The sequence below is a fragment of the Erythrolamprus reginae genome, chromosome 2 (assembly GCF_031021105.1).
Source record: "Erythrolamprus reginae isolate rEryReg1 chromosome 2, rEryReg1.hap1, whole genome shotgun sequence".
In the NCBI taxonomy this organism is placed as follows: Eukaryota; Metazoa; Chordata; class Lepidosauria; order Squamata; family Dipsadidae; genus Erythrolamprus; species Erythrolamprus reginae.
Genome location: NC_091951.1, coordinates 170,114,026 through 170,170,806, shown reverse-complemented (window position 1 = coordinate 170,170,806; position 56,781 = coordinate 170,114,026). Strand labels below are relative to the sequence as shown.

At 42.9% G+C, this 56,781-nt stretch overlaps 1 protein-coding gene across 3 annotated transcripts; it reads left to right on the top strand.

Moving 5' to 3' along the window:
* Nucleotides 1-1,190: 1,190 nt before the first annotated feature.
* Nucleotides 1,191-51,176, top strand: RAB5B (RAB5B, member RAS oncogene family). 3 transcript variants are annotated; one of them, XM_070740390.1, is made up of 6 exons: nt 1,191-1,208; nt 19,093-19,395; nt 29,039-29,190; nt 31,618-31,740; nt 39,056-39,149; nt 48,189-51,176. In XM_070740390.1, the coding sequence occupies exons 2-6, from the start codon at nt 19,233-19,235 to the stop codon at nt 48,299-48,301; spliced, it is 645 nt and encodes a 214-aa protein (XP_070596491.1). In that variant the 5' UTR covers nt 1,191-1,208; nt 19,093-19,232; the 3' UTR covers nt 48,302-51,176. The 3 variants fall into 3 exon arrangements, with proteins under 3 accessions (XP_070596491.1, XP_070596490.1, XP_070596492.1); XM_070740389.1 differs by lacking the exon at nt 1,191-1,208 and adding an exon at nt 1,234-1,341; XM_070740391.1 differs by lacking the exons at nt 1,191-1,208; nt 48,189-51,176 and adding exons at nt 1,234-1,341; nt 47,887-48,174.
* The last annotated feature ends 5,605 nt before the right edge of the window (nt 51,177-56,781 follow it).

The window sequence follows — 56,781 nt, the reverse complement described above, 5'->3', positions numbered from 1 at the left end:
TTGATGCTATTACTAAAATTGCTTATATGCATATTTGTGGTGAAGGGGGAATGTTTTTTTTTTACTATTTTTTCTTTCTCCCCCTTCTTTTTTACACCTTTTTTTTAAAAAAAAGTTTGTATTAGTGCTTATCTTTCTGTCTGGTCCCATAGAATCATTTTTAAAAAGGTCCTCCATCTTATTCGGATATTCCCCCCTTTTCCCTTTTGATGTAGCAGAATCAGTGCTGCTGACCATTCCCGAAAAACCGCAGTAAAGCCACAAAAGGCTCCGTCTCATTCACATGGGGAAACGTGCCCCTTGATTTACCATTTCTCCTCCCTGACAGAAAGACTTAGAAGCGGGTTTTGCTCCGCGTCCTACTCGCGCATCGACTTCGTTCCTTTTCGACCGCGGGGAAGAGAACCAGCTCAGATAATGAAAAAGGGGCCGTGGTTTACCCTAAAACGAGTAAGGCAAAGTTGGCTCTTCTATGACTTATGGACTTCAACTCCCAGAATTCCTGAGCCAATCATGCCAGCTCAGGAATTCTGGGATTTCAAGTCCATGTCATAGAAGAGCCAACTTCGCCTACCCCTGCGACGGTTTCCTCCCTCCCAGTCCCTCAATAACGACACTTTCGGGGCCACGCCCCTCCCACAGGATTTCCGGTTTCTAGAACTCCACCTCGCCCGGCCACCAATGGTGGGGGTCAAGGTTCACAAGACTCCAGGAAGTAACTTTTTCCCACCCTCTTTGTGCCATTCAAATTCCTCGTGGCTTCTAATTGGCCTCCGGAGATAGGGAGCTCTTTGATTGGGCAAAGAAAGTTCGGTGCGCGTCTACCTACCTTCTCGTCAATTCGGCCTCTCGCTAGGCGGTATGAAGGACATGTGACCTGCGATTGGGCAATATCGGCTACAGAGCGAGCTGGGATTGGTCAGCCCCGCCGGACGGCCCCGCCCTTCTTAGGTCACCTTATTTGTTGTTTATGAAACCTCTCGAATCGGCGACCTTCCTACTGGCTGGTTTGCTCGTCGATTAAAACCCCCGTTGTCTTTTCTATTGGCTGAAAGCTTCCTAACTCGCCATTCCGCCTCCTTTGGCCTGCATTGGATGCTTAGAGCCGCTTGCCCGTCCTTCCCTTCGCGGAGTTCCAATTAGCTAGATGAGGCAAGGGTGCGGTTTCCCATCAGGCGATTGGTGGAGAGCACGTTCGAGCGCCCCAGGTGCCTAGCGGCCATTGGCTTAGAACGCAGCCTAACTCCGCCTTCCGGCACAGAGTCGGGTTTGGTTGAGGTAGTTTGTTTGTGTGCGAAACAGTCGAGGGCCGCGAACTAGGGGGAGCCAGTGCCATCTCAGGTACCTAATGTGGGGGTTTTTTAGGCCGCGCCGGGCTGTCCGGCGGCTCTTTTTCGGGGGCTCACTGGGAAGTGGCTCCCTCAGACCGCAGTGGCTTGAGTACGCGGGGGCTGGAGGATGGACTTGGGCCCTTCGTCCCGGCAGCGGGGGGAGGGGGCGAGAGGAGGGGAGGGGGCTTGACTAGCGAGCCCTTCTGACGGGGCTGCTTTGTGGCTGGAGGGGGGAAGACATGGCGGGGGGCGACACGGAGGTGAATGGGAGGCCCCGGCGGGTCTTTTGTGGCGGTGGGCCTGCTCTCTTTCCTAGCCGGGTTACCAACTTGGGAGGGATGGATACGTGCCCCACGGCCTGGACGAGAAGCCCGAAGCAGGGCGAAGCCATAAGCCTCTTGACAACCGGTGTGTGTGTGTGAAGGACGTTAACGTTAGAATTGGGCCGAGTTTGAAGCGGGGACGCGGACGGGAGTGTCGGTCGCCGGGCCGCGGACGTCGTAAGGCGACGTCCGCGACGGAATGGCGACCGTGTCTCCTCTCGGGCGAAGGTTTTGTATGTGGGGGGTCTTTCTGACGTAGGGAACCGACCAGGCCGAGTTTACGAAGACTTCGCTGCTTCGGGTGGAAATGTTTGAGGAAGGGGTGGACGGCCTACTCAAACGGGCCCCCGGTGTGAGAAGTTCAGGGGGTCATTAATCGATCCGTTGAGAGGCGAACTCTGCGGAAGGGGGGGGGATCGTTCTCCGGCTCGATATTGTCAAGCAAGCCTTGGTTTTAGAAAAAGAGGTTAATAATAAGGAATGGCTGGTGGCGAATGGCTTGCATGCTTACTCATTAGTAAAAATCGGGTTGGCGTAGGAGGGAACCCATCCAAGGCTTCCTCGCCAGCCTCCTTGGCGTTGGGAAAGCAGAACTTTGTACTACCGCGATAGACCGGTGAACGTAACAGTTGTTTAGCATTTTGCTAGCTGTTGTACCACCCGAGCTTGGTTGTCTGGCTTGTCTTTCCTGTTGAAAGATTTATGTCTTCTCATAGCACTGAGTTCACCCCCTCCCTTCCATGGGTTTCTTGATCAATCATGGTTTCTTTCTTAAAATGTAAGTAACTTAGGAGGAGGGGCAAGCGGTTTTGCCCTTTTCAAAGAAGACTTACCTATTGCATGGTCAGCAATCACGGAGTGACTGTGATTCGACTTGGATTTATGCTAATGGATAGGCATGTGTGGTGCTTTTTTAAATTAATCCTTGTAATTAAACTCTGAAAGGCATATTGAGACTTGGTGGATGTTTTAAGGTTCTTTTTCCCTTAAAGTTGTGCTCCATTAAAAATGCATTGATGTGGGAAAGCTGCCCAGAAAAACTAGTGGGAAGGAGCACCGATGTTCCTTATTAAATCGGTATGAGAAGTAAACTTAAGCCAAGATGCAGTGCTTAATGTATCCTACATCCAAAATGTACTATAAGGCTTTGGTAGCTGATGGAAATGCATTGATAGCAAGCTTAAAACTAAGACTTAAGTATGCAGTATGAAGAAAAAGTGAATGAATTTCCATATACAGTACTTTATTATGGCTTATTTAAGAAATTGGGATTTCCTAGATTGGTTTATCCTGTATCCACACTGGTGTAGAACTAGATTCTGGATATTATGAAGGATATTGGCATTAAGTTGTACACTTTATGTTGTTTAATGGTGAGAGGCTTTATTTTAATCTTCACAAAATTTCTCTAGTTTTATCATTATTGTTCTTAGCCATTGTTGCAACTTTTTTTTTTATTAAGCAGGGAAGTGATTTTTCTAAGCTCTTGATGAGATGAGAGTATTGGTATAACTGAGATCAAAGGAAAATAAACCATGTGTGTTTACAAGATCTGACTAAAATGATAAGTGTAGATGTGCATTATGATTACTTAAAATTGATTGTGAGTGGATTCATGGACTCATATTTTTGGCCAGTACTATTGTGTCTTCCATTTTCAGTTTGACTCTGCACTTGTCTTTTTCCGTCATTAAAATTGTAATTTTAAAGTTATATTTAGATTCTTAGATTACATACTTGGTTTCAAATTTCATCCTTCCATTTTTTTCTGTATATTATCTTTAGTTCTTTCTTTGCAAAAAGATTTCAACTGTTTTCCTACTATCTATTAGGGAGGCATTTGCTTACTAGTTCTAAAAATGTTCCATCACTAGTTTGCATAATAGTATTCTTTTTGGATAACAGATCTCTTTCCCATTGTGGAAAATGGTTTTAACTTGTCATTTTATGTCATACAACTTGGAATGTAAAAACTAGAAGCTGTTCATCTTGGAAACACATCTTACTTTTTTTTTAATTACAAAGGTAAACTTGGCAATTTGCTAATTCTATGCTAGTACTGATCACAAGAAAGAGATCAAAAGCTTTAATGGGTTTTATGGTTATGCTTTAAAGGCTATATGTAGTAAGGGAACTTTATTTTCATAATTTACTTTTAAGCTTTCTCTTGAGTATAAATCAGGAATTTAGAAACAGAATGCAGGCTGACTTTGGGGTCTGTATCATCTCTTACTGATATTAAGAGACTTAAGGTTCCTTCTCCTGGTTTGTCTGTACAGTATAGTATAATCAGACAACTTCTTGACTTGAGCTATTTGAAAGTGAAGTGCTTTGTCTTAATCTGAGTGATAAAGATGATAGTTTTTGTTGGTAAGGAGCTCTCTAGCTTGAGTATTGGGTATATTTGCCATATAATTCCTGCTAGGATTTAATAACACTTGTATTTTCTTTCTTTGTATATTAATCTGTTTTATTTTTTATCCCTTGTCAGCAAAGAGACAACCTAATATTGAATCGGTTTTTAAATAAGATGAGCTCTGTGTACAAGGAGTTCCATGAACATAAAGTGGCCTTTCTCTTTAGGTCTGCAACATAAGTCTGGATAGTGGCTTTCTCTTGATCAGGATATAAGGAAGGAACCTACTTTAAAATAGGTAGGGGCTAATAATTTTAGGACTGGGGTATTACCAGTATTTTGAACTTCTTGAAAGCAGTGTGAATATTGGAGTAGTATCAACACTTGCTTGCTATTATCAGCTCTTCTTGGAAGAGGAGGTATTATTTTTAGGGGTCACTTGCAATGCTGGAATGTACTGTATTTTTATAATAGATTATCTCATGCTAACAGAGTCTTAATGTTACTAAGGATTTGATCCAAGTCGTAAAGCGAACCGATTACAGTTGTAAGTTGAATGTTTAAGTAGTTGGAAACGGTCTCAGATTCTCTCTAGCTTGTCAGAATTCAACAATATAGAACTTAAGTGGTAGAAAAGATGTCCAAGGAACTGCACAGTAATATTTTTATTGAACTGAAGGCCAGCAAATTTAATTGTATACTTTAATTAGATACTTTTAGTGTTAACAACTTCAACTTCTTAAAATTAAACAGGTCCTTTTCAAGAGCTTTTTTATTCCTCTTTAAGGTGCAGCATATATGCCACCAGATATTTTTATTACCCCTATCTTATACACATCACCTATATACATGCTACTTGCATATTGTACTACTTACCCATATATGACACTTACATAATTTTACTAACTGAGCAGGTCTGCTTAGGCAATTAAAGGGGAATTGTGCCTTGGGATGGAGAAGCATATACTGTATAATCATATGCACAGATAAATATTTACAAAGGTGAATGTTCTTGATATCAGGCAGAAAATTGTCATTTTATTTAGCATAAAAGAAGGTGACATGTTTATACATAAGTGATTTGAAATTAGTGACAGTTTGTATTAACTAAAGTTCTCCAGTGTATATTTGCAGCTTTCTTGCACAGTAAACAATTGCTTGTCTACCTTGTCAATTCAGTTAGGTCTAGCTGAAGATTTAGTGAAAGGATAGGCTACAAGCTACTCCTATAAATTGAGAAAATATTAATGTTGATGGTTAGTAGGTACCCTAACAAGATATCATTGCACATGATCAGATCTTTAAATAATATATTGCAAATATTGTTAGGGAGTCATTTTTTAAAATTACAAATGACTTATATTTAATGGTTCATTTCATGTTGCCACAATTTTGCTAACAAAACTTTGAAATAAAGGGCTTTGGGATTCCTGAGATGAAGAGTCTTGAGGTAATAATTCAACCACTTTCTGCATCTATTTCTTAAACTCTAATATAATATGCATGGCAAATTTCAGCGTCCCATCTTGATGTGTTAGTATGTAAAGATTCTCAAGCAAGGACAATGGTTTCAAATCATCTAGATTTGCCCTTGAATATGTATGTGTGCATGCATGTAGTGGGTGTGGGTGGGTGTTTGCCTAGCCTTTAGAGAAGCATATATAATAAAACAATAGTGCGGATTATATTTCTGTAGAACCTCTTTGTGCAAAATCCCATCTTCCTTGCTTGAACAATGCATTCAATGTTTGCAAACACTCCAAGGTTACCAGGGTGGGAATTTTTATGGGAATTGCAGAAGATTGACTTTTACCAAATAGATGCACAAATGGTTAATCGGTGTACAGTAACTCATTAATACTGGCACGGGTAAATGCTTGTCCCATCTTGGTCCATATGTAAAAATTCATTACTATCCATGTTGTGTCCAGTTTGCCACATTATCCTCTGTATCTTTGCTATCCAAAGGTTAGAGTTTCTTTGCTAAATTTCTTTACTCCATCTCCAAGAAGTGTTTCTTTTCCTGCCTAAAATTGCCTAATAGATAGTTCAGAAAGGGCCTTCACTGGAGCAAGATAGGAAGTATTAATCTTATTGTTTCCAGTTCTAAATTAGTCAGAAGGAAATACAAGTTGTACAGAAGAAGAACACTGCCAGGTTTTGAGTGAGTTGCAGAAAAATCAGAGTGGACTCGTGAACTACTGCTGACAGCAGTAGTTTGCTAAAACAGTGGTTTTGAATTGAAATAATAATGACACACCACTTCCAGTGTAACAGAAAAGATATGAATCTTGTTTTGACAAATCTCTACAAACTTGTATTCAGATTGCTAAACCTGGATTATATGTATCAGCAAAATGATAGGTGAGTTGTTTTCATAAAAATGGAACAAAATAATGTTAAGGACACAATTATTTAGACTTATAAAATTGATGAGTTGAACAGAAGTTTGGTGATATTATGATAATATTTTCTCCAGAAAGTCTATACAGGAGGTCCAAGGTTAAGAATGCCCATCTTAAAGACAACTCCTTCCTTGAGTCAAACTTCTGAAGCTGCATAATGATTTCATGAGCGACATGAAATAGTGTATACTTTTTAAATAGAGTATACTGTCTGTTTTGAGTGGTTCATGGAAACATTGTATGGCTTCAGCACAAGGAAGGAGAATGGGATCCACCATTTTGAGTCAGATTCCTTTGCCTTTAGAATGGTAAAAGATTAAATTCCAGTGGTTGAATTGGGGCTCTCTTTGCTGAAAGTATCTCCCTTCTAACTCAGTTTTAAATATGAAACTTAAAAATGAAAACAACTTTGTTGCTGTACTGCGCATCCCTGATGTACAAAAGTACAACTACAATAACCTGTTTCAACTTAAATAACAGATTTTGGATTAAAGACAGAGTTAGGGGATGGAACTTGTTCTTAACTTGGGGACTATCTGTAGAACCTACCCAGATCTTTAAACAACATACTGCATTTGAAAAAAATCTTATTTCCTACATATTAATTTTAATCACAAGGTACCAAGGGAAATGATCTAGAACAGGTCCCTCCCTCTTGGCAACTTTAACACTAGTGGACTTCAACTCCCAGAATTCCTCAGGCAGCTTTCTGGGGAATTTTGAGAGTTGAAGTCTACAAGTCTTAAAATTGCCAAGGTTGGAGAGCCCTGATCTGAAACCATTTGTTGTTAACTGAAGCAACCATCATCAAATCTATCATTATACAGTGATAGCTCGTCTTACGAACCCCTTGTCATATGAATTTTTCCAGATATGAACCCGGGGCTTAAGATTTTTTTGCATCTTCTTCTGAACTATTTTTACCTTACGAACCCAGGCTGCCACCACTGGGATGGCCCACCTCCAGACTTCCGTTGCCAGCTGAAGGCTCCCCTCACTGTGAAACCCCACCTCCGGACTTCCGTTGCCAGTGAAGCGCCCGTTTTTGCACTGCTGGGATTCACCTGATGAGATTTTCCTGCAGCATTGCAAAAACATGGAAGTCTGGAGGTGGGGTTTCCCATTGAGGGGAGCCTCAGGGGAATCCCAGCAGCGCAAAAACGGGTGCTTCAGCTGGCAAAAGGGGTGAGTTTTGGGCTTGCATGCATTAATCGCTTTTCCATTGATTCCTATGGGAAACATTGTTTCGTCTTACAAACTTTTCACCTTATGAACCTCTTCCCGGAACCAATTAAGTTTGTAAGACAAGGTATCGCTGTATTTTAAATATACATTCTATCTAAGGAAAACCCATCAGTGGAACATCTAAACATAAGAATCTCATGGCTAACAAAGGAGCTATAATCAAAGATTCCAGTTTATTTCTAACATTGGCTATGTAGAATTGTGAAATGACTCAAAAATAACATTCCTTGTAAATAATGAACATAAATAATGAAAAATGGCTGGTTAACATATCTCCCAAGACGGGTGAAACTTAATTCTTGACTACTTATGCAAGCTTACAAAAATTATTTGTGTGCTTTAGCTTTGTGGATAAGATAAAATGCTTGACTTTACCAATTCCAGCCATCTTACTTGTATATTATAGGAATCTAGTGTACATCTAATGTAGAATGAAGAGTGAAATCAGAATCAGTTTTACATTTCACAGGGGAAAAAATTCCAAGGAACTACTGGTAATTTCAGCTTCCCCCCCCCCCCCCACATTCTTATGGTTAATCAGCATTAGGAATCCCAACCAAGAAAAGGGGAGAAATAATCCTATATCCTACATGATAATTTCTTCTACTTTCTTTCTGATTTTAATTTATTAGTGTTACTGGCTTCAGAAGCAGATCATTTTAACTATAAATTTCCATTTGCCCAGTGACTTAATTGTCTTTGAGTGACATGCTAATTTCCTGTGTTTCCACACTTTTAGAATCAAGATGATTAAGAAAAACAAACTACAGAGACTATTTTCATCTGGTATTAACAGAGAAGCAGTGGTGGACTACTAGCCGGAACGCTAAATTGCGCTCACCACCACAGCTCGTGAGTGCTTGCAGGGTCAGTGCGATTTTGCTTCTGCGCCTGTAGAGGTAGCAAAATTGCGCATGGAGCACCAGATGCGCCCGTTTTTCAGCAAGGTTTTTTTTGCTTCCGCGCATACTGAAACACGGGCGCACCTGCAGGTCATTGCATAATTTTGCTACCTCCACAGGTACAGAAGCAAAATCGCGCTGGCCCCGCATGCATTTATGAGCCGCAGCGGCGAGCCCAATTTAGTGTTCCCGCTAGTAGCCCACCATTGAAGAGAAGGGTGGGATAATTCATTGTCCAACCAACTTCAGAAAGGCTTTGCTTCCATCATTCAATGTGTTATGCTTCTCTATAATACAGAGATACCATAAGCAGTGTTCCCTCTAATTTTTTGGGGGGGTGGGCGGAAAAGTATAGTGTCTGAGCGGCAGTCCCTTTGGGACTGGGTGGCACAGAAATAATAAATAAATAAACAAACAAACAAAAACCCCACCCTGTTTTGCCTCAGAGAATTTCAAAATAAAATACTGTACTGTGTGTCTATAACAGTGAGCTCATAATAGGGCAACTCTATCAATATCAAAATGCCACTTAAATAGTTGAGGTAGTTTCAAACTAGATTTTGATTTTCTTCCTCTCTTCCTTACTCCCATTCTTTTTCTTTTTCTTTTCCTTCCTCTCTTTTTTCTATCTGTTTTTCTCTCTTCCTCTCTCTCTCCTTCCCTCTCATTCTTTCCCTCTCGGCTTCTGGGCAGGTTTGGAAAACTCTGAGTTGATGATGATTTTTAAGTGAGCGATTGCTCACTGCTCAGCTTAACCCAAGAAGCAGGATAACCTATTGAGAAAAATTAGTGCAGTGCAAACTTTCAGTTTGTATGAAGAATATGACATCCCATTTGATGTCAAATAAATTTCATCAGTTTAATAGTATAAATTGGATGAACTATTGAAAGATCTGTCAGTAGTCCTTGACTGATGACCAGCTGCATAATGACCGTTCAAAGTTACATCATTCAAAAATTATGACTTCTTGAAGTTATGAGTATGCGCCACTACATTGACCACTACTCCCCACAGTCATGTGGTTGCGGTTTTAATTATATATATATATATATATATGTATATGTATATGTATATGTATATGTATATGTATATGTATATGTATATGTATATATACCGGTATATAAAAAACCATAAAATTCAATTTTTAGTTGACTTTTCAATCTGGGTGAAAATATTTTTAGGAAATAATAAACTGTTTAAAACAGTATTCATTACTTTGGTATTAGATCTATAATAATAACAACAACAATATAATAATTGCTTATTCATTTTAACAAACCTCCCTGCAGACTTGGATGATCTCACAGATACTGTAACATCATCTATCTACCGACCAGCAACTTCCAAATATAGTAACAATAAACCTTGGTTCAAAGCTAAACGTAAGCAGCTACGTTGGTCAAAGAGGAAGCCTATAGAAAAGGTGATAGAATGCTGTACAGTCAGGCCAGAGATCAGAGCTGCAAAAAGAAGCTACTTTGAAAAGCTAAGCAATCAGTTCTCAACAAATGAACCAGCAAACATATGGAAAACTCTTAAAAACATCACCGGTTATGGCAATTCACCTTCCTAAGCTGTAGGAAATCAGCAACTGGCAGATGACCTGAGCATGTTCTACTGCAGGTTTGAAAGGAAACTACAGCCACCTATCTCCAACCACCTCCTTCCAGACACACCAACAACAGTCAAACTTCCTACAATTGACCCCATCTCATTGGGTTCACAACCCCTAGTGATCACAGAAAAGGAAGTGCAAGATCTATTTCACAGACAGAAGCCAGAAAAAGCACTAGGCCCAGACAAAATAACTTCGTTGCTTAAAAGTCTGTGTTGACCAATTCACCCTCCATCTTCACCCAAATCTTCAACAAATCTCTAGAGATATGCTATGTTTCTTCCTGCTTCAAACACTCCACTATATCCCAGTGCCGAAGAAGCTCTAGCAACTGTAATTATGAAAACCTCTGAAAGGCTAGTGATGTTCCACTTGAAAACCATCACAGATCCACTGTTAGACCCCCTGCAATTTGTATATCAAGCAAATAGATTGACAGATGATGCTGTTAATATAGCTCTGCACTACATCCTGCACTATCTTGAATCACCAAAGACCTACACAAGGGTCCTCTTTGTAGATTTTAGTTCAGCATTCAATACCATCATAGCGGACATTCTTCTAACTAAACTAAATCAGCTAGTGTAAGTGGATCACAAACTTCCTAACTGTCAGGAAGCAGCAGTGAAGCTAGGCAAAATCAAATCAGATACCTGTACAATTAGCACAGAGGCCCCCCAAGGCTGTGTACTCTCACCACTTCTCTCTGCATGCCAATGACTGCATCTCAAACAATCCATCTGTTAAAACTACTGAAGTTTTCAGATGATACAACAGTGATTGATCTCATTCAAGACAATGATGAAATGGCATACAGATGGGAGGTTGAACAACTAGCCTTGTTCGATCAGAACAATCTGGAACTGATCACACTCAAAACTAAAGACATGATGGTAGACTTTTGGAGAAACCCCTCCATTCTGCTGTATCATCAGTCCTTTTCTTGTATCTACCTATTTCTAATTTATGTTTTTATTGACTAGCCATTGATAAAATAAGTTCCATGTCAAAAAGTATTCAGTTTCTTCCTTTTCCTTAGTTGTGTTAGTCTTTTCATCTCTGCACATTCTAATATATTTTTCACCACATTTAAATCTGTAGGGATCTCTTCACTTTTCCATTGTTGTGCAAATACAATTCTAGCTGCTGTAAATATATATAAAATCAAATATGTATTCACATTGTTATACTTATTCCATAAAATGACCAGCAAAAATATTTCTGGTTTTAAATCTATATGTTGCTTTATCATTTTTTCCAACCATATCTGTATTTTTGTCCAATATTTGTTTTGCTTTTGGGCATGTTCACCACATACAAACCAGGTATCTGATGATATTTCCAACATTTAGCAGACATGTCCTTGAACATCTTTGTCAACCTTGTGGGTGAAAAATGCTATCCATAAAACATTTTATAAAGATTTTCTTTATATGCAGTTGACATTGTTAATTTATAATTCCTAATCCCTATTCCTGTGATTGCATTTTGAGTGCTTAGCAAGCATCCTGTAATAATGACCAATCATATTCATTGGATAAGCTGTATTCAGATTTATGACCATGTAATTTACTTAATGACTGCAGATTCACTTAACTTATAAATGTAGTTATAGTCATGTGTCTTATGACAACAATACAGACTTATGACCAATATTCTGGGCTCAGTTGTCATACGTTGAGGACTACCTATAGAGCATATTGTGAAAAAAACTGAGTAGCTTGTAGGTGATATATTTTGAAGGTTTGTGTAAATGGATAGAGTTAGGATAGGAAATTGGTGGAGAAATTTTGTGATGTTCAAATGTTGTCAGAAGTGCGTGTATGTGTGTGTAGGATGAATGACTTTGTCAAACATTTATTTATTTATTAGATATGTATGCTGCCCCTCTCCAAGGACTCGGAGCGGCTCACAACAAGAAACAGTACAAATCTAATACTTAAAACAAATTAAAACCCTTAATATAAAAACAATTATACATCTCATACAGACCATACATAAAGCAGAAACGACCCAGGGGAATCAATTTCCCCAAGCCTGACGACAGAGGTGGGTTTTGAGGAGTTTGCGAATGGCAAGGAGGGTGGGGGCAGTCCTAATCTCTGGGGGAGTTGATTCCAGAGGGTCAGGGCCGCCACAGAGAAGACTTCCCCTGAGTCCCGCCAGACGACATTGTTTCATTGACGGGACCCGGAGAAGGCCAACTCTGGGACCTAACCGGTCGCTGTGATTCATATGGCAGAAGGCGGTCCCAGAGATATTCTGGTCCGATACTGAAACATGTACAACATAAGAAGAATAGGTATGAACATAAACATGAACAAAGGAAGTAAACACAGTTAAATGGGGGCAGGGATGGTAGGCACCCTGGGGCACATATGCATGCCCCCTTTATAGACTTCTTAAGAATGGGGTGAGGCCCATGGTAGACAGTTTGAGACTGAAGCTGTGAGGGTTTGAGGCTGTAATAATGGGAGTTGGGTAGAGCATTCCAGGCATTGACTACTCAGTTGCTGAAGTCGTATTATCTGCAATCGAGTTTGAAGTGGTTTACCTTGAATTTGTATTGATTGTTTTCCTAGTATTATTGTGGCTGAAGCTGAAGAAGTTGACAGGCAAGAAATTGTAGCGGACAATTTTATGTACTATGCTTAAATTGGACCACATGCGGCTCAGTGTCAGATTGTCCAAGCCCAAAATTTCAAGCCTTGTGGCATAGGGAATTCTATTGTGAGTAGAGGAGTACTCTTCTTGTGAAATATCTCTGAACCCACTCAATCATGTTAATGTCTGATATACAGTGTGAGCTCCAGGCGGACGAGCTGTATTCAAGAATTGGTCTGGCAAAGTTTTGTATGCCCTAGTTAGCAAAACAATGTTACCGGAGAAAATGCTTTGCAAAATTAGGTTAACCACTCTTAAAGTCTTTTTGGCAATGGTGTTACAGTGAGCTCTGGGGCTTAGATTGTTTGAGATGAGTACTCCTAGGTCCTTGGCAAGGTGAAGGTCGTCTACAATGTTGTTTCTGCCCAACTGATATTTGGTGTTCTGATTTTTATTGCCAATGTGTAGGACAGAGCATTATTAGTTGAAATTTGGAGTTGTCAATTGTACGAACATTCTGATACATAGTCAAGGTTGCTTTGTTGGGCGGCAGTATTTTCAATGCTGTTAAAAGAATTTTATGTCATCGGCAGTGATTGCATATAAAAGAGTATATAGCGTACTTGGCTATATGCAAGTGTGAATTGAGTATAAGAGTTGAATCGTAAATATGTTGAAGTAACATGTTGAGTCTCAGAAGAAGAGCGGCATAGAAATCGAATAAATAAATAAATCCAATCTTATTATGTAAGCTATTGCAAAGAGATGCTTAAGAATGAATGAGTGATGAATGAATGTAAATTTACAAAAGTGATTTACCATTACATGAAGGCTCATCATGTAGGTAGAATAAATGAGCGTGGGTTTACAACATAAATATTTGAAGAAAGGTTGAAATAATTGTGAGAAAATGAATGGATAAAAGAGATGCTTGATGGACTCCTGAAAAGCAGATATGGGAAATTCGAAGAAAAGTCAGTCAATGAAATATTGCATAGATATACTGGAACCAAGATTAGAAAAGTATGGTGAGGTTAGTGAATCATATCAATGTTAAATAAATCTAGTGAGATTTCCTCTCCTCTCCTGGTTTTTCTTTGCCTTACTGCTTATTCTCCCCTTACATTTCCCCCCTATAGGTTGCTTTTCCCAAAAGGGATGAATATATATCTATGTTATTATTAATTCAGTTATTTGTCCAGCCAATATTTTTAATTGAGTTTTCATTTCATTCTATACCTTGCCTCTAATTGGAATGTGGCTGATAAATTCTTGTTATTCTGGCTTGTAGTCAGTATACAATGGCTTTGCACAGTTAGTAACAACGTTTCCTAAACAGATCACCTGTAATAACCTAGAAGGCATTTTGATGCCCGTTGCAGCAGATATAGCAAAGTCTCAAGGCAAAATATGCTGCTGAATAAGAAAATGGACTTTGACTTTTTTTATAAGGATGACTGTGTTAGAAAAAAAAAGAGTTCCTAAAATAATTTCTAGGAAAGATTTCACAACAGAAATCATCCTGGCAGTTTCTTCTATTTCCGGTAAAGAAATAATACAATAATACTTTTAATTAAAGTATCTTTATTTTTATTTTATTAATACCAAATAAGTTTTTTACAATATTTTTGTGGAATGCTATAATTAATTTTAATACCTAGGACTGTCAAATGGAAACAAATTGGATTAACTCCTCTGTGTGCTATAAACATTTAAGTAATGATTCTATACAGTAGGTTCCTCCTGTGGCCATAAATGAACTGCTAGATGTGTCAGACAAGTCTAGGAATCTTTTGGAAAATGGTTGCAGCATAATGTGTCCTCCAGTTTGTACTAGAATAGACTACTATATGAAGCTTGTTTAAGAAGTATGGGTAGGGCACCAACACCTTCACTTTTCAGCTGTTTTATAGTTAAATGTAGGTCTTGATAAAGATTTGGCTGAATTTAAAGTTGCTGGGTGACATCTAATAGTTTACTGAATCCTAAGACTACGGAACTCTTTCAAAAGTTATTTTTAGAAAAGGCTTGCAAATAAAATGCTTTTCTTTGTAACCTGCAAAAAAACTAGTATAAAATTACATATTAGGGATTTTTGTCAGTTGTAATTTTAGCATTTCAGACTTTTGACAATGCTTGAATATTATATTAGGTTTGATCTCCAGTTTTAGATTAATCTCATAGTAACTGGCTTTCCACATTGTGCTATGTATAATTTGAATAAATTATAACAGTAAATTTATACAATGCCCTATGGAAGAATAGGGCTTAATGCACTGTATGAATCAGGCCACAATTACAAAAACAAAGCTGCAGAAGTCAATTCCATTTTTAAAAAAACATTAAGAGTTTTGATTACAGTAAAAACTAATACAAACTAAACTTGAAGAGAAGAAAAGAGAAAAATAAGTGGGAAAAGATAAAATAATTATATAAAGTGATTTGAAATCTTCATCAGAACATTTAATAACTCTTCACCCCCATAAAGTTAAACAGATACCTCTTCGTTCCGTATGCCATCCCTTATCTATATCAAATCCATAAAACATCAAGTTTTCAATTCTTGGGTCAGCAAAAAGTCTGTAAAGGATTGCAATAGCTAAATGTGTTATTTCAACCTTGATTAAATAAGTAAACTCAGTAAATAAACCATTTTATTGTTAACTGTCTTAATCTTTAACTCAATCAAATATTGTCATAGGATTTGATTTTAGTTGTTTATCTCATCATCCAGATTTCTTCCAAGGCTTTCAAAGAACTCATTTGTAAATCTGCTACGAAGGCATTTTCCAAGTCATTTCTTGATTCATCATTTATATTTCCCCTTTCATTCTTAAACTGCAGTCAGTTTCTTTTATATATCCAGTAAAACATCATTTTCAAAATCATTTGTCTGGCCTGTCATTTGTAGTTCCACTTTTGGTACGGCACTTTCTCTGTCCTGTTAGGTAATTTTCCCCCCACATCTGTCATTCCTTCCGTAACTGCTTTTGGACATAGGTCGATAGAAGCAGACGTCATTACTGACAATTTTGATATTGTAGTTACTAGTTTCTGGCTCCATTTTTCAAATATTTCCTTTTAATATTTCCAGTGTTAAAATATTTGTTGCATGAGTAATTTCCTTAAAAAGTCAGGAAACCACTTGTCTGATGGTAATTGTACTTTTATTTTGGCTTACAGTTTCCCTTATTATTTTACTGCTCCCAATGAAACTTTGATATAAATTCTTAAATATTGGAGAATATACATCCAAACAGAATTTATCCACTTTTCAAAATCTGTATATTCCTCATTTTCAGAAGTCTTACACCAAAGCATCATTATATTGCAAGCAGAATCTTGTTATGAGAGAATTTGAATTCATAATTGTAGGTAGATTATCATTTCTTGACTGTACATCTCTATCCAAAGCATCCAGATCACAGGTGTCAAACTCACCATGTCATGTGATGTATCATGGTGTTTTTTGCCTTCATGTGTGGCCTACGCGTGATGCATCCGGTCCGCCGGTTGCCAGTTTGACACCCCTGATCTAGGTGATATATGAAAGTTACTTATTGGCTGCATTAATGCATTGTGCTGAACTATGATTTGTTATCATCCTTCTTATCAGTCCTGCAGGTAAACAAAACAATAAACTTGTTCAGCCAGTTCCTAGTTTATTTTCTTTCTTTCTTTAGCTTTTTCCTGTCTTGTATTTCTGTGAGTTGCTTTGGTGGAGAACATACCTCAACCTTAAACCTTGAAGCACATTTCTATTTTATTTCATATCTCAACTATATTAAAATATGGTTTCAAGAATGAGATCATTGCTGTAGAATAAGTTATATGACTTCTTTGCTTCTGTTCACATAATCATACAAAGTCAAATGAGCAAACCTCAGAAAATCTAAACACAATTTCTACTGTAATCAGCATTTTCCTGAAACATATGTTGTAAACCTAATGGGAATTCAGCCATTGTGCTTCATAAACCATTGTTTATGATTTAATATGATATGTGAACTTGCCATAACTATGTCATTGCTTAGAATTAACTGATTGATTGAGTACATAATCAGAAGTAAGTAAATATATAAGAAATAAAGCAATACGTAAATAAAATTATACATTATTGACATATAATTATATGTGTGTGTGTGTTATCACATGTTTTTGCTGTCCGACAGAAAAAACATATATATATCTATCTATCTTTGATTTACAAGCTTATTTAGCAACTATTCGGAGTTACAACAGCATTGAAAAATGTTACTTATGACCGTTTTTCACACTCATGACCTTTCTAGCATCCCCATGACCACGTTTTCAAAATTCAGGTCCTTAGACAACTGTGTTACAAATTTAACAACTGTGGCAAGAATGATCTAAAACGGGGCAAAATTCACTTAACAAATATCTCACTTAACAACTGAAATTCTGGACTCCATTGTGGTTATAGGTCAAGGACTAACTGTATACTTGTACACACACGAACTTTAAGCCACTGTTGAACAGGCCTTAATGGTCTGGTTTGAAATAGTATGCTAAGTTATAGTGGGTGAGTTTGTACAGCATACTGTGCCAGCATTTCTCAAAATGGACCTGGGTCCAGCATTGCTTTGCAGAGCCAAAGACCTACCTTTTTCCTGCCTCCTTGCTTCCATTCTGACAACAAAAAAAGAATTACACACAAATACCTTGAAACTTGATTGAAAAAAGGTTGCACGAGATCAAAAAGGTAAAGAAAGCATACAAGTAATAGATTAGTTTTCTTCTTACTAAACATTTCTCTCACAGAATTATTTTGCTCAGTGATAGTTTGCTGTACTTGTCATATTAGGGATTGCCTGGCCTTCATAATTTTTAGTTTTCTCCTCAAATAGACCCTAAAGCAGGGGTCCCCAAACTTTGCAACTTTAAGACTTGTGGACTTCAACTCCCAGGATTCTCCAGCCAGCATGGCTGGCTGGAGAATTCTGGGAATTGAAGTCCACAAGTCTTAAAGTTGCCTTGTTTGAAGACCTCTGCCCTAAAGAGCAGAGAGCAGCAAAGTTCTGTTTTAGACACATCTTGCATCATATGTAAATCACACCATAGATTTCAGTGTAGACATATTAAGATCCTAGGTCACTTATTCCTGTTTTTTTCCTTTTTCTTGTTTGCAAGCCAGAACAATTTAAAATAGAAAGAATTGGGCAGGTAGCAAGTTCAGTTAGTTTTAATCTGTGGTTATTTGTGCCAATGATACCAGTTTGTTCTGGGGGGAAAGTATGCCTTAGTGGTGACAGACGAATGCAGTGGGAAACAGCATGGATGGATGGATTTTGAGGACTTTATTCTCAGATAATTGTGAAAAATGCTGTAATAATAGGGTATCTAGGAATTGGCAAAGCTCAGCTTCTGTATACATCATTAATTTTATTCCAATGCAAACATTAATCTTTAAATCAGGTTGGGTATGAAGAAAAAATTGCCGGGGAGGGGGAGATGACAAAAACTGATCTTTCTGCAGTAATGAAGTTTGTAGGGACAGTTTGCCGATAAATCACGGCCAGTTTTCTAATGATACTGAGATGTTAAGTGCTGCTTTCTAAAGTAGTATTTGTCCAAGTTTAATGATGTAGCCCTTTAAGTCTTTCTCTGGTCATCACATGATGTGACAGATATTCCATGCCAAGAGCTGCTTGCTACACCTTAAGGAATGCAAACAAGAAAGACATCTGCATGAGTTGCTGACTCATTGATCACAGATATTCAACACACACACGGTGGTGCTTTTCTTTCTAATTTTTACTCCGGAAGGGTGATACTTTTAAAGGTTTGGTTTCTACTGTGGTCCATTTGAAAAATAATGTGTTTCTTAAAGACTGGGCCCTGGGACTAAAGAGTTTTGATTCCTATGGATGGTGCTTAGGTAAAATACAAGGGAGAGCAAGAATCTCATCTGCTTTGTTTGCTGAGTTCATTTTAACTGGCTCGGATTGTCTGGTCTGCTTATGGACTAAACATCGTTACACATAAAACAAGGGGAGAAGAATAATATATCTGTGCTTGCAAGTCCTTTTATTTTCTTTATTTTTATTTATTTTGGAAAATTTATACAGCTGCCTATTCAGCCACGGTGACTCTAGGCGGGTTACAGTTGCTTTTTTCATGGAAAAACTAACCTTGTTATCTCAATGTGACTTAAGTTACATGGAAGTAATTTGGTTACTCAGTTCTCCAAACTTGCCCCTTAATATATTTATTTGCACTAGAGCCAAATCCAAACCTTGCTGGTCCCCTTCACAGATTAAAACATTGACTAAGCTATTTCTTATTTCAGAAGCCAGCTACTTGGTACTGGAAGAAATTGTCATCCTGTTCGAAGCAGGTGGAGCAAAAAATTCCTGCACGTCAAACTCTGGTCAGCGGTGGTAGTTCTTTGCATTGGCTGGAGCACCCGTTGCTCTTGGAGTCTAGGCCATGACCAGCAGAGGAGCTGCCAGGCCGAATGGGCAATCGCAAGCCAGCAAGATCTGCCAGTTCAAGCTAGTACTGTTGGGTGAATCAGCAGTAGGCAAGTCCAGCCTGGTGCTGCGTTTTGTCAAGGGGCAGTTCCACGAATACCAGGAGAGCACCATTGGAGGTAAGGAGGCTTCTGCATGCAATCTTTCTTCTTCCAAGGAGGAAGATCTGTAGCTTAAATATTAGATCGCACCTGGGCATTTTATGACGTGGGCCACACCCGGTCCACGAGGGATTCTAGTTCAGTCTGTGACAGCAGGGAGGATGGAGCATCAGGATGCCGGTGGGGGGATCATTGGCAATGCCCTTCCACAACAGTTTTATCAGTTTCCTATATGGCCTCTTGGAAAATTAATGGCTCACTCCTGCTTTAAGTACTCCCTACATCAGTGATGGCAAACCTTGTTTCCCTGGGGTGCTGAAAGCGTGCGCACTATTACATGCACACATGTGCCCACACCCATAATTCATTGCCCCCCCCCCACGCCACCCTGCACATCCCTGTGCAAACCATTTTGGGTCTAGCAGACCTCTCTGAAGCCTGGGAAGGGCAAAAACGGTCTCTGCCACCCCCCTGAAGGTCCTCTGGAAGCCGGAAACTACCCGTTTCTGGCTTCCAGAGGGCTAGTTTTTCAGACTCCCAGGCTCGAGGTTTTCTTTGATCCTGGGGAGAGCGAAACACCTTCCCCAGAGGCCCTCCGGAGGTCGAAAATGCCCTCTCAGAACCTCCATGCGAGCCCTGTACTTACCCGGCACCCGAAACCGGCCGCATAAAGAGTCCTGGAAGGGAAAAGGTGGCTGGGCGGGATTAGCCAAAAATCAGCTGGCTGGCGCACAAACGCAAATTGGAGCTGAAATAGGGCAACAGCTCACGTGCCCACAAATATGGCTCCACGTGCCACCTGTGGCAAACGTGCCATAGGTTCGTCATCACGACCCTAGATGCTAACCTTGCTATATTAATTCATAGTCTCCCTTAGGACATCAAGATTTATTTTTATGTTTCCTAATTTATCCCAAAGTACTCTGTTCCTCATCTTCAAGAATTCTAATGGGATAATGATGAGATATACAGTGATCCCCCGCTCGTTGCGAGGGTTCCGTTCCAGGACCCCCCGCAACGAGCGGGTTTTCGCGAAGTAGCGCTGCGGAAGTAAAAACACCATCTGCGCATGTGCAGATGGTGTTTTTACTCCCACAGCGCTAGCGAGGAGCCGAAGATTGGGGGCGGGGCGGCTGTTTGCCGCCGGCATGGAGGGCTTCCTAGCAGCCCCCCAAACCCGGGTTGGGGGTCCGGGGGGCGCTGGCTCTCGGCGCTTTCGAGCTGAGTCCGGGAGCGAATTCGCTCCCAGACTCAGCTCAAAAGCGCCGAGAACCAGCGTGGACAAGCCGTTCGTTGGCGCTGGCTATCGGCGCTTTTGAGCTGAGTCCGGAAGCGAATTCGCTCCCGGACTCAGCTCGAAAGCGCCAAGAGCCAGCGTGGACAAGCCGTTCGTTGGCGCTGGCTATCGGCGCTTTTGAGCTGAGTCCGGAAGCGAATTCGCTCCCGGACTCAGCTCGAAAGCGCCGAGAGCCAGCGCCCCCCGGACCCCCAACCCGGGTTTGGGGGGCTGCTAGGAAGCCCCCCATGCCGGCGGCAAACAGCCGCGCCGCCCCCAATCAAAATACCATCTACGCATGCGTGCCCGTTTTTTCTATGGGCACGCATGCGTAGATGGCAACCAGGAGATCAGCTGCTGGGCGGCTTCCCACCGCCCACGCAAACTCTTCGCTGCCGCCCGCCCTTCGCCCGCCCACGCCGTTCATTCTCGCCGCTTTTGAGCTGAGTCCGGAAGCGAATTCGCTCCCGGACTCAGCTCAAAAGCGCCGATAGCAAGCACCAACGAACGGCTTGTCCACGCTGGTTCTCGGCGCTTTCGAGCTGAGTCCGGGAGCGAATTCGCTCCCGGACTCAGCTTGAAAGCGGCGAGAATGAACGGCGTGGGCGGGCGAAGGGCGGGCGGCAGCGAGGAGTTTGCGTGGGCGGTGGGGAAACTCCTTGCTGATGCCCGCTGCTCGCCCTCCCGCCAGCAAGAGGGGGAAGACCCAGGGAAGCCGCCCAGCAGCTGATCTGCCGGGCCCCATCTACGCATGCGTGCCCATAGAAAAAGGGCACGCATGCGTAGATGGTGTTTTGACTTCCGGGTTCAAAAATCGCAAATTACCCTGTTCGCAATGGTTGGGGACGCAATAACCGGGGGATCACTGTAATCTGATACAGTGATTATTTCAATTTTTTTAATTTTAATAAATTTACAGACATTTCTAAAATTCTGTTTCACTGTGTCATTAAATGGTACTGAGTAGATTAATGAGGGAAAAAATGAATTTCAGCAACAGTAGGATTAAGCTTAAGGGGAGCGTTCGCCCAGGTTCGCCTTGTGCACCAGTTGCGACCCTACTTGGACCGGGAGTCACTGCTCACAGTCACTCATGCCCTCATCACCTCGAGGCTCGACTACTGTAACGCTCTCTACATGGGGCTACCTTTGAAAAATGTTCGGAAACTTCAGATCGTGCAGAATGCAGCTGCGGGGGCAATCATGGGCTTTCTCCGTACTGAAGGAGCGGGTCCAGCAGTCACACGGGTTGCTCATGTCCAATCCGGTGGAACTGAGCCTAGTGTTAAAAAAGCTTGCTGGATCCGCCCCTTCCCCAGAATTCGCTCAGTTCGCATATCCTGCGGTTGTATTGTGATAGCTCGTTCAACATTCTAACACCTTCCCTTCGATCTTTCCTTCAAAAGTAGTAAGAATTGTTTATCCTTATTTGTTTACTTGCACTAATAGCGCCAGCCGTTTGTGGCTCGGCTTTTTTCCTTTGGGAGAAGTTGCGGTTTCGTTTTCCCCCGGCTGTTTTGCCGTTTACGATCCCCGCTGCCGCTTGTGGATTCCTTTAATCCTTTGGCCTGGAGGTCTTGGTGCAAGTATTGCTTCATTGATTTATTATAGTATTATTGTTAAAGGGCTTAAGAAATACCTCCTGCGGAGTGAGACGCTTGTTTTAGTCTCCTGGACTTAGTCGATCGCTTCCCCTTTAAGAATTCTATTACGGAGCGATTTTTCGGCGCGAAGGCCTTCGCGCCCTTTTTAAATTTAGGCCTCTCGTGTTGGCCTTCTGCCAGCCGCGTAGGCCTCAGTCCACCGCTTGGATCCCGGAGTGGGCTTTGGGACACTCAGGCTTAATTCTCCACCGGCTAAGCCTCCAACCAGAGTGCCTTGGTTACTTTAATTAAAGTTTAGGGAGGCTGGCCACGCTGTATTTGGGGACACGAACTCTGGGTTTGCCCAGATTGCCCTCAAGTCTCAGCAGCTCCGAGGCCTCGGAGCAGGATCCATTCCTCTTGGGAAGTCTTTGAAACTCTTCTCCCTAATAATTCAGTTATTTGGCTCAGCCTTGTCTTCTGTTAATTGTCAGACTATGGCTACTTTTCCCAAGAGAGGCACCACTCAAGGTCCCAGAGAGGCCAGGCCTACAGGCGATGAGATTACCAGTATCCCCCAGGCCTCAACCTCCTCTTCTTCAGGGGCCCGCCCCTCGACCAAAGTCACCAGGGCCGAGAAGAGAAGGGACCTAGCCCTACAAAAAATCCATGACAAATCAGCAAAGCGTTTGAAAGTACAGGCCCAAGTACTCAGTAGTCATGACCCCCCAGAGGCTTCTAATCTGCCTTCTTCTGGGGTCACTGTGTTATCTCTGGATGAGCCAAACCTAGACAGACCCCAACCTAACCTATGGGGAGTAGGTCCAGAGGAACCAGATATTATTGAAGATTCCTCCCAGCCAGGATCCTCCCAGGCCTTCAGGGATTCTTCTGCCATTCCTGCTGATATTTCCAGTTTACCTCCTGAATTCCAATCTATTTTTTCTGTGTTATCCAAGGCCATTGATGCTAAACTCTCTACCATCAATGCGCTTCCCTTACCTCCTCCTCCTCCTCGTCCCTCCCGCCCCTTGGGTTCTTCCCCAACGGTTAGAGCTCCTATTCAGGATGAATCAGATTCCTCTCAGGACGAATATGAGGATATGGAGGAGGATGAGGATCCCTTTCAAGGCCTCTCAGATGATGAGGAATCCCAAATAAAGGTTCCTTCTCCAATTACTATTTTTCCCTCTCAATTGTTCAAATCTCTCCTCCTCAAAGCTAGAATTTCTACAGGATTGGCGGCCCAGGAGAAACAGGCCTCCACATCCACTGATCCCCCGGAGGAGAATTTACCTTACTTCACAGAGGAACAGGAGGATAATGAGGTAATTCCTATGCCTAAATTGTTTAAAGATGCCTTACTTAAGCAGTGGGATTTCCCAGCCTCTGGGCTCAATCCCACATCCAAGGACAAAAAGTTGTACAAACTCTCCTCTTCCTATGAGGAGCTCCTTTCCTTTCCTAAACCGGATGAACCTGTCAAGATCCTTCACTCGGCGGCTGCTGTGCCAGGCGAAGCAGAGGAAGTCCTCCGCCCAGAGGACAAGCGGATTGAACAGATGCTCAAAAGAGGATTCACCGCAGATTCCTGGGCCATTAAAAGTTCTGCAGCGGCTTCCTTTTTCTCCAGAGCCATGCTTCTGTGGCTTCGCCAACTTCAACAGCATATTCCTCCCGATGACTTGAGAGGTCAACAAGACTTCAACAAGGTCTTTGCAGCTGCTCAGTACGTGGCTGATGCCACTTTACAATCTACTAGATTTTCTGCTAAGTCTATTGCAGCTTCTACAACGGCAAGAAGACTCCTATGGCTTCGCCCTTGGCAAGCAGGAGTACGTCAGAAGTGGCAGTTATCTCTGGGACCCTTAAAGCGCGACCTTCTTTTCGGGGATCTTCTGGATCCACTCCTCACGGAAACCACGGACAAGAAGAAAGTATTGGGTCCAACCACCAAAAAGGCTACCAAAACGCAGTCCTTTCGTCGCCCAGGGCGTCAGCAAGATCAAGCGGCTTCCTATCAGAGATCTCCAGGTCAGTATTCCCCCCGCTTTCGTTCCCAAGGTAGGAACTCCAGGGGCAGAGGTTTTCGCTTCCAAAGGGGAGCGTCCTCTAACAGGGCTTCAAAAAAACCTAGAAGGTAGTTTTTCCTCGATTCCCATAGGTGGCCGTCTAGCCCATTTCGCCTCTAATTGGCGTCTCACCTCCAAGGACCCCTGGGTCATTGACACTGTTCAAACAGGCCTTCCTTTAGAATTTACTTCTTCCCCCCCGAAACGTTTTATTTCCTGCCCTTCTCCCAGGTCCTCCTCAGATTGTAACCGTATGGAGGAGGCCATTTCCCACTTATTGTCCATCAGAGCCATTCAACCGGTTCCCCCCGGTCAGAAGGGTCTAGGTTTTTATTCCATCCTATTTATGGTTCCAAAATCCTCCGGAGGTTGGAGAGCTATTTTGGATTTAAAGAAGCTGAACCTATTCATCAAATATAGGAAGTTTAAGATGCACTCCTTATCATCCATTTTGGCCGCCATCCACCCGGGAGATTTCATGGTCTCTTTAGACCTCACTGAGGCCTACCTCCATATTCCTATAGCCAAATGCCACAGAAAATTTCTACGTTTCTCCTTTCAGGGCAGGCATTTCCAGTATAGGGCGATGCCATTTGGCCTTTCCTCGGCCCCTCGGGTCTTTACAAAGCTCTTGGGGTCTCTGGCGGCCTATATCCGGGCGTCTCCCATCCACATTTTATGTTACCTTGATGATATTTTGATTCATGGGAACTCCCTAGAGAAAGTGAAAACAGACCTTTCTGTCACCATGTCAGTTCTACAGGACCATGGATTTTCCATCAACTTTGACAAAAGTCATCTCCAACCTTCCACATCCATTTTACACCTGGGATCCGTTATTAATTCAGAATCCTCCCAGGTCTTTCTCTCTCCTGAGAGAAAAATCAGTATAGGGGAGTTAATTTCATGCATTTTATCTCAACCTTCAGTTTCCATAGTATCCCTGTCTTCCCTTTTGGGGAAGATGGTGTCATGCATAGGCATCATTCCCTGGGCTCGTCTTCATGCTAGGGAACTACAGTGGCTCCTATTACCCTTTCAGAGATCGGGGCACAGCAACTCAAGTCGTCGCATTGTCATCCCACCAATTGTTCGCAGATCCTTCAAGTGGTGGAAGTCTCCGGCCATGGACAAAGGATCCCCGTTCAGGTGCCCGGATCAATTTGTCATCACCACAGATGCCAGTCTATCGGGATGGGGCGCCCACGCCCAGGGGATGATAGCCCAGGGCACGTGGTCCCCGGAGGAAGCTTCCAAGCCAATCAATTGGCTAGAGTTAAGAGCCGTATCCCTGGCTCTGAAGCATTTCTCTCCTCGCATTCCCAACCGGCACGTTCTCATTCTCACCGACAACATTGCCACAAAAAGCCATATCTGCAGACAGGGGGGCACGAGATCCAAGGCCCTCATGAGGGAGGCCCTCAAGTTAGGCCTTTGGGCGGAAAAACATCTTCGGTCGCTCCTAGCCGATCACATCTCGGGGAGCCTCAACGTCCAGGCGGATTGGCTATCTCGAGCAACGATAGACCCAGGAGAGTGGAATCTCCATCAAGACCTGTTCCATCAAATCAGCCTCAGATTCGGCCTACCAGTTCTGGATCTCTTCGCGACCAATGCGAACGCCCAACTCCCTCGCTTCTTTTCCAGATTTCCATCTCCGGGAGCGGAAGCAATCAATGCCCTCCGGAGCCCATGGCCTCCAGGCCTACTTTACGCATTCCCTCCAATTCCAGTTCTCCCGGACGTGATTCACAAGGTCCTCACCGAGAGGGCCCGAGTAATCCTAATCGCCCCTCATTGGCCCCGCCGGCCCTGGTTCGCGGATCTCCAACAGTTGTCCGTCCAGGACCCTTGGCGACTCCCCGTTTCAGGGGATATGCTGCGGCAGGGGGCCTCATTCCATCCAGACCCGGAGTGGTTCCACCTCACCGCCTGGCTGTTATCAGGAGAGACTTAGAACTGCGTGGCCACGACCCCGATACAGTGGAGGTCATTTTAAAGGCCAGAAGGGGTTCGACCAATCGAATCTACGACCATACGTGGTCCAAGTTTCACCAGTGGTGTCTACAGGAAGGCCTTTCTCCCCTGTGCATCCCCATACACAGGATCATTTCCTTCCTTATGCAAGGTTTCCATCAAGGACTTTCCACCAGCACCCTCCGGCGTCATCTGGCGGCCATTTCCTCTGTCCTAGCGGGGCCCCGCAGACAGCCTCTCCGTTCCTTTCCAGAAGTTCAGGAATTCCTCAAGGGTATAGCCAACCTCAGACCTTCCAAGGTCCACAGGTATCCATCCTGGGATTTGCCACGGGTTCTCCATTTCCTCACGCAGGCACCATACGAACCCCTAAAATCGGCGTCCCTCAGGTACCTATCCTTTAAAGTAGCATTCCTGGTGGCTATTACCTCTGCCCGACGCATTTCGGAGCTGGCTGCCCTCTCAATCAGACAGGACCTCTGCCAATTCCATCAGGACAAGGTAGTCTTGCGACTGGACCCCACCTTCTTACCCAAGGTCAGTTCCATGTTCCACAGAACACAGGATATTGTCTTGCCTTCCTTCTGTCTCCAACGGGACCATCCCTTGGCAATTAGATGGCACACCCTGGATCTCATCAGAGCGCTGAGGATCTATATCCAACGCACAGGACCCTTTCGGAGGTCAGAAGCACTTTTTATAGCCTATCACCCCAGAGTCATGGGTACCAAAGTGTCTTCAACAGTGATTGGCCGTTGGATCAGAGGGACTATATCTAAGGCCTACGAGTCGGCCTCCCTTTCAGTTCCAAAGAACATTACAGCGCATTCCACCAGGAGCGCAGCCACCTCGGCCGCTTGGGCGACTCAAGCCCCGTTGGAGGAGGTCTGCAAAGCAGCCACTTGGGCCTCGCCAAATTCCTTCATCAGGCACTACAAAATTGACTCTTACGCTTCAGCGGACGCTGCCTTCGGCAGAAGGGTACTCCAATCCGTTATCTCTCACGATAGCAATCTAATCCCACCCTAGGGACCATCTATTGGGTATGTCCCATGTGACTGCTGGACCCGCTCCTTCAGTACGGAGAATAGGCGTTGATTGCTTACCTGAACGCCTCTTCTCGTACGGTGAGCGGGTACAGCAGTCACTTCCCGCCCTTGTATGTGTCTTCTTTACCTTCCTATAACCTTTCTTCCTCTAACAATGAGAGTTGAACACTACAGAGCTTCACAGCTGAGCCTAGTCTATGGATTCGCGAATTCTGGGGAAGGGGCGGATCCAGCAAGCTTTTTTAACACTAGGCTCAGTTCCACCGGATTGGACATGAGCAACCCGTGTGACTGCTGTACCCGCTCACCGTACGAGAAGAGGCGTTCAGGTAAGCAATCAACGCCTATTCCCTAGGTATGCCCATGTTACACCAACACTCCGCAGTCTGCATTGGTTGCCGATCAGTTTCCAGTCACAATTCAAAGTGTTGGTTATGACCTATAAAGCCCTTCATGGCACCGGACCAGATTATCTCAGGAACCGCCTTCTGCTGCACGAATCCCAGCAACCAGTTAGGTACCACAGAGTGGAACTTCTCGGGTCCCGTCAACTAAACAATGTCGCTTGGCGGGACCCAGGAGAAGAGCCTTCTCTGTGGCGGCCCTGGCCCTCTGGAACCAACTCCCCCCCCCCCCGAGATTAGAATTGCCCCCACTCTCCTTGCCTTTTGTAAGCTACTTATAACCCACCTCTGCCGTCAGGCATGGGGGAATTGAGATCCTCTTTCCCCCTAGGCCTTTACAATTCTATGCATGGTATGTATGTATGTATGTATGTATGTATGTATGTATGTATGTTTGGTTTCTATATTAATGTGTTTTTTAATCGTTTTTTAGTACTAGATTACTATTGTACACTGTTTTATTGTTGCTGTTAGCCGCCCCGAGTCTCCAGAGAGGGGCGGCATACAAATCCAATAAATAAATGAATAAACAAACAAATAAATAAATAAGCTGTAGCATAACAAAATTGACAAATGTGAAGGGGGGTCTGAATACTTTCTGAATGTAAATAAATAACAAGCCATTATTTCATTGACAATGTGAGATAGATAACTAAAGTTTTGTTTTGTCTATAAAAGGCTTTATACGGAGTTTTAAAATTAAATTTTAAAATAATGGTTTTTTTTAAAAAATAACTCAGTAATTTCCCCAAAATTGCTTTGAAAGGGTGCTTATCAAAGTGATCATCTTTATGATCACTCAGTCATCAAAAGGCCTTCATAAGCATTGTTTATGTATGAATTATTACATTTTTGCAAATAAAAAACTAAAGTTTCCTTTAAAAATATTGTTTAAATGTTAAATAGTTCATGTTGGTTATTAGGCTAGGAAGAGATATAAAATTCAGTACCAGTTAGAGACATGTGAGCAGAAAGTTTGTTTTTCTTCATATTGTTATTCTGTGAATTTTCAGGCATGTGTTTTTTTATCTTACTTCAAAATGATTTAATCCTAGGAACGGTGTCATATGATTTCTACCTGTCTAGCTGGCTCTAGCAAACTTTGCTTGCTGAATAAAAGTCTAACACACCCTTCACTATGTGAAGCCCTGTACCAGTTACTCCTTACATAATTAGATAGGCATTCAAAAGTGACCTCCAACCATTTGATGAACAAACAGCTAGTAACTTTGTATTTAAATATAAAGGCTTGTACCTATTATGTTCTCATCTCAGTAACTGATTTTCTGTTGTTTTACAGCGGCTTTCCTCACACAGTCTGTCTGTCTAGATGATACAACAGTAAAGTTTGAAATCTGGGATACAGCTGGTCAGGAAAGATATCACAGTTTGGCTCCAATGTATTATCGAGGGGCTCAGGCTGCCATTGTGGTATATGACATAACCAACCAAGTACGTTTTTACTATTTGCTAATGTGCAGATATGGCGGGAGGGGGTATTATTTATAGGAAGGGTCTGCTAAATTTGAAATGAATCAACTTTTCTAATTAGTTACTATATCGGGGGGGGGGGGGAACCAAGAAACATAATTTAATGGCTTATGTGCTTACAGCAGCAAGAATTAATTTTGTTCAGTGTCCAAAGAAGGATACAATTCTGCCAGTATGGGATATAAAATTTGGAGAATAAGCAGCAAGGGCAAAACTGACAGTACATTTACATAGTACAAGTTTAAACTTAAGCAAGGCTGGTTCCCTAGATCAGTGATGGCAAACCTAGGGCACGGGTGCCACAGGTGGCACACAGAGCCATATCTGCTGGCACATGAGCCGTTGCCCTAGCTCAGGTTCAACGTGCATGTGTGTGCCAGCCATCTGATTTTTGGCTCACACAGAGGCTCTGGAAGGGTGTTTTTTGCTTCCAGAGGGCCTCTGAGTGGATGGGGGAGGGCATTTTTAACATCTCTTGGCTTTAGGGAAGCTGTTGGAGCCTGGAGAGGGTGAATTGAGCCTATTGGGCCCACCAGAAGTTGGGAAACAGGCCGTTTCCAACCACCAGAGGGCCTCTGGGATATGGGGGAAGCTGTTTTCGCCCTCCCCAGGCATTGAATTATGAGTGTGGGTACTCGTGTATGCACAATAGCGCACACCCATGCTCTTTTGGCACCCGAGGACAAAAGGTTTGCCATCACTGCCCTATATACAACATATGTCTCATATCACTGCAAATATAATCACCTATAGTTTGTTTCTAAAGGGGCTTTAATCTTCACAAACATTGCTAATTAGTGTGATATTTCAAGGTTCTTTTTAATAAATTTATAGATATTTCTAAAATCCTGCTTTCATTCTGTCATTATGGGGCACTGAATGTAGATTAATGAGAAAAAAATATGAATTCCAATAACTGTATAATCAGGCTGCAGCATTACAAATTGACAAAAGTGAAGGGGATCTGAATACTTTTTGAATTTCCCAGCCATTTTTGAGCAGTTAAGACATCCCCCAAATTTCCCCAAAACAGGCATGTGCGTGCACGTGCGCTGAAAAAGTTTGCCCTTATTTCACTGTATGTTTCAGTGTATTGTTTTCTTCTTTTCCAATGCTACATTTAACTTTAAAAAAAAACTTGTAATATTGATTTCCTAAATTACACATTGAAAAAATACATTTTCTTTACTTCCAACGTTATGTGATATTTATATAACAGCATATCAAGAATTTCAGTATATTATCAAATTATCATTGCATTGAAATAATATAATGCAGGTAGTCCTTGATTTATGACCACAGTTGAGATTGGAATTTCCATTATAAGTTAGCGCACTTGTAAAGCAAGCCATTTATGTGACCAGACCTGATTTGATAATCATTTTTATTACAATTGTTTAGTGAATCAGCTTGATCATTAAGCAAATCATATGGTGATTAAGCAAATCCAGTTTCCCCAACTAATGTTACTTGTCATAAACAGACTGGAAAAGTTGTAAATTGTGACAACAGCAATCAGTCATAAATGTGAGCTGGTTGCCAAGTACGTGAATGGCAATCATGTGATTGTGGAGGTGGTGCAGTGGTTGTAAGTGTGAGAAAAGGACTTAAATCACTTTTTCAGAGGTTGTCATAATATTGAACCATTGTTAAATGAATAGTCGGAAGTGAAGGATTAGTTACATATCAAGATTCATAATAATGCAATAAAAAGGGAGGAAAAACACAGTTTGCCACTTGATCTGAGCTGTAGGTAATCCTTGACATACAACTGGTTGCTTAGCAACCTTTTGAAGTTAACAATTCTCCCAAAAGGTACTTATAACCTGCTTCTAAAGTTCTGATGGCGCATTCATGGGACTCCATTTTGGCATATATACGGCTATTTGTGGCATCCCATCATGTGATCACAATTTCCATCATTTTTGCGCCGACACCCCCCCCCCCTTCCAAATGCTTTTTACATCTGGGTTTTGGCAAAAACAGAACATGGTGAACAATGGATTCATTTAACACCCATCACAAAGAAATGTGAAATAGGGTTAGTCACATAATGACCAGCTGCTTTACAACTATCATGACTTAAACTGCTGTGGGTGGGCTCCATTACAGTCATAAGTCAAGGATTCCCTGTACTGAGATTAATAATAGGAAAATAATGTTGCCTTTGTGGCATCTTCTTTTCATGGCTTCCTAGAAGTATTTGGCCACAGTGGGAAATCAAATGCTGAAGTAGTTTTACCTTCCTTTGAATCCAGGAGGTCTCCTTTTATTCCATGAAAATTAGCCAATGTGGGTAACATCTTAAATATTGCTTGGTAGTAATTTAGAAATACGTTTTTCTTTTATCTGCATTTCTGATATTCTGTTGTCTATCTTTTCTGAAAGGAAACATTTGCACGAGCAAAAACATGGGTGAAAGAACTCCAACGGCAAGCTAGCCCAAATATTGTTATAGCCTTAGCAGGAAATAAGGCTGATCTTGCCAACAAGCGCATGGTAGAATATGAAGTAAGTGATATCAGTTGGTTAAAATTAACTTTGAACCGAAGTTAGTTTGTTCATAGTAAGGTGGCTTCTATAATTCTGCAAGGCTAAATAACCTTTCGTTTGAGACAAAGAAAAGTGAGATAGCCTACAGCATTGGTTCCCAAGTTGGGAACCAGGGGCCTAGAGCTTTCCTAGTTTGTCCAGTTGGAATTCCATCACATAATTTCTATTTTGTATGATATTTGCCCGTTTGTTAGCTTTTGGACAAGAATAAGACTGACCACTATTAAGCTAAGCTAATGCAGAATCAGAATTTGGGACCATCTGGTTTAGTATTTTCAACTCTGGCTTTCTGATTCCTCAGGCAAATATCTTTTAGCGTTATCCTTTTAATGAGAGATACCGAAGATTAACATTTAGAGTTTCTGCATTGAAGAGTGCCCCCCCCCCCCCAAAAAAAACCCTTGCAAATGTTCTGTTTTATTTTATATGTACTGTACCATATTTTTCGGATTATAAGATGCAATGGTGTATAAGACGCACCAAGATTTCAAAGAGATAAGAAAAAAAGATTTTGTGCTCCCCGGCCCCTTCCAAACCTTGCACGTCTTGTTTTTCGCAAAAATGGACCCATTTTTCACCGTTCTTTTTTTCCCCAAAATGGGGTGAGCAGAGTGTTTGGGAAGCCTGCAAAATACCTTTGGGGGCTGGGGAAAGGCAAAACTGCCTCTGTTTTTGCAAAAAGTGGCCCATTTTTGCCTATTTTTCTGCAAAATTGGGGGTGTTTTTGCCTCCCCCCTCAGCCCCCAGGAGCACTGTGCAGGCCTCCCAAATTCTCTGTACACCCCATTTTTGCAAAAGAACAGGCCCATTTTTCACAAAAATAGGACGCGGTGGTGGGACTTTGGGAGGCAAAAAATGGCTGTATTCGGTGGATAAAAGGCACCAACATTCTCCGTACTGAAGGAGGGGGTCCAGCAGTCACGTGGGTTGCTCGCTGTCCAATCCGCAGAGGACCGAGCCTAGTCTTTAAAAAGCCTGCTGGATCCGCCCCTTCCCCAGAATTCGCTCGGTCCTGCAATCCAGCAGGACATGTGGTGGCTTGCTCCTCTCTATAACACCATCCCTTTGTTCCTTCTTCAATCAGATAAGTAAAATTTCCAATTGCCTTTTTACTTCAAGCTTGCCTAGTTTTCGCGCCAGCCTTACAGGTCTCAGCGCCAAGGGAGAAGCTGCAGCACGGCTATTTCTGCTTTTTCCAAAGCACCCTGCTCACGCTGCTGCCAGATTGTATTTTTTTAACAAAATCTAATCGGCTAGGAGGTTTACCGGCAAGCTAAGGAACTGTTAAAAAAGGGGCTTTTTCCTCCTGCGGTTTGGGACTGTTTAGCAAGTTTCCCTTGATTGTCCCCTGGACTTTAGTCTTCCCTCCGTTTGCAAAAAACATCAGAGCGGTTTATTTTGGCGCAAAGGCCCTCAGCGTTCAGTAATTCTGGCACTTGCGGATCGCCTATGCGCGTCCCGCCTGGCACCATTAAGTCCGCTGCTTGGCCCTGGAGTAAGCTGTGAGACCCTCAGGCTTTTTCTCCCTGGCTAGGCCTCCAAACCAGTGTGCATTGGTTTACTTTGTTAAGGTTAGCGAGGCCTGCCCCTCTGTACTCACTGGCACGAACTCTGGTACCGACCAGATTGACTTTGAGTTGCAGACGCTCCTGGGCCTAGGAGCAGGGCCCCCTTCCTCTTGGGAACGTTGCCCTATAGAGCTTCTCCCACTTATTTTTTGGCTCAAGTCTTGTACCTGTAAAATGTTGAGGCCATGACTTTGTTTTCCAAGAGAGGCATTTCTAAAGGTCCCAGAGGGGTTAGGCCTACTGGCGATGAAATTGAAAATATCCCCCAGGCCTCTTCCTCCTCTTCCTCGGGAGCCCCTATAATGGCTAGACCCACCAGGGCTGAGAAGAGAAGAGACCAAGCTCTGCAAAGGATGCATGAGAAATTGGCTAAACGTTTTAAAGTGCAGGCCCAAGTGCACGTTAGCCCGGACCCTCCAGACGCTCCTGATGATCTACGGGGCCAATAGGATTTCAAGGTTTTTGCAGCGGCCCAATATGTAGCAGATGCTACCTTGCAATCATCAAGATTTGCAGCAAGGTCAGTAGCGGCCTCAACGACAGCCAGAAGACTTCTATGGCTTCGCCCTTAGCAGGCGGGAGTGAGGCAAAAATGGCAACTAGCCATGGGACCTTTGAAGCGCGACCTTCTATTTGGCGACCTCTTGGACTCCCTTCTCACTGAAACCGCTGACAAAAAGAGTGTTTTGGGGCCCACCAACAAGAAGGCCATCAAAACTCAACCCTTTCGACGTCCCAGTCATCAACAAGATCATCAACAAGATCAAGGATTTGCTTTCCAGGGAAACTCAGGTCAGTATTCCCCTTGTTTTTGCTCCCAAGCTAGCAGAAACCCCAGGGGTAGAGGATCCCGTTTTCAAAGAGGTTCCTCCTCGACCAGAGCTTCCAGAAAGCCCAGATGGTGATCTCCATTTTACTCCCATTGGGGGGCGCCTGGCTTGATTCTCCAGCTGGAGCCGTTCCTGTAAGGACCCCTGGGTTATTTCCACTGTGGAATGGGGGCTCCAGTTGGAATTTATTCTCATGCCTCCTAAACGTTTCATTTCATGCCCATCCCCCAGATCTTCTCCATCTCATCTTCGAATGGAGGAAGCTATTCAACATCTGTTGGCTATCAGGGCTATCCAACCAGTTCCCTCTTCCCAAAGAGGTCTTGGCTTCTACTCCATCCTCTTCATGGTGCCTAAGACGTCTGGAGGATGGAGGGCCATCTGAGACCTCAAATGTTTAAACCAGTTCATTAAATATAGGAAATTTAAGATGCATTCCTTGTCATACATTCTAGCCACTATCCATCCAGGAGACTTTATGGTCTCCTTGGATCTGATGGAAGCCTACCTCCACATCCCTATTGCTAAGGGCCACAAGCAATTCCTACGTTTCGCCTTCCAGGGCAAACATTATCAGTATAGGGCCATGCCCTTTGGACTGTCCTCGGCTCCTCGAGTCTTTACCAAGCTCCTAGGCGCCCTGGCGGCTCATAACCCAGCCACACCCATTCATATTTTATGCTGTTTGGATGACATATTAATTCACGGCTTCTCTAAAGAAGGCACCTGTTCAGACCTCAATATTGCCACGTCTATCCTACAGGATCATGGTTTTTCCATTAATTTCAAAAAAAGTCATCTGGGAGCTATTATAAATTCAGATCTCTCTCAGGTCTTTCTCTCTACTGAGAGAAAAATCAGTATCAAGGAGCTTATCTCCCAGATAAGGTCTCAGGAAAGGACTACCATCGTTACCCTGTCATCACTACTGGGAAAGATGGTGTCCTGCATTGGTATTATCCCATGGGCTCGTCTTCATGCCAGGGATCTCCAATTGCTTCTGTTACCGTTCCAGAGATCAGGGAACAGCAACTCGGCACGCCTCATCACTGTTCCGACCACAGTCGTAAGATCCCTTATGTGGTGGACCTCCCCCGCTCTGGTCAAGGAATCCCCCTTCAGGTGTCCCAACTCAATTTACCATCACCACAGATGCCAGCTTAACGGGTTGGGGAGCCCATGCTCAGGGCTTGATAGCCCAGGGCACATGGTCAGCGGAGGAGGTTTCTAGACCTATCAACTGGCTGGAATTGAGAGCAGTGTCGTTAGCCCTCAAACAATTCAAACCTGACATCATCAATCAACATGTACTCATTCTCACGGACAATATAGCTACAAAGAGCCATATTTGCAGACAAGGAGGTACCAGGTCCAAGGCCCTGATGAGGGAAGCCCTGAAACTGGGTCTCTGGGCAGAGAGACATCTACAGTCCCTGTGGGCCGAACCCATATCAGGAGTTCTCAATGTGCAGGCAGATTGGCTCTCCCGGTTGACTCTGGATCCAGGAGAGTGGAGTCTTCATCCGGCTCTGTTTCGGCAAACCTGCCTCAAATTTGGTCACCCATCGCTAGACCTATTTGCTACCGTGACCAACACTCAACTCCCTCAATTCTACTCCAGGTTTCCATCCGCAGGAGCAGAGGCAATAAATGCACTCAGAATCCCCTGGCCTTGAGGGCTGCTTTACACTTTCCCTCCAATTCCAATTCTCCCAGACGTGATCCGCAAGATCATCCTCGAGAAGGCCCAGGTGATACTGATAGCTCCCCACTGGCCACGCCGGCCTTGGTTTGCGGACGTACAACGTCTGTCTGTCCAGGACCCCTGGCGACTCCGAGTTTTGGAGGATATGTTACAGCAGAGGGCCTCTCACCATCCAGAGCCGTAATGGTTCCACCTCACCGCTTGGCTATTATCCGCCGTGACCTAGATCTACGAGGCTACAACCGGGACACTATAGAAATAATTCTGAAAGCCAGGAGAGTCTACACCAGTAGAATTTATGACCACACCTGGTCCAAGTTTCACCAATGGTGCTCACAGGAAGACCTATGCCCCCTGTGCATTCCCATTCACAGAATCATAGCCTTCCTCATGAAAAGGTTCCATCAAGGCCTCTCAACTAGCACCATTCGCCGTCATCTAGCCGCTTTATCTTCGGTCCTAGCAGGACCTCACAGACAACCACTCCACTCTTTCCTGGAAATTCAAGAATTTTTAAGAGGTATTTCGAACCTCAGGCCTTCCAAGGTTCACAGATACCCATCCTGGGACTTACCACGGGTTCTCCATTCCCTCACTCAGGCACCATACGAACCACTAAGGACAGCGTCCTTCAGGTACCTATCTTACAAGGTAGCATTCCTGGTGGCGATAACATCTGCCTGACGCATCTCAGAATTGGCAGCCCTATCCATTCGGCAGGATCTATGCCAGTTCCATACAGACAAAGTAGTCCTGCGCCTGGACCCCACCTTTCTACCCAAGGTCAGTTCCTTGTTCCACAGATCCCAGGACATTGCGTTGCCTTCATTTTGTTCCAATCAGAACCATCAGCTTGTGGTCAGATGGCATACCCTAGATCTCACCAGAGCACTGAGAATCTCTATACAACGGACAAGGCCCATCCGGAGGTTGGAAGCCCTATTCGTGGCCTACCATCCCAGATCCCTGGGTTCCAAGGTACCCTCAACCGTAATAGGCCGTTGGATCCGAGGGACCATCTCAAAGGCCTATGAGTCAGCTTCCCTCAGCATACCCAGAGGTATCACAGCAAACTTCACAAGCAGTGCAGCCACATCTGCCGCATGGGCAACTCAAGCCCCATTGGAAGAAGTCTGCAAAGCAGCCACTTGGGCCTCTCCAAACTCTTTCATAAGGCATTACAAAATTGGCTCTTACGCTCCAGCGGATGCTGCCTTCGGCAGAAGAGTCCTCCAATCCGTTATCTCTCACGATAGCGAACTAATCCCTCTCTAGGGACTCATCTATTGGTTAGTCCCATGTGACTGCTGGACCCGCTCTCTCAGTATGGAGAATAGGCGTTGATTGCTTACCTGAACGCCTCTTCTTGTACACTGAGCGGGTACAGTAGTCACTTCCCTCCATTTTTCTATTCTAACGGTGGTTATATCCTTTAACCTGTATTTTTCCTATCATGAGAGTTGAGCACTATTTGAGCCACCACACTTGAGCCTAAGTCTACGGATTCGCGAATTCTGGGGAAGGGGTGGATCCAGCAGGCTTTTTAAAGACTAGGCTCGGTCCTCTGCGGATTGGACAGCAAGCAACCCACGTGACTGCTGTACCCGCTCAGCGTACGAGAAGAGACGTTCAGGTAAGCAATCAACGCCTATTTCCACCCTTAGGGGGGAAAGGTGCATCTTATACTTCAAAAAATACAGTAATACTTTATGTGCCTCTGACATAAAGCAGATTTGCCACATTTTATTATAAGCTTTTTACCTTGGGCTACCTTTATTGCTGTACTTTACACACAAGAGGGAATTACTGTTTTGAAAGAGATGTCCTTACACTGATCATTTGGTCCGAAGGAACAATGTCAGTTCAGAATAGTCACAGTATATAAATATTATAGTTGGGAATGTAAGAAAAATTAAAATTTAGGAAAGGGTGGTTTCCAAATGATAAAGCAACAAGAAAAAGGCTCAGATCTACAGAATACAGAATCCCTTAATCATCTTTGAAAGAAAACACAACTTCAAAGTGATGATAATAAAGATGATTCATGTACTTGAAATTGGAGTGCAGTTACTTGGATGTTCAGTATTAAAATTAGCAGGTTTTTTTATAACAGTTATGACCAACAATTACATGCTACTTGTTCATAACATAGTATCACATCATCTCACTAGGAAGTGGGAATGATAAATATAATAATTCAAAATAACATATAAAATTTCATTAAGTAATTTCTGATTTTCCCATGAACCCTTGTAGTGACTACTCTCTTAAAACGTTTATAGTCTTCAGGCTACTCTCAATACTTTCCATGTCTATGAAGCAGCTAGAAATAGTTTTTATTAAATTAATGATAAAATTAAAACAGTTCCAGATTTCATAGGAACCAAATCAGCAATAATAATATACAATGTTGCAAGCTGTTTTTAATCACTGTATATCAGTGGTTGTAAACTTGGGGGTCAGGACCCTTTTGGGGGTCTAATGACCATTTCACAGGGGTTGCCTAAGATCATGGGAAAAGACAAATTTGCCTTGGTGTTAGGAACTAAAGCTTCTATTCTGGCGCCTTGGAACATATTTTTACAATCCAACCAATCAAGCGTTTACAGTGGGGGTGTCCCTCTGACCTTCCTGCCAATCAGCTTAAAGCTCTGTTGGGAGAATTGGTGTTGGATTTACGGTTGGGGGTCACCACAATATGAGGAAGTGTATTAAGGGATCACTGCATTAGAAAGATTGAGAACCACTGTTGCATATAATATCTTTGTAGGCCTCCAAAATGTACATTTTTTCTTAATCCTCACAACAACCTAAGATCATACAGTATATTAAATCTAAGATAGACTCTAAAGCTCAAATATAATTTGCAGTTTGTTTACCTTTCCAAACTACGGTCTTAGAAAGTAATCTTTGTATGATATTCCCTTATATCTGACATTATGACAGACTCTTGATTGAAATAGGCTTCTGATAAATTTATTTCAGCTCTAGTGGTTCTGTTAGAAAAGAGGACATGCTCTCTCTTTCCAATTCCTTAAAAATTCCTCATATTCTGAGGATTTGTATCCTATATTTTAAGCAGTGAACATTGTTGTTCACTTTGCTTTGTCTAATTTAAAGCACTAAATTTGTCTGAAGTTTAATCTAGACTTTTTGTCATTGTCCTACAGGAGGCCCAGGCTTATGCAGATGATAACAGTCTATTGTTTATGGAGACATCAGCCAAGACAGCAATGAACGTTAATGATCTCTTTCTGGCAATAGGTAATGTGCAAGGCATTCATTACAGTACAGATGATCCTTGACTTACGACCATTTTCTTAATAACAGTTCAAAATAATGTTGGCCTTGGAAAGGGTGCTTCTCCGTACTGAAGGAGCGGGTCCAGCAGTCACATGGGTTGCTCATGTCCAATCCGGTGGAACTGAGCCTAGTATTAAAAAAGCTTGCTGGATCCGCCCCTTCCCCAGAATTCGCTCAGTTCGCATATCCTGCGGTTGTATTGTGATAGCTCGTTCAACATTCTAACACCTTCCCTTCGATCTTTCCTTCAAAAAGTAGTAAGATTTATTGTCTTTATTTAATTACTTGCACTAATTGCGCCAGCCGTTTAAAAGAAAATTAGAAAAAAAGCGGCTCGGTTTTTTTCCTTGGGAGAAGTTGCGGTTTCGTTTTCCCCCGGCGGTTTTGCCGGTTACGATTCCTGCGGCCGCTTGTGGATTCTTCTAATCCTTTGGCCTGGAGGTCCTGGTGCAAGTATTTCTCCATTGAATTATTGATTATTTATTGTATACAAATATTTAAGGGCTTATAAAATACCTCCTGCGGAGTGAGACGCTTTCTAGTCTCCTGGACTTAGTCGATCGCTTTTCCCTTAACAAATTCTACGGAGCGATCTTTTCGGCGCGAAGGCCTTCGCGCCCTTTTTTTAAAATCTAGGCCTCTCGTGTTGGCCTTCTGCCAGCCGCGTAGGCCTCAGTCCACCGCGTGGATCCGGGAGCGGGCCTTGGGGGTCCCAGGCTAAATTCTCCACCGGCTAAGCCTCCAACCAGAGTGCCTTGGTTTACTTAATTACAAAGTTTAGGGAGGCTGGCCCCGCTGGATTTGGGGGCACGAACTCTGGGTTTGCCCAGATTGTCCTCACGTTTCAGCAGCTTCGAGGCCTCGAAGCAGGATCCATTCCTCTTGGGAAGTCCTTGAAATCTTCTCCTTATAATTCAGTTATTGGCTCAGCCTTGTCTTCTGTTAATTGTCAGACTATGGCTACTTTTCCCAAGAGAGGCACAACTAAAGGTCCCAGAGAGGCCAGGCCTACAGGCGATGAGATTACTAGTATCCCCCAGGCCTCTTCCTCCTCTTCTCCAGGGGCCCGCCCCTCGACCAAGGTCACCAGGGCCGAGAAGAGAAGGGACCTAGCCCTACAAAAAATCCATGACAAATCAGCAAAACGTTTGAAAGTGCAGGCCCAAGTAATCAGTAGTCAAGACCCACCAGAGGCCTCTAGTCTGCCTCCTTCTGGGGTCCCTGTGTTATCTCTGGATGAGCCAAACCTAGACAGACCCCAACCTAACCTATGGGGCATAGGTCCAGAGGAACCAGATATTATTGAAGATTCCCCCCAGCCAGGATCCTCCCAGGCCTTTAGGGATTCTTCTGCCATTTCTGCTGATATTTCCAGTTTACCTCCTGAGTTCCAATCTATTTTTGCTGTGTTGTCCAAAGCCATTGATGCCAAACTCTCCACCATCAATGAGCTTCCTTTACCTTTTCCTCCTTCTCGTTCCTCCCGCCCCTTGGGTTCTTCCCCAGCGGTCAGAGCTCCTATTCAGGATGATTCAGAATCCTCCCAGGATGAATATGAGGATGTAGAGGAGGATGAAGACCCTTTTCAGGGCTTATCAGAGGATGAGGAATCCCAAATAAAAGTCCCTCCTCCAATTACTATTTTTCCTTCTCAACTATTCAAATCTCTCCTCCTCAAAGCTAGAATTTCTACGGGATTAGCGGCCCAGGAGAAACAAGCCTCCACTTCCACTGATCCCCCGGAGGAGAATTTACCTTACTTCACAGAGGAACAGGAGGATAACGAGGTAATTCCTATGCCTAAATTGTTTAAAGATGCCTTACTCAAACAGTGGGATTTTCCAGCCTCTGGCCTTAATCCCTCCACCAAGGACAGAAAGTTGTATAAACTTTCCTCTTCCTACGAAGAGCTTCTATCCTTTCCCAAACCAGATGAACCTGTCAAGATTCTTCACTCGGCAGCGGCTGTGCCAGGCGAGGCGGAGGAAGTCCTCCGCCCAGAGGACAAGCGCATCGAGCAAATGCTCAAAAGAGGATTCACCGCTGATTCCTGGGCCATTAAAAGTTCTGCAGCGGCCTCCTTCTTCTCCAGAGCCATGCTGCTGTGGCTTCGCCAACTTCAACAGCACATTCCTCCCGATGACTTGAGAGGTCAACAAGACTTCAACAAGGTCTTTGCAGCTGCCCAGTACGTGGCTGATGCCACCTTGCAATCTACTAGATTTTCTGCTAAGTCTATTGCAGCCTCTACAACGGCAAGAAGACTCCTATGGATTCGCCCTTGGCAAGCGGGAGTTCGCCAAAAGTGGCAGTTATCCCAGGGCCCCTTAAAGCGCGACCTTCTCTTCGGTGATCTTCTGGATCCACTCCTCACGGAGACCACGGACAAGAAGAAGGTTTTGGGTCCAACCACCAAAAAGGTTACCAAAACGCAGTCCTTTCGTCGCCCAGGGCGCCAGCAAGATCAAGCGGCTTCCTATCAGAGATCTCCAGGTCAGTATTCCCCCCGCTTTCGTTCCCAAGGTAGGAACTCCAGGGGTAGAGGGTTTCGTTTCCAAAGGGGAGCTTCCTCTAACAGGGCTTCAAAAAAACCTAGATGGTAATCTTACCTCCATTCCCATAGGGGGTCGCCTAGCTCATTTCGCCTCTAATTGGCGTCTCACCTCCAAGGACCCTTGGGTCATTGACACTGTTCAATCAGGCCTTCTTTTAGAATTTATTTCTCCTCCCCCTAAACGTTTTATTTCCTGCCCTTCTCCCAGGTCATCCTCAGATTGTAACCGTATGGAGGAGGCCATTTCTCATCTTTTGTCCATCAGAGCCATTCAACCGGTCCCTTCCGGTCAGAAGGGCCTAGGTTTTTACTCCATCCTATTTATGGTTCCAAAGTCCTCCGGAGGTTGGAGAGCCATTTTGGATTTAAAGAAACTAAACCTATTCATCAAATATAGGAAGTTTAAGATGCACTCCTTGTCTTCTATTTTGGCCGCCATTCACTCGGGAGATTTCATGGTCTCCTTAGACCTCACTGAGGCCTACCTTCACATTCCTATAGCCAAATGCCACAGAAAATTTTTACGTTTTTCCTTTCAAGGCAGGCATTTCCAGTATAGGGCGATGCCATTTGGCCTTTCCTCGGCCCCTCGGGTCTTTACAAAGCTCTTGGGGTCCCTGGCGGCCTATATCCGGGCGTCTCCCATCCACATTTTATGTTATCTTGATGATATTTTAATTCATGGGAACTCCCTAGAGAGAGTGAAAACAGACCTTTCTGTCACCATGTCAGTCCTTCAGGACCATGGATTTTCCATCAACTTTGATAAAAGTCACCTCCAACCATCCACTTCCATTTCTCACCTGGGATCCATTATTGATTCAAAATCCTCCCAGGTTTTTCTCTCTCCCGAGAGAAAACTCAGTATAGTGGAGTTAATTTCTAACATTTTATCTAATCCTTCAGTATCCATAGTTACTCTATCTTCCCTTTTGGGGAAGATGGTGTCTTGCATAGGCATCATTCCCTGGGCTCGCCTTCATGCTAGGGAACTCCAGTGGCTACTGTTGCCTTTTCAGAGATCGGGGCACAGCAACTCAAATCGACGCATTGTCATCCCACTGAGTGTTCGCAGATCCTTCAAGTGGTGGAAGTCTCCGGCCATGGACAGAGGATCCCCGTTCAGGTGCCCGGATCAATTTGTCATCACCACAGATGCCAGTCTATCGGGATGGGGCGCCCACGCCCAGGGGATGATAGCCCAGGGCACGTGGTCCCCGGAGGAAGCTTCCAGGCCAATCAATTGGCTAGAGTTAAGAGCCGTTTCCCTGGCTCTGAAGCATTTCTCTCCTCGCATTCCCAACCGGCACGTTCTCATTCTCACCGACAACATTGCCACAAAAAGCCATATCTGCAGACAGGGGGGCACGAGATCCAAGGCTCTCATGAGGGAGGCCCTCAAGTTGGGCCTTTGGGCGGAAAAACATCTCCAGTCGCTTCTAGCCGATCACATCTCGGGGAGTCTCAACGTCCAGGCGGATTGGCTATCCCGAGCAACGATAGACCCAGGAGAGTGGAACCTCCATCAAGACCTGTTCCATCAAATCACCCTCAGATTCGGCCTACCAGTCCTGGATCTCTTCGCGACCAATGCGAACGCCCAACTCCCTCGCTTCTATTCCAGATTTCCATCCCCGGGAGCGGAAGCAATCAATGCCCTCCGGAGTCCATGGCCTCCAGGCCTACTCTACGCATTTCCTCCAATTCCAATCCTCCCGGACGTGATTCACAAGGTCCTCACCGAGAGGGCCCGAGTAATCTTAATCGCCCCTCATTGGCCCCGCCGGCCCTGGTTCGCGGATCTCCAACAGCTGTCCGTCCAGGACCCTTGGCGACTCCCCGTTTCGGGGGATATGCTGCGGCAGGGGGCCTCTTTCCATCCAGACCCGGAGTGGTTCCACCTCACCGCCTGGCTGTTATCAGGAGAGATTTAGAACTGCGTGGTCATGACCCCGATTCAGTGGAGGTCATTCTAAAGGCCAGGAGGGGCTCAACCAATCGAATCTACGACCACACGTGGTCCAAGTTTCACCAGTGGTGTCTACAGGAAGGTCTCTCCCCTCTGTGCATCCCCATACACAGAATTATTTCCTTCCTTATGCAAGGCTTCCATAAAGGACTTTCCACCAGCACCCTCCGGCGTCATCTGGCAGCCATTTCATCTGTCCTAGGGGGTCCCCGCAGACAGCCTCTCCGATCCTTCCCTGAAGTTCAGGAATTCCTCAAGGGCATAGCCAACCTCAGACCTTCCAAGGTCCACAGGTATCCATCCTGGGATTTGCCACGGGTTCTCCATTCCCTCACGCAGGCACCATACGAACCCCTAAAATCGGCATCCCTCAGGTACCTATCCTTTAAGGTAGCTTTCCTGGTGGCTATTACCTCTGCCCGGCGCATTTCGGAGCTGGCGGCCCTCTCAATCAGGCAGGACCTTTGTCAATTCCATCAGGACAAGGTAGTCTTGCGACTGGACCCTACCTTCTTACCCAAGGTCAGTTCCATGTTCCACAGATCTCAGGATATTGTCCTACCTTCCTTCTGCCTCCAACGAGACCATCCCTTGGCAATTAGATGGCACACCCTGGATCTCACCAGAGCGCTGAGAATATATATCCAACGCACAGGACCCTTTCGGAGGTCAGAAGCACTTTTTGTAGCCTATCATCCCAGAGTCATGGGGGCCAAAGTGTCTTCAACAGTAATAGGCCGTTGGATCAGAGGGACTATATCTAAGGCCTATGAGTCGGCCTCCCTCTCAGTTCCAAGGAACATCACTGCGCATTCCACCAGGAGCGCAGCCACCTCGGCCGCTTGGGCGACTCAAGCCCCGTTGGAGGAGGTCTGCAAAGCAGCCACTTGGGCCTCGCCAAATTCCTTCATCAGGCACTACAAAATTGATTCTTACGCTTCAGCGGACGCTGCCTTCGGCAGAAGGGTACTCCAATCCGTTATCTCACACGATAGCAAGCTAATCCCACCCTAGGGACCATCTATTGGGTATGTCCCATGTGACTGCTGGACCCGCTCCTTCAGTACGGAGAATAGGCGTTGATTGCTTACCTGAACGCCTCTTCTCGTACGGTGAGCGGGTACAGCAGTCACTTCCCGCCCTTGTATGTGTCTTCTTTACCTTTCTATATCTTTCTTCCTCTAACAATGAGAGTTGAACACTACAGAGCTTCACAACTGAGCCTAGTCTATGGATTCGCGAATTCTGGGGAAGGGGCGGATCCAGCAAGCTTTTTTAATACTAGGCTCAGTTCCACCGGATTGGACATGAGCAACCCATGTGACTGCTGTACCCGCTCACCGTACGAGAAGAGGCGTTCAGGTAAGCAATCAACGCCTATTTCCTGACTGTAGCAAATGGTTGCACCTGTGCACATACATGTGATTACAATCACTTGGCAACCCATTCATATTTACAACTGGTTGCCAAGGGCCCTGCGATCCTGTGATCGCTATATGCAGTCTTCCCTGCTGTCTTCCTCAGAATGTCTTGGACTTGAGAGGAAGAATTTTCGAGCAGAGCGATACTCACATACAACCTGTGTTGAGCCTTCCCTGCCCTCCTGAGGCATCCAGAACTCCTTACCTTATGCACTGCCTCTCTGTTCAGGTGCTGAAAATCCTTCCTGCCGAAATCCGAGCAGGTTGTTCAGTGCCAGAGGAAAGAGACACTTGTGCATGATCTCTGCCGGGTCTCCCAGAGTCTTCCCACTCTCTCAGAGGCAGCCCACATTCCTTACCTGGCACTCTGTTCACTTAACAATCCACAAGATCACTTAATGAGCACAACCAGTAGTATCAGGATTGCAGTACTGAGTGAAGCAGTTACACAACCACTTTTTTAACGACTGACAATCCTCTCCCAATTGTCATAAATCAAAAACTGCCTGCATTTACTAAAGGCTTTGGCTCATTCAGAAGTTTAGATGGATTGGTTTCACATCAAACTATTCCTCTTGATAGATAGCTATTTCCTCCATGTGAAACTATCTTTTGTTTAAAGATACTTGCAAACAACTACTAATTCGAGCGCATGTGAGAAAATGTTCTCCAGCTAGCCTTTTTTAATAGATGTAAAGAGAATGAGAACTGTTTGCAATTATTTCCATGGGCTTTATCTTACATGTCATGACCTAGAGTTTAGAGCAGGGATGTGGCCCTCCAGTTGTTGTTCAGCTACAGATTTTAGCATCCCTCACCCTTAGCCCCTCTGGTTGTAAACTTTTAATTTCAGCAATTTCTGCAGGGTCGCAAACTCTTCACCCTGATTTAAAGCTTACATGTATTTTACTCCCAAGTGGCTTTCATGTTCTTAGCATGGTCAAGAAGGAGAAAGTGAAACAGGTACCAGCTATTATTTCTAACTGTTCTCGGAATTTGTGCCCTTTCAGGATCTGAGTGAAGTCATGTGCAAAAATTGAAGTTCCAAGCTTAGTCAACTAGCAGGGGGAATTATTAACATACTGCTTGTTGATGCCAGGAGCTGCACTTAGCTTTTAAATGGTATAGTGAGAGCTACGTTCCAGAGATTGAGATTAAATTACTTAATTTAGCCTTAGATATATTTTTCCAGCTATGTATTTAGTAATCTCCACGCCTCAAATTGAATTGCAATTTTGGAACAAATTTTGGAATTCCCTTTTGTACTAATATACAATTCTGGGATCATACACTGTGCACCTCTGGTGTAAATAATTACGAGTTTTAAAAAATAAATTCTAAAGAAATAACCCCCTCCAGCTAACCATGTTTGAATATTGGGGTGCAAGGTGTTTTAAACTGCCCTTATAAATTCCACTTTAGTAGAAGTATAACACTACACTGCATTATAGCCTTTTCCAATTCTGGTTTTCACATGATGATACCTATTTTAGCACTCAGTGTAATATCTATTTGAACTTTAATTTCAAAATTTCCACAACTGATGGAAATATGGGAGTTACCATTTCAGTGCAAACCTGCTATTTCAGTGCACCTAGTCTCACTGCTGCTATTCCAATAATTGATCATATAAGAGCAGGAACTCTTATGCTGCAGAAACCTGACATCACTGGTACTTTCTTTATTCTTTATTCATGTCAGAAGCTGGCCATAAACTTCAGCAGTTATCAACACTGTGGAGAATTCATTGGGAATGAAATCTCAAATTTCTTGACAGCGAGCTGGACGGCTTGTATACATAGTGTCTCCAGAACCTTGTTGTTCTACAAGAACTTGATAAGGCTCCATGAGAGCTGTCCAATCAAGCATAATCAGTTTTCTGTCATTACAATTTTGCCCCTTGAATAGAGCCGCTGGGATTATTTTTTTTTAGCTTAAAGGTTCCCACATCCTGAAAAAAAATTAAAACCCCTACTTCAGGCAATTAAATATACTGTATTTTTCATACTATAAGATGCATGGAAGTATAAAACATAAACAAGAAAAAAAGAGATAAACTGGAAGAGGTAGACAAGAAAAAACTGTCTGCCCTCTCTGGCCCCCCCAGGAGCACCAAAACATTTGTGCTCCTGGGACCTGGAGAGGGCAAAAACTCAATGCATGGGGGGTTAGGGAGGCAAAATCGGGCCCGTTTTTCACAAAAATGGGGCACACGGAGGGTTTGGGAGGCCTGCAGGGTGCTTATGGGGGCTGGAGAGGGCAAAGACATCCCTGTTTTGGGGGGAAATGGGCCCATATGTGGCCTTCCAAGCCCCACACACATCATGTTCCCACCCCAGTCTCCCTCCCCAGCCTCCAGGAGCACACTGTAGGCATCCCAAATCCTCTGCATGCCCCGTTTTTGCAAAAAACAAAAAAAAAGGGCCTGTTTTTGGAAAAAATTGGATCCGTGGGATGGGGCTTCAGGAGGCCAAAAATGGTTGTATTCAGTGTATAAGATGCACCAATATTTCCACCCTCTTTTAGGAGGAGGAAAAGTGCATCTTAGACTCCGAAAAGTACAGTAGATGTATTTGCAAAGAGAAACTTCCATGTCTGGTATGTTCCAAATAATGTGTCTAAATAATTACAGAGGAAAAGAGTGAGTTCAGGAAGAATTGCTTATCATGAAGTATTTTATTTTAAATGCTTATAGCACGTTATCTCATTTGGATGGCTTAAGTTCATTTACTCTACTGTGTTTTAATTTTGTAGGCTGTCTTCGAAGACCCGATTTTAGAAGGCCAAGCGTTGATACATTATTAATATTTAAATATGTGTGAATTATGGAATAAAGCAACATATCAATAAAGCAATGCAAGTAATGCAACCCAATGGCAGTAAAGCAATCCAGGAGGGAGGGAGCCCAAATATGCTTCCCAAATAAGTTTTAATTTGCCAGATGAAGGCCAGTGACGGGGCTCCGCAGTGCAAAATGTTTTTTATTTATTCAGACCTCTGTGGGATAAAATGCGGCGATTGCTTTTCCTCAGTAACATTTTTGTCTGTCCTTCCAGCTAAGAAGCTGCCAAAGAGCGAGCCCCAGAGCACAGGGGGTGCTGTGGGGCGGCGAGGTGTGGACCTTCACGAGCAGTCCCAGCAGAACAAGAGCCAGTGTTGTAGCAACTGAATGGTGGCGTTCAGGCAGCGAGAGATAAGATATAACCTCCATTTCTACCCCACTCCACCTCCCCTCCCTTCCAATAACAGCATTGGCACACTTGGAAGCCGTCCCTTCTCCTGAGAGCTCCGTTTAACTGCACTTCTAACGCTTCAGAAACCATCACGAGACGTCTGTTACCACCACCCAACGGAAAGTGGAGATAGACCGACCGGGGACTTAACTTCCAAAAACAAACTCTTATTCACTTTGTATTATAGGTGCAAATAGCTACCTACTTATTTGGATTCCCCTGCTCTGTTTTCTCCCTGATACTACTCCTTTCCCTTGCCATCTCTTATCCCTCCAGCGCACGTGCACCCGTACACACCCACGCTGTCTTTGCTCTGATAAAATATGTTGTTCTTAGTCCTTTAACATCCACCGCCACCCTTCACCTCCCCTTTCCCTTCATTTTCTTTAACAACCTGGGGGACAGTCACAAGCAAGGAGAAACATGATTCTTGTAGATTTATTTTTTAAGAGCAAATTTAACTGACTTTCTCAAAAAACCAATGCACAATTATTTGAGAAGATCCTCTTAGGAGTTCTCTTATTCATTTTCCATAGCTTCAGAAAAGCTGCAGTGTCCTCGGTTAACTTTTTTTTTTCAGGGCAGAGTCTTGTGGTTAGATTGGAGAGGATGATTGTATTTGCTTAAGGTTTTTTTCCCCCCCTGGCTACGGCATGAGAGTCGTCCAATGTCGTGAATATAAGGATGAAATGGCTATAAATATAGAGTATAAGAAATACTTTCCAGGACTCTTACATTTGCTCTTGATTGATGCCTTATATTTTTATTGGCCAGGACAGTGCAGAGCGGGGTGACGTTGGGGTGGGTGGGGGGTGGAGATGAAAATAAGTATAACTTTTAATGTTGCTATTTCAAATCAGAAGGCTACGGTGTCTCTCCTTTGTTTAGATTCAGTTGTCAATCCTAGTAGATGAAGAAAGAGGGAATCGCTTATCTGTAGAAACAAAGGTACAAAAAAGACTGAATTTAGCTTTGTTACCTTGGAGCCTCTGTTAGGACTCTCCTCGGACAGGTTCTGTCTGCTTAGCCTGCACCTTGGACATGTACATCATTGGTCCACGAAGTAGATAGAAAAGGGTTCTAAATTGCCAAAAGGGGAAAAGTCCATGTGTCCTTAGCAAAACCTGAATAGGGGCAGTTCCCAAGGGTCGCTGCAGATTTTAGAAGTTTTTAGCTATATGGTTGGAATGAGAAACTGAGGGGGGATAAAAGTAGCACTCTTGTTGGGGAACATGTGACAGGAGGACTAGTACTGTACTTGATATATTTCCCTTGTTTGAAAAGCGCCATTTTTTTGCCTTCAGAATCCTTCCTCACATATAAGACTTGTCTAAAGGCCCTCTAAAATTTGAGAATTGTTTAAATGGATAGGTTATTTTTCTTGCATGCAAAAATGAATAATTTAAGGAGTGGGTGACACTGGGATTTTGTTTCCTGCTTGTTAGCTAAAAACCTTTTTTTAAAAAATTAACTGTAGATAGTGCTGCATTGTAAAACAAAGTGTATCGCCCTTTCTCAAATAGCCAGCATCAATCTGTTCTCCATATAAAAACGATCTCCCCTCTTCAGCTGTGGCCTTTACAAAGCTCATAACATATTCCTCTAGTCTCTTTAAATGCTCATAGCTTTTTCATGCTTCAAACTTGAATACAGTTTCTAAAGAGGAACTGTTTCCCGGTGCTATCTAGAATTGGTTTAGGGAGCTTTTCTTGGATGTATTACGTTTACTCCATGCAAATTTTTCACATGGTTGAATGTTCTACAACAATAGCTTGACATGGGTTTACACACACACACATACACACCAAATCAATTCTCCATTATTTGCCCATGCATTTTAATACTGTATTTGTACATAATGTCCTCCTATATTCTGTATAAAGGCTTGCATTTTCTCCCATTCACTGGTGTAACCTAAGTACTGATGTCCACTTAATAAGTGTGAGCATTTAGCATCTGAATCTCCAGGCCACCTTGTAGCCTTATGTGGAAATGGTTGTGCTGCCATTATAAAGGCTAGTTATCTCCACATGTGGCTTTATTGATCTGGAAACAATGAATGGGGGAATCAGACCAGGCTGCAGCTTTAATTTGTCAGCAACATGCTGTGGAGTTAATATGTGCTGTAACATCCTTCACCCAATTTACATACACAGTTAAATTCTACAGGTTTAATCTGAATTTTCTCTAGAAAGGTTCATATAGTTTATAAAGCTATCTGGGATCATCTAGATGGCTAAGAATTTTTCAGTACTCCCTGAGATCTGTTTCGAATCTAATCCCCTTTTTGTTCAAAACCACACACCCCTCCCCCCAAAGTTCTACATGAATCCTGAAATGGCATCTTACAATTGCGGGTTCATGAACTTAAGACTCTTCTTTGTTGACGGTGCTCCGATTCCATGCGCATACAATGACACTTGCAGTCCTTATGGAGAACCCAGGAGGAACCCTAAGCATGTCCTTCCCCCTCTTCGATAAAGCTGAAATATTGCACTGTGCTCAGTTCATGACAGTGGAAAAGTAGATTTTATATTTAAGTAACAAGTAAACCCATTTCTTTCAGTTATTGCCCACCACTTATTTTTACTAATCGGCTATTAGTCTTAGACCAAGTGAGGACACTGCAGCTTTTTCTAAACAGAGCAATCCCCCCTTTTCTTCAACTTACTCTTCTCATCTGATCAGAATTCTTTTTTTTTCTTCTGAGAAAACTCTCATATTGCATTTAAAATAACAAATCATGGTAACAGAATTCAACTGCTGATTTACCAATGTATTTAATGTAAGTAAACAAAAATCAGTGTATTAGATGAGCTTGCTGCTTCATTGTGATTTAAAATACATGGCGAATGATAATAGAAATACGAGGTAACTTTGAAAAGTGTAAATATCCTTTTGCAAGCGGGAAGTGAAGGCACCAACTCATAGGTAGCCCAGACTTAGAAGCAAATGAGATGGCTACTTAGGATACGTTTGAGTTCAGAAAGTTTCCTCCAAAGTGCCTACTAAACCAGGCTTAGCTCTTGGACTCTTGATAGTCTACTGGGAAAGATAGGGCTACGTATGCTAGATCAGTTAACATAAAACAATTACTTAGCTTAAAAACCTTGAGCCTGACATATGAGAATACAATTCTATGTAGCAGAAGACAGTAGAAGAACCAAACCCAGCAGGTTTAGATAGGCTTGTTTTTTTTTTAAAAAAAATTAAAATTCAAGCAGCACAAGTTTTATCTAATGAAAAATAAAGGGATTTGAAATGGATAATAGGGCATAGAAATACTTTATAACAAATGTTCTTAGAATACGTTACAGAAAATAGGTATAATTATTAGCCCAAGCTAGTAATCTTTATTTGACATACCATGTTTCCCCGAAAATAAGACCCTGTCATATTTTTTTAAAACCCTGAAATAAGAGCTTGGCCTTATTGCCATGCACTCAAAAGCCCGATTGGGCTTATTATCAGGGAATGTCTTATTTTGGGGGAAACAGGGTAGTTTTGCTCATTCAAATAAGGTCTTATTTCCCCAAAGAGTATTCATAAAATTTCAGCCATCTTATACCTACAGCTGTTTCCTGAAATTTCATCACCTTAGGAGGGGCATGGAAAAATTACACATATTTGCACCTTGAACATTTCTACTGAAATTCACCCGGGGAAAAGAAATGTCAGTTCAGTTTAAAAAATACAATGGTGTTGGCTCAAGATGGAAAAAAATGCTCCCAATGCATCATTCACAAGGTACCTTGTATGAGTTTGTAAATAAGACATCTGTAAATATTGCCAAACACATTGGGTAGCAAAATGAACAACTTAACAGTGTGTGAAAATTGCTCATTTTTTTCCTAATGAGAGTATAAACCTTTTGCAAGGGAAGTGGTAAAGATATTTAATAAATTGCAACCAACTCCCAGTCTTGGGGAATCTTTTAGGCATTGCTGTCAGATGCACATTTTCCAGTTTTGAAGATGGAGAATCCAGATCTTCTGAAGTTGGACCTCTTAACTTTCAGAGATCTTCATGAGAGTCTAGCATACATTTATGCAACTAAGAGGGTAGGACTGGAAATGTATGACTCTGCAAATGTTGGCTTGAGATCCTTGTTTACCATTCTGGCAGAAATTAGTAGGATTTGAAGTTCATCTGGAGGACCACAGTAACTGGACCATAGTAAAAATTATCCACCTTCAGATTTCACTATTGTCTCTTATTAAAATCATGCAATACAAGTATTTTGTGTTTCAAACATGCAAATGAACCGACAATGAGAGCACAAGTATCTCGAGTGGCTTATTACAGTTTGCGATGAACTGCATTCTGTACATCCTGTATAATCAGGGCTGCAACACAAATTATTCCATAACGAATGTTTGTTAGCCTCTGCTTGTACCTGGAACACATTTTTTTACCTTCTCCTTAGTAATCCCCTTATTCAGTTTGGCCTATAAACATTTTAAACTTGCATACAGAAAGCAAGGACTGGCCATAAAAAACAGGAAGATCTGCAGATTAGAAAAAACGTTGTTCTGCATAGTGGCCTGTAGGGAGCGCTGCTGAATGCCAGTTTGGGAAGTTTGAGAGCTCGGATGGAATACTGTACTGATTTCCAAAAATAATGGGGGGGGGGGGGGGAACCTTGTTGCAAAAATTTTTGTATTATGGATGTTCCTTGGGGTGAACAAATTACTACAACAAACCTAAACTCATTTTAATCAAGATACTCACAGATGAGTATTACACTGGATTTAAACTCTTCCTTTCCCCTAGTAATTACCAAAATACTATTGAATTACTGAAAGCTGATTGCATTGATAATGGTGAAAAGTAAAACATAGTATTTGTGGAAAAAGTTTTCAAATGTGTCAGTTCCGTGTTCACCCCAAATGGATTTGTTCTATGGAAGCTTACCACAAATTGGAGCATAAATATATTTTTCTGTCCTCTCAGCCATGTACCAAAACTTCCTTTCTTTCCTGCTATCCCAGTTCTTTTTTTATTGAGATTTAGGCATTATATAATAAATTAGCCCACCAACAATAACTGACAAACAATTGTGCCTGGATAGCTTTGATCAGAGGAAATTTTGTCAACGTAATACACCTCCCTCCCCCAACAGTATCATTTTGTCAAATATCCAGTCTACCTTTTTGGAATATGATGAAAAGATTAAGCATTTTGATCATTTTGGAAGACATGATTAAATTGAAATTATATATTCTTGTAATTGATTGATCACTATATTAAATCTGAATCCAAAGTACAGTGGTAGCTCTATCTAAGAACACCTCTACTTAAGAACTTTTCTAGATAAGAACTGGGTGTTCAAGATTTTTTGCCTCTTAAGAACCATTTTCTACTTAAGAACCCGTGCCAGGAAAAATTTCCCAGGAAATCTGAGAGTGGCACGAAGGCCCAGCCAGTTTTCTGCCATTCCCCTTTAATCCCGGCCATCTTGGGCTTTTCTGGGTTGCCAGAGCAGCCTTTCGGTGGCGCTTAAGGAGGTTTTGGCAGTCTAGAGCAAATGAAGCATTTTCCTTTCTCTGGGCGCTTGAAGAGGGAATAAACTTCTGCCAGCACCCAGAGAAAAGAAATGCGCTCTTCGCTCTGGGAAGCCCAAAGCGAACAGAGTGTTTTCCTTTTACTGGGCACTTGGAGAAGGAATAAATCTCTTCGCTGTGGTGACTCCCTTGCGCTGCCTCCCATACACCCAGCGCAAGGTTGCCTCCCAGAGCATCTGGGCGTGGAAAGGCAAAAGGGTGCGCTTCGACCCAGCTGGATCAACTCGGCTTCAGCCAAACTGAGGAGTCATCACAGTGAAGGAAATGCGCTGGCTACAAAGTGAGTGAGCGAGAGGAAAAGGAAGCTCTTCAGCATGGGAAGGAAGAGGAAGCAGGTAGCAGCAGTTGCCGCCTTTTGGTCAAAGGAGCAGGAGATTCCCTCCTCTTGTCCACCTGGGTTTCTCTCTGGCGCAGTGTATGGGAGGCACGTGCTACTCGCTGCCTCAGAACCCCTCTTTTTTTTAAGCCTTAAGGTTTTGGATTATTTTTGATTCCCCTCACCTTCCTTCGGCAGCAACTGTCTTCCTCTTCCACCTAAATTCCGAGCTTTTATTTCTTTCCTAATGGGTTTGCATGTATTATTTGCTTTTACATTGATTCCTATGGGAAAAATTGCTTCTACTTACAAACTTTTCTACTTAAGAACTTGGTCACTGAACTAATTAAGTTCTTAAGTAGAGGTACCACTGTACCTTTATTTTTGAAATTCCACAGAATTCAGTGAAATGCATGGGAAATATATGTGAAACTGAAGAACCAACACACTTCTAGAAGGAAAGCTAGTTCCTCCCAACATGCTTCAAATGAATACTCTATGACATACTTTTCCCCTTTAATGGCAAAATCCCTTTCCTGTTAAAAGAGGTGATATTAATTTTCTGCATTGGGACTTGCCTGATTTCTGCCAATTTTATTGGGGAAATTTACAAAATTTGAAAAAAGAAATGCCATTATTTTACAATGTCAACATTTGGTGCCTGTTTTATGTATAGCAGCCCTTTTAAAAACATCTATGAATATACCCCATATATTAGATTTAGCTGGAGTGATCTTTCCTTTTAATAAAGGTATCACTATTTCCAGACATTTTGATTCTCAATGTCAGCCTTAGAGAATAATCAGTTCTGTCCAAATACCATGTTGTATGCTAAGAAACAGTATTTTATCTTCTAGGACTTCCTTTTAAAATTTAATTTAAAAGTACTGCCCCCAAAGTTTTAACCGTCTTAACATTCTTGAATATAAATGGAATAAAGACACTTGTATCAGTCAAGAATGGAGGTGTGTAAAACAGTTCAAATTTGAAATCCCCTGTTTCAATCAGAGGGGCGGCATACAAATCGAATAAATAATAATAATAATAATAATTTTAATTTCAAGGTTATTTTGGCAGTTCTTTGTGAATGCTAATGTCATGTAATGTCAAGATCTGAACATTCTTCGGGATTAATTAAAATTGTCCAGGAATGTTAGCTATGATATTGTAGTGACCTTTCAAAGTTACAATAGCACTGAAAAAAAGTGACTTATGATTGTTTTTCACACTTATGCTCATTGCAGTAACTCAATGGGTCAGGTGATCAAAATTCAGATGCTTGGCAACTGATTCATATTTATGACAGTTGCAGTGTCTCGGGATAATGTGATCGTCTTTTACAATGTCCTGACAAGCAAAATCAATGGGGAAGCCAGGTTCACTTCATAACAGTCACTAACTTCACTCCAGTGGCTCATTTAACAAATGTCGCAAGAAAGGTCATAAAACGGGCAGAAAATCACTTAAGTGTCTCACTTAGCAACATGAAGATTGGGCTGTTGTGGTCGTATGTTGAGGACTAGCTTTATTGCTACAATCTTAAATACATCCTGTCATTTTTATTACCCATTGCATCATAATTGGAAAGGCTAATTCATTATGGTACAGTAAAGCAAAATAATTACAGGAATCCTTAGTCTACTATTAGCCCATGTTCGTTTATTTTAATTGTGTAATAATGTATTCCTGGTGCTGCACTCGGAGCTGTATACTTAGTGTTGCTCCTCCAAAAGAAAAGGATAGACTAGTTGAGTGCTATTGTTTGGCTTCCAATGTTTTCTTCGTTAAGTTTAACCAGAGACAAACAAGTAAATTAGGATTGATACTGATCCTCTTGGTTGGGAGGAGGGGAAAACTTCACAAACTTGTAATTCTTCCTTTTAACTACATGAGACCTTTTATATGAATTAGCGGCTTGGTGCTCAGCTTTCATTATGTTTACACAAAGGTTTGGAGGATTCAATTCAGCAGGATTTCCATTCAAGTTTAGTTGTGCAATGCAGCACAGTACAGCTAGTCCTTGGACTTACAACAGTTCATTTAATGACCATCCAAAGTTAAAACGGCACTGACAAATGTAACTTACAGCCATTTTCCACACTTATGACCATTGCAGCATCCCCATGGTCATGTGATCAAAATTCAGATCCTTGGCAACTAGTTCATATTTATGACAGTTGCAATGTCCTGTGGTCATTTGATCACCTTTCTTGACCTGACAAGCAAAGTCAATGGAGAAGCTAGATTCACTTCACAACTTTGTTACCAATTTAACAACTGATTCACTTAACAATTGGGACAAGATGGTAAAATAGGGCAAAACTCGCTTAACAAATGTCTCACTTTACAACAGAAAGTTGGGGCTCAATTGTGGTCGTAAATCAAGGATTGCCCGTAATCACAGTACAGTTGAGGTAGTCTTCAACTAAACCATTCATTTAGTGACTGAAGTTACATTGGCAATGAAAAAAGTGATTTATGATTGTTTTTCACACGACTATTGCAGCACCCTGATGGTCATTTATAGTTATCAAAT

Bases quoted from the DNA above. Each gene is read 5' to 3' on its own strand.
- RAB5B (XM_070740390.1), top strand. From the start codon at position 19,233: ATGACCAGCAGAGGAGCTGCCAGGCCGAATGGGCAATCGCAAGCCAGC. The intron at 19,396-29,038 runs GTAAGGAGGCTT...GTTGTTTTACAG, and splicing joins CCAGGAGAGCACCATTGGAG to CGGCTTTCCTCACACAGTCT. The intron at 29,191-31,617 runs GTACGTTTTTAC...CTTTTCTGAAAG, and splicing joins TATATGACATAACCAACCAA to GAAACATTTGCACGAGCAAA.